The sequence below is a fragment of the Pan troglodytes genome, chromosome 15 (assembly GCF_028858775.2).
Source record: "Pan troglodytes isolate AG18354 chromosome 15, NHGRI_mPanTro3-v2.0_pri, whole genome shotgun sequence".
Lineage (NCBI taxonomy): Eukaryota > Metazoa > Chordata > Mammalia > Primates > Hominidae > Pan > Pan troglodytes.
Window position 1 is genome coordinate 4,639,000 of NC_072413.2, and position 72,089 is coordinate 4,711,088.

Sequence of the window (72,089 nt, forward strand, 5' to 3'; positions counted from 1 at the left end):
TATTTACAGTATATAATATACATGCGGTGTAATTTTTGATATTTTATGTACAGTATAATAAATATAATTACTGTAGTTTTTGGTAGTTTATTTACAGTATGTATAACACATATTTGGTGTACTTTTGATATTTTATGTACAGTATGTAATATATATTTACTGTATTTTTGATATTTAATTTACAGTAGATAAAATGTATTTGGTGTACTTTTAGTTAATATTATATGTACAATATATGAAATATATTTACTGTACTTTTTGATATTTTATGTACAGTATATAAGATATATTTGGTGTCCTTTTGATATTTTATGTAAATTATATAATATATATTTGGTGTAGTTTTGATATTTTACATGGGGTGTGTCATATATATTTACTGTCCTTTTTGATGTTTTATGTACAGTATATAATATACATGTGGAGTAATTTTTGATATTTTATGTACAGTATATTAAATATAATTACTGTAGTTTTTGATAGTTTATTTACAGTATATATAACACATATTTGGTGTACTTTTTGATATTTTATGTACAGTATGTAATATATATTTACTGTATTTTTGATATTTTATTTACAGTATATAAAATGTATTTGGTGTAATTTTAGTTAATATTATATGTACAATATATGAAATATATTTACTGTACTTTTTGATATTTTATGTACAGTATATAAGATATATTTGGTGTCCTTTTGATATTTTATGTAAATTATATAATATATATTTGGTGTAGTTTTTGATATTTTACATGGGGTGTGTCATATATATTTACCGTCCTTTTTGATATTATATTTACAGTATATAATATACATTGGGTGTAATTTTTGATATACTATTTACAGTATATTAAATATAATTACTGTTGTTTTTGATAGTTTATTTACAGTATATATAACACATATTTGGTGTACTTTGATATTTTATGTACTGTATGTAATATATATTTACTGTATTTTTGATATTTTATTTACAGTATATAAAATGTATTTGGTCTACTTTTTGTTAATATTATATGTACAATATATGAAATATATTTACTGTACTTTTTGATATTTTATGTACAGTATATAAGATATATTTGGTGTCCTTTTGATATTTTATGTAAATTATATAATATATATTTGTTGTAGTTTTTGATATTTTACATGGGGTGTGTCATATATATTTACTGTCTTTTTTGATGTTTTATTTACAGTATATAATATACAATTGCTGTAATTTTTGATATTTTATTTACAGTATATTAAATATATTTACTGTAGTTTTTGATAGTTTATTTACAGTATATATAACACATATTTGGTGTACTTTTTGATATTTTATGTACAGTATGTAATATATATTTACTGTATTTTTGATATTTTATTTACAGTATATAAAATGTATTTGGTGTACTTTTAGTTAATATTATATGTACAATATATGAAATATATTTACTCTACTTTTTGATATTTTATGTACAGTATATAAGATATATTTGGTGTCCTTTTGATATTTTATGTAAATTATATAATCTTTATTTGGTGTAGTTTTTGATATTTTACATGGGGTGTGTCATATATATTTACTGTCCTTTTTGATATTTCATTTACAGTATATAATATACATTTGGTGTAATTTTTGATATTTTATGTACAGTGTATTAAATACAATTACTGTAATTTTCATAGTTTACAGTATATATAACACATATTTGGTGTACTTTTTGATATTTTATGTACAGTATGTAATATATATTTACTGTACTTTTTGATATTTTATTTACTGTATATAAAATGTATTTGGTGTACTTTAGTTAATATTATTTGTACAATATATGAAATATATTTACTGTACTTTTTGATATTTTATGTACAGTATATAAGATATATTTGGTGTCCTTTTGATATTTTATGTAAATTATATAATATATATTTGGTGTAGTTTTTGATATATTACATGTGGTGTGTCATATATATTTACCGTCCTATTTGATATTATATTTACAGTATATAATATACATTGGGTGTAATTTTTGATATTCTATTTACAGTATATTAAATATAATTACTGTTGTTTTTGATAGTTTATTTACAGTATATATAACACATATTTGGTGTACTTTTGATATTTTATGTACAGTATGTAATATATATTTACTGTGTTTTTGATATTTAATTTACAGTAGATAAAATGTATTTGGTGTACTTTTAGTTAATATTATATGTACAATATATGAAGTATATTTACTGTACTTTTTGATATTTTATGTACAGTATATAAGATATATTTTGTGTCCTTTTGATATTTTATGTAAATTATATAATATATATTTGGTGTAGTTTTTGATATTTTACATGGGGTGTGTCATATATTTTTACCGTCCTTTTTGATACTTTATTTACAATATATAATATACATTTGGTGTAATTTTTGCTATTCTCTTTACAGTATGTTAAATATAATTACTGTAGTTTTTGGTAGTTTATTTACAGTATATATAACACATATTTGGTGTACTTTTGATATTTTATGTACAGTATGTAATATATATTTACTGTATTTTTGATATTTTATTTACAGTATATAAAATGTATTTGGTGTACTTTTAGTTAATATTATATGTACAATATATGAAATATATTTACTGTACTTTTTGATATTTTATGTACAGTATATAAGATATATTTGGTGTCCTTTTGATATTTTATGTAAATTATACAATATATATTTGGTGTAGTTTTTGATATTTAACATGGGGTGTGTCATATATATTTACCGTCCTTTTTGATATTTCATTTACAGTATATAATATACATTTGGTGTAATTTTTGATATTTTATGTACAGTGTATTAAATACAATTACTGTAATTTTGATAGTTTACAGTATATATAACACATATTTGGTGTACTTTTTGATATTTTATGTACAGTATGTAATATATATTTACTGTACTTTTTGATATTTTATTTACTGTATATAAAATGTATTTGGTGTAATTTAGTTAATATTATTTGTACAATATATGAAATATATTTACTGTACATTTTGATATTTTATGTACAGTATATAAGATATATTTCGTGTCGTTTTGATATTTTATGTATATTATATAATATATATTTGGTGTAGTTTTTGATATTTTACATGGGGTGTGTCATATATATTTACCGTCCTTTTTGATATTATATTTACAGTATATAATATACATTGGGTGTAATTTTTGGTATTCTATTTACAGTATATTAAATATAATTACTGATTTTTTTGATAGTTTATTTACAGTATATATAACACATATTTGGTGTACATTTGATATTTTATGTACAGTATGTAATATATATTTACTGAATTTTTGATATTTTATTTACTGTATATAAAATGTATTTGGTGTACTTTTAGTTAATATTATATGTACAATATATGAAATATATTTACTGTACTTTTTGATATTTTATGTACAGTATATAAGATATATTTGGTGTCCTTTTGATATTTTATGTAAATTATATAATATATATTTTGTGTAGTTTTTGATATTTTACATGGTGTGTGTCATATATATTTACTGTCCTTTTTGATATTTTATTTACGGTATATAATATACATTTGGTGTAATTTTTGATATTCTATTTACAGTAAATTAAATATAATTACTGTAGTTTTTGATAGTTTATTTACAGTATATAAAACACATATTTGGTGTACTTTTGATATTTTATGTACAGTATGTATTATATATTTACTGTATTTTTGATATTTAATTTACAGTAGATAAAATGTATTTGGTGTACTTTTAGTTAATATTATATGTACAATATATGAAATACATTTATTGTACTTTTTGATATTTTATGTACAGTATATAAGATATATTTGGTGTCCTTTTGATATTTTATGTAAATTATATAATATATATTTGGTGTAGTTTTTGATATTTTACATGGGGTGTGTCATATATATTTACTGTCGTTTTTGATGTTTTATTTAAAGTATATAATATACATGTGGTGTAATTTTTGATATTTTATGTACAGTATATTAAATATAATTACTGTAGTTTTTGATAGTTTGTTTACAGTATATATAACACATATTTGGTGTACTTTTTGATATTTTATGTACTGTATGTAATATATATTTACTGTATTTTTGATATTTTATTTACAGTATATAAAATGTACTTGGTGTACTTTTAGTTAATATTATATGTACAATATATGAAATATATTTACTGTACTTTTTGATATTTTATGTACAGTATATAAGATATATTTGGTGTCCTTTTGATATTTTATGTAAATTATATAATATATATTTGGTGTAGTTTTTGATATTTTACTTGGTGTGTGTCATATATATTTACTGTCCTTTTTGATATTTTATTTACAGTATATAATATACATTTGGTGTAATTTTTGATATTTTATGTACAGTATATTAAATATAATTACTGTAGTTTTGATAGTTTACAGTATATATAACACATACCTGGTGTACTTTTTGATATTTAATGTACAGTATGTAATATATATTTACTGTACTTTTTGATATTTTATTTACTGTATATAAAATGTATTTGGTGTACTTTAGTTAATATTATTTGTACAATATATGAAATATATTTACTGTACTTTTTGATATTTTATGTACAGTATATAAGATATATTTGGTGTCCTTTTGATATTTTATGTAAATTATATAATATATATTTGTTGTAGTTTTTGATATTTTACATGGGTTGTGTCATATATATTTACTGTCCTTTTTGATATTTTATTTACAGTATATTAAATATAATTACTGTAGTTTTTGATGGTTTATTTACACTATATATATCACACATATTTGGTGGACATTTTGATATTTTATGTACAGTATGTAATATATATTTACTGTAATGTTGATATTTTATTTACAGTATATAAAATATATTTGCTGTAGTTTTAGTTAATTTTATATGGAAAATATATGAAACATATTTACTATACTTTTTGATATTTTATGTACAGTATATAAGATATATTTGGTGTCCTTTTGATATTTTATGTAAATTATATAATATATATTTGGTGTACTTTTTGATATTTTAAATGGGGTGTGTCATATATATTTACTGTCTTTTTGATATTTTATTTACATTATATAATATACATTGGGTGTAATTTTTGATATTCCACTGACAGTATATTAATATAATTACTGTAGTTTTTGATAGTTTATTTACAGTATATATAACACATATTTGGTGTAATTTGATATTTTATGTACAGTATGTAATATATATTTACTGTATTTTTGATATTTTATTTACAGTATATAAAATGTTTTTGGTGTACTTCTAGTTAATATTATATGTACAATATATGAAATATATTTACTTTACTTTTTGATATTTTATGTAGAGTATATAAGATATATTTGGTGTCCTTTTGATATTTTATGTAAATTATATAATATATATTTGGTGTAGTTTTTGATATTTTACATGGGGTGTGTCATATATATTTACCGTCCTTTTTGATATTATATTTACAGTATATAATATACATTGGGTGTAATTTTTGATATTCTATTTACAGTATATTAAATAAAATTACTGTAGTTTTTGATAGTTTATTTACAGTATATATAACACATATTTGGTGTACTTTTGATATTTTATGTACAGTATGGAATATATATTTACTGTATTTTTGATATTTTATTTACAGTATATAAAATGTATTTGGTGTACTTTTAGTTAATATTTTATGTACAATATATGAAATATATTTACTGTAGTTTTTGATATTTTAGGTACAGTATATAAGATATATTTGGTGTCCTTTTGATATTTTATGTAAATTATATAATATATATTTGGTGTAGTTTTTGATATTTTACATGGGGTGTGTCATATATATTTACTGTCCTTTTTGATATTTTATTTACAGCATATAATATACATGTGGTGTAATTTTTGATATTTTATGTACAGTGAAATATAATTACTGTAGTTTTTGATAGTTTATTTACACTATATATATCACATATTTGGTGTACTTTTTGATATTTTATGTACAGTATGTAATATATATTTACTGTATTTTGATATTTTATTTACAGTATATAAAATGTATTTGGTGTACTTTTAGTTAATATTATATGTACAATATATGAAATATATTTACTGTAATTTTTAATATTTTATGTACAGTATATAAGATATATTTGGAGTCCTTTTGATATGTTATGTAAATTATATAATATATATTTGTTGTAGTTTTTGATATTTTACATGGGGTGTGTCATATATATTTACTGTCCTTTTTGATATTTTATTTACAGTATATAATATACATTTGGTGTAATTTTTGATATTTTATGTACAGTATATTAAATATAAGTACTGTAGTTTTTGATAGTATATTTGCAGTATATATAACACATATTTGGTGTACTTTTTGATATTTTATGTACAGTATGTAACATATATTTACTGTACTTTTTGATATTTTATTTACAGTATATAAAATGTATTCGGTGTACTTTTAGTTAATATTATATGTACAATATATGAAATATATTTACTGTACTTTTTGATATTTTTTGTACAGTATATAAGATATATTTGGTGTCCTTTTGATATTTTATGTAAATTATATAATATATATTTGGTGTAGTTTTTGATATTTTACATGGTGTGTGTCATATATATTTACCGTCCTTTTTGATATTATATTTACAGTTTATAATATACATTGGGTGTAATTTTTGATATTCAATTTACATTATATTAAATATAATTACAGTAGTTTTTGTTAGTTTATTTACAGTATATATAACACATATTTGGTGTACTTTTGATATTTATTGTACAGTATGTAATATATATTTACTGTATTTTTGATATTTTATTTACAGTATATAAAATGTATTTGGTGTACTTAGTTAATATTATTTGTACAGTATATGAAATATATTTACTGTACTTTGTGATATTTTATGTACAGTATATAAGATATATTTGGTGTCCTTTTGATATTTTATGTAAATTATATAATATATATTTTGTGTAGTTTTTGATATTTTACATGGGGTGTGTCATATATATTTACCGTCCTTTTTGATATTTTATTTACAGTATATAATATACATTTGGTGTAATTTTTGATATTTTATGTACAGTATATTAAATATAATTACTGTAGTTTTTGATAGTTTATTTACAGTATATATAACACATATTTGGTGTACTTTTTGATATTTTATGTACAGTATGTAATATATATTTACTGTATTTTTGATATTTTATTTACAGTATATAAAATGTATTTGGTGTACTTTTAGTTAATATTGTATGTACAATGTATGAAATATATTTACTGTAATATTTCATAATTTATGTACAGTATATAAGATATATTTGGTGTCCTTTTGATATTTTATGTAAATTATATAATATATATTTCTTGTAGTTTTTGATATTTTACATGGGGTGTGTCATATATATTTACTGTCCTTTTGGATATTTTATGTACAGTATATAAGATATATTTGCTGTCCTTTTGATATTTTATGTAAATTATATAGTATATATTTGGTGGAGTTTTTGATATTTTACATAGGGTGTGTCATATATATGTACTGTCCTTTTTGATATTTTATTTACACTATATAATATGCATTTGGTGTAATTTTTGATATTTTATGTACAGTATATTAAATATAATTAATGTAGTTTTTGATAGTTTATTTCCAGTATATATAACACATATTTGGTGTACTTTTTGATATTTTATGTACAGTATGTAATATATATTTACTGTATTTTTGATATTTTATTTACAGTATATAAAATGTATTTGGTGTACTTTTAGTTAATATTATATGTACAATATGTGAAATATATTTACTGTTCTTTTTGATATTTTATGTACATTATATAAGACATATTTGGTGTCCTTTTGATGTTTTATGTAAATTATATAATATATATTTGGTGGAGTTTTTGATATTTTACATGGGGTGTGTCATATATATTTACTGTCCTTTTTGATATTTCATTTACAGTATATAATATGCATTTGGTGTAATTTTTGACATTTTATGTACAGTATAATAAATATAATTACTGTAGTTTTTGATAGTTTATTTACAGTATATATAACACATATTTGGTGGACTTTTGATATTTTATGTACAGTATGTAAAATATATTTACTGTACTTTTTGATATTTTATTTACTGTATATAAAATGTATTTGTTGTACTTTTAGTTAATAATATATGTACAATATATGAAACATATTTACTGTACTTTTTCATATATTCTGTACATTATATAAGATATATTTGCTGTCATTTTGATATTTTATGTAAATTATATAATATATATTTTGTGTAGTTTTTAATATTTTACATAGGGTGTGTAATATATATTTACTGTACTTTTTGATATTTTATTTACAGTATATAATATGCATTCGGTGTAATTTTTGATATTTTATGTACAGTATATTAAATATAATTACTGTAGTTTTTCATAGTATATTTACAGTACATATAACACTTATTTGGTGTACTTTTTGATATTTTATGTACAGTATGTAATATATATTTACTGTACTTTTTGATATTTTATGTACAGTATATAAGATATATTTGGTGTCCCTTTGATATTTTATGTAAATTATATAATATATATGTGGTGAAGTTTTTGATATTTTACATGGGGTGTCTCATATATACTTACTGTCCTTTTTGATATTTTATTAACAGTATATAATATGCATTTGGTGTAATTTTTGATATTTTATGTACAGTATATTAAATATAATTACTGTAGTTTTTGATAGTTTATTTACAGTATATATAACACATATTTGGTGTACTTCTTGATATTTTATATACAGTATATAATATATATTTACTGTAATTTTTGATATTTTATTTACAGTATATAAAATGAATTTTTTGTTCTTTTAGTCACTATTATATGTACAATATATGAAATATATTTACTGTACTTTTTGATATTTTATGTACAGTATATAAGATATATTTGGTGTCCTTTTGATATTTTATGTAAATTATATAATATATATTTGGTGTAGTTTTTGATATTTTACATGGGTTGTGTCATATATATTTACTGTCCTTTTTGATATTTCATTTACAGTATATAATATACATTTGGTGTCATTTTTGATATTTTATGTACAGTGTATTAAATACAATTACTGTAATTTTGATAGTTTACAGTATATATAACACATATTTGGTGTAATTTTTGATATTTTATGTACATTATGTAATATATATTTACTATACTTTTCGATATTTTATTTACTGTATATAAAATGTATTTGGTGTACTTTAGTTAATATTATTTGTACAATATATGTAATATATTTACTGTACTTTTTGATATTTTATGTACAGTATATAAGATATATTTGGTGTCCTTTTGATATTTTATGTAAATTATATAATATATATTTGGTGTTGTTTTTGATAATTTACATGGGGTGTGTCATATATATTTACCGTCCTTTTTGATATTATATTTACAGTATATAATATACATTGGGTGTAATTTTTGATATTCTATTTACAGTATATTAAATATAATTACTGTTGTTTTTGATAGTTTATTTACAGTATATATAACACATATTTGGTGTACTTTTGATATTTTATGTACAGTATGTAATATATATTTACTGTATTTTGGATATTTAATTTACAGTAGATAAAATATATTTGGTGTAATTTTAGTTAATATTATATGTACAATATATGAAATATATTTAATGTACTTTTTGATATTTTATGTTCAGTATATAAGATATATTTGGTGTCCTTTTGATATTTTATGTAAATTATATAATATATATTTGGTGTAGTTTTTGATATTTTACATGGGGTGTGTCATATATATTTACCGTCCTTTTTGATGTTTTATTTACAGTATATAATATACATGTGGTGTAATTTTTGATATTTTATATACAGTATATTAAATATAATTACTGTAGTTTTTGATAGTTTATTTACAGTATATATAACACATATTTGGTGTACTTTTTGATATTTTATGTACAGTATGTAATATATATTTACTGTACTTTTTGATATTTTATTTACTGTATATAAAATGTATTTGGTGTACTTTAGTTAATATTATTTGTACAATATATGAAATATATTTACTGTACTTTTTGATATTTTATGTACAGTATATAAGATATATTTGGTGTCCTTTTGATATTTTATGTAAATTATATAATATATATTTGGTGTAGTTTTTGATATTTTACATGGGGTGTGTCATATATTTTTACCGTCCTTTTTGATATTTTATTTACAGTATATAATATACATTTGGTGTAATTTTTTATATTCTGTTTACAGTATGTTAAATATAATTACTGTAGTTTTTGATAGTTTATTTACAGTATATATAACACATATTTGGTGTACTTTTGATATTTTATGTACAGTATGTAATATATATTTACTGTATTTTTGATATTTTATTTACAGTATATAAAATGTATTTGGTCTACTTTTAGTTAATATTATATGTACAATATATGAAATATATTTACTGTACTTTTTGATATTTTATGTACAGTATATAAGATATATTTGGTGTCCTTTTGATATTTTATGTAAATTATATAATATATATTTGGTGTAGTTTTTGATATTTTACATGGGGTGTGTCATATATATTTACCGTCCTTTTTGATATTTCATTTACAGTATATAATATACATTTGGTGTCATTTTTGATATTTTATGTACAGTGTATTAAATACAATTACTGTAATTTTGATAGTTTACAGTATATATAACACATATTTGGTGTACTTTTTGATATTTTATGTACAGTATGTAATATATATTTACTATACTTTTCGATATTTTATTTACTGTATATAAAATGTATTTGGTGTACTTTAGTTAATATTATTTGTACAATATATGAAATATATTTACTGTACTTTTTGATATTTTATGTACAGTATATAAGATATATTTGGTGTCCTTTTGATATTTTATGTAAATTATATAATATATATTTGGTGTAGTTTTTGATATTTTACATGGGGTGTGTCATATGTATTTACCGTCCTTTTTGATATTATATTTACAGTATATAATATACATTGGGTGTAATTTTTGATATTCTATTTACAGTATATTAAATATAATTACTGTTGTTTTTGATAGTTTATTTATAGTATATATAACACATATTTGGTGTACTTTTGATATTTTATGTACAGTATGTAATATATATTTACTGTATTTTTGATATTTAATTTACAGTAGATAAAATGTATTTGGTGTAATTTTAGTTAATATTATATGTACAATATATGAAATATATTTACTGTACTTTTTGATATTTTATGTACAGTATATAAGATATATTTGGTGTCCTTTTGATATTTTATGTAAATTATATAATATATATTTGGTGTAGTTTTTGATATTTTACATGGGGTGTGTCATATATTTTTACCGTCCTTTTTGATATTTTATATACAGTATATAATATACATTTGGTGTAATTTTTGATATTCTGTTTACAGTATGTTAAATATAATTACTGTAGTTTTTGATAGTTTATTTACAGTATATATACCACATATTTGGTGTACTTTTGATATTTTATGTACAGTATGTAATATATATTTACTGTATTTTTGATATTTAATTTACAGTAGATAAAATGTATTTGGTGTACTTTTAGTTAATATTATATGTACAATATATGAAATATATTTACTGTACTTTTTGATATTTTATGTACAGTATATAAGATATATTTGGTGTCCTTTTGATGTTTTATGTAAATTATATAATATATATTTGGTGTAGTTTTTGATATTTTACATGGGGTGTGTCATATATATTTACCGTCCTTTTTGATGTTTTATTTACAGTATATAATATACATGTGTTGTAATTTTTGATATTTTATGTACAGTGTATTAAATATAATTACTGTAGTTTTGATAGTTTACAGTATATATAACACATATTTGGTGTACTTTTGATATTTATGTACAGTATGTAATATATATTTACTGTATTTTTGATATTTAATTTACAGTAGATAAAATGTATTTGGTGTACTTTTAGTTAATATATGTACAATATATGAAATATATTTACTGTACTTTTTGATATTTTATGTACAGTATATAAGATATATTTGGTGTCCTTTCGATATTTTATGTAAATTATATAATATATATTTTGTGTAGTTTTTGATATTTTACATGGGGTGTGTCATATATATTTACTGTCCTTTTTGATATTTTATTTACAGTATATAATATACATTTGGTGTAATTTTTGATATTTTATGTACAGTATATTAAATATAAGTACTGTAGTTTTTGATAGTATATTTGCAGTATATATAACACATATTTGGTGTACTTTTTGATATTTTATGTACAGTATGTAACATATATTTACTGTACTTTTTGATATTTTATTTACAGTATGTAAAATGTATTCGGTGTACTTTTAGTTAATATTATATGTACAATATACGAAATATATTTACTGTACTTTTTGATATTTTATGTACAGTATATAAGATATATTTGGTGTCCTTTTGATATTTTATGTAAATTATATAATATATATTTGGTGTAGTTTTGATATTTTACATGGGGTGTGTCATATATATTTACTGTCGTTTTTGATGTTTTATGTACAGTATATAATATACATGTGGAGTAATTTTTGATATTTTATGTACAGTATATTAAATATAATTACTGTAGTTTTTGATAGTTTATTTACAGTATATATAACACATATTTGGTGTACTTTTTGATATTTTATGTACAGTATGTAATATATATTTACTGTATTTTTGATATTTTATTTACAGTATATAAAATGTATTTGGTGTAATTTTAGTTAATATTATATGTACAATATATGAAATATATTTACTGTACTTTTTGATATTTTATGTACAGTATATAAGATATATTTGGTGTCCTTTTGATATTTTATGTAAATTATATAATATATATTTGGTGTAGTTTTTGATATTTTACATGGGGTGTGTCATATATATTTACCGTCCTTTTTGATATTATATTTACAGTATATAATATACATTGGGTGTAATTTTTGATATACTATCTACAGTATATTAAATATAATTTCTGTAGTTTTTGATAGTTTAGTTAGAGTATATATAACACATATTTGGTGTACTTTTGATATTTTATGTACAGTATGTAATATATATTTACTGTATTTTTGATATTTTATTTACAGTATATAAAATGTATTTGGTCTACTTTTAGTTAATATTATATGTACAATATATGAAATATATTTACTGTACTTTTTGATATTTTATGTACAGTATATAAGATAAATTTGGTGTCCTTTTGATATTTTATGTAAATTATATAATATATATTTGGTGTAGTTTTTGATATTTTACATGGGGTGTGTCATATATATTTACTGTCTTTTTTGATGTTTTATTTACAGTATATAAAATACATTTGGTGTAATTTTTGATATTTTATGGACAGTATATTAAATATATTTACTGTAGTTTTTGATAGTTTATTTACAGTATATATAACACATATTTGGTGTACTTTTTGATATTTTATGTACAGTATGTAATATATATTTACTGTATTTTTGATATTTTATTTACAGTATATAAAATGTATTTGGTGTACTTTTAGTTAATATTATATGTACAATATATGAAATATATTTACTGTACTTTTTGATATTTTATTTACAGTATATAAGATATATTTGGTGTCCTTTTGATATTTTATGTAAATTATATAATATATATTTGGTGTAGTTTTTGATATTTTACATGGGGTGTGTTATATATATTTACTGTCCTTTTTGATATTTCATTTACAGTATATAATATACATTTGGTGTAATTTTTGATATTTTATGTACAGTGTATTAAATACAATTACTGTGATTTTCATAGTTTACAGTATATATAACACATATTTGGTGTACTTTTTGATATTTTATGTACAGTATGTAATATATATTTACTGTACTTTTTGATATTTTATTTACTGTATATAAAATGTATTTGGTGTACTTTAGTTAATATTATTTGTACAATATATGAAATATATTTACTGTACTTTTTGATATTTTATGTACAGTATATAAGATATATTTGGTGTCCTTTTGATATTTTATGTAAATTATATAATATATATTTGGTGTAGTTTTTGATATTTTACATGGGGTGTGTCATATATATTTACCGTCATTTTTGATATTATATTTACAGTATATAATATACATTGGGTGTAATTTTTGATATTCTATTTACAGTATATTAAATATAATTACTGTTGTTTTTGATAGTTTATTTACAGTATATATAACACATATTTGGTGTACTTTTTGATATTTTATGTACAGTATGTAATATATATTTACTGTATTTTTGATATTTAATTTACAGTAGATAAAATGTATTTGGTGTACTTTTAGTTAATATTATATGTACAATATATGAAATATATTTACTGTACTTTTTGATATCTTATGTACAGTATATAAGATATATTTGGTGTCCTTTTGATATTTTATGTAAATTATATAATATATATTTGGTGTAGTTTTTGATATTTTACATCGGGTGTGTCATATATTTTTACCGTCCTTTTTGATATTTTATGTACAGTATATAATATACATTTGGTGTAATTTTTGATATTCTGTTTACAGTATGTTAAATATAATTACTGTAGTTTTTCATAGTTTATTTACAGTATATATAAGACATATTTGGTGTACTTTTGATATTTTATGTACAGTATGTAATATATATTTACTGTATTTTTGATATTTAATTTACAGTAGATAAAATGTATTTGGTGTACTTTTAGTTAATATTATATGTACAATATATGAAATACATTTATTGTACTTTTTGATATTTTATGTACAGTATATAAGATATATTTGGTGTCCTTTTGATATTTTATGTAAATTATATAATATATATTTGGTGTAGTTTTTGATATTTTACATGGGGTGTGTCATATATATTTACTGTCGTTTTTCATGTTTTATTTAAAGTATATAATATACATGTGGTGTAATATTTGATATTTTATGTACAGTATATTAAATATAATTACTGTAGTTTTTGATAGTTTATTTACAGTATATATAACACATATTTGGTGTACTTTTTGATATTTTATGTACAGTATGTAATATATATTTACTGTACTTTTGATATTTTATTTACAGTATATAAAATGTACTTGGTGTACTTTTAGTTAATATTATATGTACAATATATGAAATATATTTACTGTACTTTTTGATATTTTATGTACAGTATATAAGATATATTTGGTGTCCTTTTGATATTTTATGTAAATTATATAATATATATTTGGTGCAGTTTTTGATATTTTACATGGGGTGTGTCATATATATTTACTGTCCTTTTTGATATTTTATTTACAGTATATAATATACATTTGGTGTAATTTTTGATATTTTATGTACAGTATATTAAATATAATTACTGTAGTTTTCATAGTTTACAGTATATATAACACATACCTGGTGTACTTTTTGATATTTAATGTACAGTATGTAATATATATTTACTGTACTTTTTGATATTTTATTTACTGTATATAAAATGTATTTGGTGTACTTTAGTTAATATTTGTACAATATATGAAATATATTTACTGTACTTTTTGATATTTTATGTACAGTATATAAGATATATTTGGTGTCCTTTTGATATTTTATGTAAATTATATAATATATATTTGTTGTAGTTTTTGATATTTTACATGGGTTGTGTCATATATATTTACTGTCCTTTTTGATATTTCATTTACAGTATATTATATACATTTGGTGTAATTTTTGATATTTTATGTACAGTATATTAAATATAATTACTGTAGTTTTTGATGGTTTATTTACACAATATATATCACACATATTTGGTGGACATTTTGATATTTTATGTACAGTATGTAATATATATTTACTGTAGTGTTGACATTTTATTTACACTATATAAAATGTATTTGGTGTACTTTTAGTTAATTTTATATGGAAAATATATGAAACATATTTACTATACTTTTTGATATTTTATGTACAGTATATAAGATATATTTGGTGTCCTTTTGATATTTTATGTAAATTATATAATATATATTTGGTGTAGTTTTTGATATTTTACATGGGGTGTGTCATATATATTTACCGTCATTTTTGATATTATATTTACAGTATATAATATACATTGGGTGTAATTTTTGATATTCTATTTACAGTATATTAAATATAATTACTGTTGTTTTTGATAGTTTATTTACAGTATATATAACACATATTTGGTGTACTTTTGATATTTTATGTACAGTATGTAATATATATTTACTGTATTTTTGATATTTAATTTACAGTAGATAAAATGTATTTGGTGTACTTTTAGTTAATATTATATGTACAATATATGAAATATATTTACTGTACTTTTTGATAATTTATGTACAGTATATAAGATATATTTGGTGTCCTTTTGATATTTTATGTAAATTATATAATATATATTTGGTGTAGTTTTTGATATTTTACATGGGGTGTGTCATATATTTTTACCGTCCTTTTTGATATTTTATTTACAGTATATAATATACATTTGGTGTAATTTTTGATATTCTGTTTACAGTATGTTAAATATAATTACTGTAGTTTTTGATAGTTTATTTACAGTATATATAAGACATATTTGGTGTACTTTTGATATTTTATGTACAGTATGTAATATATATTTACTGTATTTTTGATATTTAATTTACAGTAGATAAAATGTATTTGGTGTACTTTTAGTTAATATTATATGTACAATATATGAAATACATTTATTGTACTTTTTGATATTTTATGTACAGTATATAAGATATATTTGGTGTCCTTTTGATATTTTATGTAAATTATATAATATATATTTGGTGTAGTTTTTGATATTTTACATGGGGTGTGTCATATATATTTACTGTCGTTTTTCATGTTTTATTTAAAGTATATATTATACATGTGGAGTAATTTTTGATATTTTATGTACAGTATATTAAATATAATTACTGTAGTTTTTGATAGTTTATTTACAGTATATATAACACATATTTGGTGTACTTTTTGATATTTTATGTACAGTATGTAATATATATTTACTGTATTTTTGATATTTTATTTTCAGTATATAAAATGTATTTGGTGTACTTTTAGTTAATATTATATGTACAATATATGAAATATATTTACTGTACTTTTTGATATTTTATGTACAGTATATAAGATATATTTGGTGTCCTTTTGATATTTTATGTAAATTATATAATATATATTTGGTGTAGTTTTTGATATTTTACATGGGGTGTGTTATATATATTTACTGTCCTTTTTGATATTTCATTTACAGTATATAATATACATTTGGTGTAATTTTTGATATTTTATGTACAGTGTATTAAATACAATTACTGTAATTTTCATAGTTTACAGTATATATAACACATATTTGGTGTACTTTTTGATATTTTATGTACAGTATGTAATATATATTTACTGTACTTTTTGATATTTTATTTACTGTATATAAAATGAATTTGGTGTACTTTAGTTAATATTATTTGTACAATATATGAAATATATTTACTGTACTTTTTGATATTTTATGTACAGTATATAAGATATATTTGGTGTCCTTTTGATATTTTATGTAAATTATATAATATATATTTGGTGTAGTTTTTGATATTTTACATGGGGTGTGTCATATATATTTACCGTCATTTTTGATATTATATTTACAGTATATAATATACATTGGGTGTAATTTTTGATATTCTATTTACAGTATATTAAATATAATTACTGTTGTTTTTGATAGTTTATTTACAGTATATATAACACATATTTGGTGTACTTTTGATATTTTATGTACAGTATGTAACATATATTTACTGTATTTTTGATATTTAATTTACAGTAGATAAAATGTATTTGGTGTACTTTTAGTTAATATTATATGTACAATATATGAAATATATTTACTGTACTTTTTGATATTTTATGTACAGTATATAAGATATATTTGGTGTCCTTTTGATATTTTATGTAAATTATATAGTATATATTTGGTGTAGTTTTTGATATTTTAGATGGGGTGTGTCATATATTTTTACCGTCCTTTTTGATATTTTATATACAGTATATAATATACATTTGGTGTAATTTTTGATATTCTGTTTACAGTATGTTAAATATAATTACTGTAGTTTTTGATAGTTTATTTACAGTATATATACCACATATTTGGTGTACTTTTGATATTTTATGTACAGTATGTAATATATATTTACTGTATTTTTGATATTTAATTTACAGTAGATAAAATGTATTTGGTGTACTTTTAGTTAATATTATATGTACAATATATGAAATATATTTACTGTACATTTTGATATTTTATGTACAGTATATAAGATATATTTGGTGTCCTTTTGATATTTTATGTAAATTATATAATATATATTTGGTGTAGTTTTTGATATTTTACATGGGGTGTGTCATATATATTTACCGTCCTTTTTGATGTTTTAATTACCGTATATAATATACATGTGTTGTAATTTTTGATATTTTATGTACAGTGTATTAAATATAATTATTGTAGTTTTGATAGTTTACATTATATATAACACATATTTGGTGTACTTTTGATATTTATGTACAGTATGTAATATATATTTACTGTATTTTTGATATTTAATTTACAGTAGATAAAATGTATTTGGTGTACTTTTAGTTAATATATGTACTATATATGAAATATATTTACTGTACTTTTTGATATTTTATGTACAGTATATAAGATATATTTGGTGTCCTTTTGATATTCTATGTAAATTATATAATATATATTTGGTGTAGTTTTTGATATTTTACATGGGGTGTGTCATATATATTTACTGTCTTTTTTGATGTTTTATTTACAGTATATAATATACATGTGGTGTAATTTTTGATATTTTATATACAGTATATTAAATATAATTACTGTAGTTTTTGATAGTTTATTTACAGTATATATAACACATATTTGGTGTACTTTTTGATATTTTATGTACAGTATGTAATATATATTTACTGTATTTTGGATATTTTATTTACAGTATATAAAATGTATTTGGTGTACTTTTAGTTAATATTATATGTACAATATATGAAATATATTTACTGTACTTTTTGATATTTTATGTACAGTATATAAGATATATTTGGCGTCCTTTTGATATTTTATGTAAATTATATAATATATATTTGCTGTAGTTTTTGATATTTTACATGGGGGGTGTCATATATATTTACCGTCGTTTTTGATGTTTTATTTACAGTATATAATATACATGCGGTGTAATTTTTGATATTTTATGTACAGTATATTAAATATAATTACTGTAGTTTTTGATAGTTTATTTACAGTATATATAACACATATTTGGTGTACTTTTTGATATTTTATGTACAGTATGTAATATATATTTACTGTATTTTTGGTATTTTTTTTACAGTATATAAAATGTATTTGGTGTACATTTAGTTAATATTATATGTACAATATATGAAATATATTTACTGTACTTTTTGATATTTTATGTACAGTATATAAGATATATTTGGTGTCCTTTTGATATTTTATGTAAATTATATAATATATATTTTGTGTAGTTTTTGATATTGTACATGGGGTGTGTCATATATATTTACCGTCCTTTTTGATATTATATTTACAGTATATAATATACATTGGGTGTAATTTTTGATATACTATTTACAGTATATTAAATATAATTACTGTAGTTTTTGATAGTTTCTTTACAGTATATATAACACATATTTGGTGTAATTTTTGATATTTTACGTACAGTATGTAATATATATTTACTGTATTTTTGATATTTTTTTAGAGTATATAAAATGTATTTGGTGTACATTTAGTTAATATAATATATACAATATATGAAATATATTTACTGTAATTTTGATATTTTATGTACATTATATAAGATATATTTGGTGTCCTTTTGATATTTTATGTAAATTATATAATATATATTTTGTGTAGTTTTTGATATTTTACATGGGGTGTTTCATATATATTTACTGTCCTTTTTGATATTTTATTTACAGTGTATAATATACATTTGGTGTAATTTTTGATATTCAATTTACAGTATATTAAATATAATTACTGTAGTTTTTGATAGTTTATTTACAGTATGTATAACACATATTTGGTGTACTTTTGATATTTTATGTACACTATGTAATATATATTTACTGTATTTTTGATATTTAATTTACAGTAGATAAAATGTATTTGGTGTAATTTTAGTTAATATTATATGTACAATATATGAAATACATTTACTGTACTTTTTGATATTTTATGTACAGTATATAAGATATATTTGGTGTCCTTTTGATATTTTATGTAAATTATATAATATATATTTGGTGTAGTTTTGATATTTTACATGGAGTGTGTCATATATATTTACTGTCGTTTTTGATGTTTTATGTACAGTATATAATATACATGTGGAGTAATTTTTGATATTTTATGTACAGTATATTAAATATAATTACTGTAGTTTTTGATAGTTTATTTACAGTATATATAACACATATTTGGTGTACTTTTTGATATTTTATGTACAGTATGTAATATATATTTACTGTATTTTTGATATTTTATTTACAGTATATAAAATGTATTTGGTGTAATTTTAGTTAATATTATATGTACAATATATGAAATATATTTACTGTACTTTTTGATATTTTATGTACAGTATATAAGATATATTTGGTGTCCTTTTGATATTTTATGTAAATTATATAATATATATTTGGTGTAGTTTTTGATATTTTACATGGGGGGTGTCATATATATTTACCGTCCTTTTTGATATTATATTTACAGTATATAATATACATTGGGTGTAATTTTTGATATACTATCTACAGTATATTAAATATAATTTCTGTAGTTTTTATAGTTTATTTAGAGTATATATAACACATATTTGGTGTACTTTTGATATTTTATGTACAGTATGTAATATATATTTACTGTATTTTTGATATTTTATTTACACTATATAAAATGTATTTGGTCTACTTTTAGTTAATATTATATGTACAATATATGAAATATATTTACTGTACTTTTTGATATTTTATGTACAGTATATAAGATATATTTGGTGTCCTTTTGATATTTTATGTAAATTATATAATATATATTTGGTGTAGTTTTTGATATTTTACATGGGGTGTGTCATATATATTTACTGTCTTTTTTGATGTTTTATTTACAGTATATAAATTACATTTGGTGTAATTTTTGATATTTTATGTACAGTATATTAAATATATTTACTGTAGTTTTTGATAGTTTATTTACAGTATATATAACACATATTTGGTGTACTTTTTGATATTTTATGTACAGTATGTAATATATATTTACTGTATTTTTGATATTTTATTTACAGTATATAAAATGTATTTGGTGTACTTTTAGTTAATATTATATGTACAATATATGAAATATATTTACTGTACCTTTTGATATTTTATGTACAGTATATAAGATATATTTGGTGTCCTTTTGATATTTTATGTAAATTATATAATATATATTTGGTGTAGTTTTTGATATTTTACATGGGGTGTGTTATATATATTTACTGTCCTTTTTGATATTTCATTTACAGTATATTATATACATTTGGTGTAATTTTTGATATTTTATGTACAGTGTATTAAATACAATTACTGTAATTTTCATAGTTTACAGTATATATAACACATATTTGGTGTATTTTTTGATATTTTATGTACAGTATGTAATATATATTTACTGTACTTTTTGATATTTTATTTACTGTATATAAAATGTATTTGGTGTACTTTAGTTAATATTATTTGTACAATATATGAAATATATTTACTGTACTTTTTGATATTTTATGTACAGTATATAAGATATATTTGGTGTCCTTTTGATATTTTATGTAAATTATATAGTATATATTTGGTGTAGTTTTTGATATTTTACATGGGGTGTGTCATATATATTTACCGTAATTTTTGATATTATATTTACAGTATATAATATACATTGGGTGTAATTTTTGATATTCTATTTACAGTATATTAAATATAATTATTGTTGTTTTTGATAGTTTATTTACAGTATATATAACACATATTTGGTGTACTTTTGATATTTTATGTACAGTATGTAATATATATTTACTGTATTTTTGGTATTTAATTTACAGTAGATAAATTGTATTTGGTGTACTTTTAGTTAATATTATATGTACAATATATGAAATATATTTACTGTACTTTTTGATATCTTATGTACAGTATATAAGATATATTTGGTGTCCTTTTGATATTTTATGTAAATTATATAATATATATTTGGTGTAGTTTTTGATATTTTACATGGGGTGTGTCATATATTTTTACCGTCCTTTTTGATATTTTATGTACAGTATATAATATACATTTGGTGTAATTTTTGATATTCTGTTTACAGTATGTTAAATATAATTACTGTAGTTTTTGATAGTTTATTTACAGTATATATAAGACATATTTGGTGTACTTTTGATATTTTATGTACAGTATGTAATATATATTTACTGTATTTTTGATATTTAATTTACAGTAGATAAAATGTATTTGGTGTACTTTTAGTTAATATTATATGTACAATATATGAAATACATTTATTGTACTTTTTGATATTTTATGTACAGTATATAAGATATATTTGGTGTCCTTTTGATATTTTATGTAAATTATATAATATACATTTGGTGTAGTTTTTGATATTTTACATGGGGTGTGTCATATATATTTACTGTCGTTTTTCATGTTTTATTTAAAGTATATAATATACATGTGGTGTAATTTTTGATATTTTATGTACAGTATATTAAATATAATTACTGTAGTTTTTGATAGTTTATTTACAGTATATATAACACATATTTGGTGTACTTTTTGATATTTTATGTACAGTATGTAATATATATTTACTGTATTTTTGATATTTTATTTACAGTATATAAAATGTACATGGTGTACTTTTAGTTAATATTATATATACAATATATGAAATATATTTACTGTACTTTTTGATATTTTATGTACAGTATATAAGATATATTTGGTGTCCTTTTGATATTTTATGTAAATTATATAATATATATTTGGTGCAGTTTTTGATATTTTACATGGGGTGTGTCATATATATTTACTGTCCTTTTTGATATTTTATTTACAGTATATAATATACATTTGGTGTAATTTTTGATATTTTATGTACAGTATATTAAATATAATTACTGTAGTTTTCATAGTTTACAGTATATATAACACATACCTGGTGTACTTTTTGATATTTAATGTACAGTATGTAATATATATTTACTGTACTTTTTGATATTTTATTTACTGTATATAAAATGTATTTGGTGTACTTTAGTTAATATTTGTACAATATATGAAATATATTTACTGTACCTTTTGATATTTTATGTACAGTATATAAGATATATTTGGTGTCCTTTTGATATTTTATGTAAATTATATAATATATATTTGTTGTAGTTTTTGATATTTTACATGGGTTGTGTCATATATATTTACTGTCCTTTTTGATATTTTATTTACAGTATATAATATACATTTGGTGTAATTTTTGATATTTTATGTACAGTATATTAAATATAATTACTGTAGTTTTTGATGGTTTATTTACACTATATATATCACACATATTTGGTGGACATTTTGATATTTTATGTACAGTATGTAATATATATTTACTGTAGTGTTGATATTTTATTTACACTATATAAAATGTATTTGGTGTACTTTTAGTTAATTTTATATGGAAAATATATGAAACATATTTACTATACTTTTTGATATTTTATGTACAGTATATAAGATATATTTGGTGTCCTTTTGATATTTTATGTAAATTATATAATATATATTTGGTGTAGTTTTTGATATTTTACATGGGGTGTGTCATATATATTTACCGTCATTTTTGATATTATATTTACAGTATATAATATACATTGGCTGTAATTTTTGATATTCTATTTACAGTATATTAAATATAATTACTGTAGTTTTTGATAGTTTATTTACAGTATATATAAGACATATTTGGTGTACTTTTGATATTTTATGTACAGTATGTAATATATATTTACTGTATTTTTGATATTTAATTTACAGTAGATAAAATGTGTTTGGTGTACTTTTAGTTAATATTATATGTACAATATATGAAATACATTTATTGTACTTTTTGATATTTTATGTACAGTATATAAGATATATTTGGTGTCCTTTTGATATTTTATGTAAATTATATAATATATATTTGGTGTAGTTTTTGATATTTTACATGGGGTGTGTCATATATATTTACTGTCGTTTTTCATGTTTTATTTAAAGTATATAATATACATGTGGTGTAATTTTTGATATTTTATGTACGGTATATTAAATATAATTACTGTAGTTTTTGATAGTTTATTTACAGTATATATAACACATATTTGGTGTACTTTTTGATATTTTATGTACAGTATGTAATATATATTTACTGTATTTTTGATATTTTATTTACAGTATATAAAATGTACTTGGTGTACTTTTAGTTAATATTATATGTACAATATATGAAATATATTTACTGTACTTTTTGATATTTTATGTACAGTATATAAGATATATTTGGTGTCCTTTTGATATTTTATGTAAATTATATAATATATATTTGGTGCAGTTTTTGATATTTTACATGGGGTGTGTCATATATATTTACTGTCCTTTTTGATATTTTATTTACAGTATAAAATATACATTTGGTGTGATTTTTGATATTCTGTTTACAGTATGTTAAATATAATTACTGTAGTTTTTGATAGTTTATTTAAAGTATATATAACACATATTTGGTGTACTTTTTGATATTTTATGTACAGTATGGAATATATATTTACTGTATTTTGATATCTTATTTACAGTATATAAAATGTATTTGGTGTACTTTTAGTTAATATTATATGTACAATATATGAAATATATTTACTGTACTTTTTGATATTTTATGTACACTATATAAGATATATTTGGTGTCCTTTTGATATTTTATGTAAATTATATAATATATATTTGGTGTAGTTTTTGATATTTTACATGGGGTGTGTCATATATTTTTACCGTCCTTTTTGATATTTTATTTTCAGTATATAATATACATTTGGTGTAATTTTTGATATTCTGTTTACAGTATGTTAAATATAATTACTGTAGTTTTTGATAGTTTATTTACAGTATATATAACACATATTTGGTGTACTTTTGATATTTTATGTACAGTATGTAATATATATTTACTGTATTTTTGATATTTTATTTACAGTATATAAAATGTATTTGGTGTACTTTTAGTTAATATTATATGTACAATATATGAAATATATTTACTGTAATTTTTCATATTTTATGTACAGTATATAAGATATATTTGGTGTCCTTTTGATATTTTATGTAAATTATATAATATATATTTGTTGTAGTTTTTGATATTTTACATGGGGTGTGTCATATATATTTACTGTCCTTTTTGATATTTTATTTACAGTATATAATATACATTTGGTGTAATTTTTGATATTTTATGTGCAGTATATTAAATATAAGTACTGTAGTTTTTGATAGTTTATTTACAGTATATTTAACACATATTTGGTGTACTTTTGATATTTTATTTACAGTATGGAATATATATTTACTGTATTTTTGATATTTTATTTACAGTATATAAAATGTATTTGGTGTACTTTTAGTTAATATTTTATGTACAATATATGAAATATATTTACTGTAGTTTTTGATATTTTAGGTACAGTATATAAGATATATTTGGTGTCCTTTTGATATTTTATGTAAATTATATAATATATATTTGGTGTAGTTTTTGATATTTTACATGGGGTGTGTCATATATATTTACTGTATTTTTGATATTTTATTTACAGTATATAATATACATGTGGTGTAATTTTTGATATTTTATGTACAGTATATGAAATATAATTACTGTAGTTTTTGATAGTTTATTTACAGTATATATAACACCTATTTGGTGTACTTTTTGATATTTTATGTACAGTATGGAATATATATTTACTGTATTTTGATATTTTATTTCCAGTATATTAAATGTATTTGGTGTACTTTTAGTTAATATTATATGTACAATATATGAAATATATTTACTGTACTTTTTGATATTTTATGTACACTATATAAGATATATTTGGTGTCCTTTTGATATTTTATGTAAATTATATAATATATATTTGGTGTAGTTTTTGATATTTTACATGGGGTGTGTCATATATTTTTACCGTCCTTTTTGATATTTTATTTACAGTATATAATATACATTTGGTGTAATTTTTGATATTCTGTTTACAGTATGTTAAATATAATTACTGTAGTTTTTGATAGTTTATTTACAGTATATATAACACATATTTGGTGTACTTTTGATATTTTATGTACAGTATGTAATATATATTTCCTGTATTTTTGATATTTTATTTACAGTATATAAAATGTATTTGCTGTACTTTTAGTTAATATTATATGTACAATATATGAAATATATTTACTGTACTTTTTGATATTTTATGTTCAGTTTATAAGATATATTTGGGGTCCTTTTGATATTTTATGTAAATTATATAATATATATTTTGTGTAGTTTTTGATATTTTACATGGGGTGTGTCATATATATTTACTGTCCTTTTTGATATTTTATTTACAGTATATAATATACATTTGGTGTAATTTTTGATATTCTATTTACAGTATATTAAATATAATTACTGTAGTTTTTGATAGTTTATTTACAGTATATATAACACATATTTGGTGTACTTTTGATATTTTATGTACAGTATGTAATATATATTTACTGTACTTTTGATATTTAATTTACAGTAGATAAAATGTATTTGGTGTACTTTTAGTTAATATTATATGTACAATATATGAAATACATTTACTGTACTTTTTGATATTTTATGTACAGTATATAAGATATATTTGGTGTCCTTTTGATATTTTATGTAAATTATATAATATATATTTGGTGTAGTTTTTGATATTTTACATGGGTTGTGTCATATATATTTACTGTCCTTTTTGATATTTCATTTACAGTATATAATATACATTTGGTGTCATTTTTGATATTTTATGTACAGTGTATTAAATACAATTACTGTAATTTTGATAGTTTACAGTATATATAACACATATTTGGTGTACTTTTTGATATTTTATGTACAGTATGTAATATATATTTACTATACTTTTCGATATTTTATTTACTGTATATAAAATGTATTTGGTGTACTTTTAGTTAATATTATATGTACAATATATGAAATATATTTACTGTACTTTTTGATATTTTTTGTACAGTATATAAGATATATCTGGTGTCCTATTGATATTCTATGTAAATTATATAATATGTATTTGGTGTAGTTTTTGATATTTTACATGGGGTTTGTCATATATATTTACTGTCGTTTTTGATGTTTTATTTACAGTATATAATATACATGTGGTGTAATTTTTGATATTTTATGTACAGTATATTAAATATAATTACTGTAGTTTTTGATAGTTTATTTACAGTATATATAACACATATTTGGTGTACTTTTTGATATTTTATGTACAGTATGGAATATATATTTACTGTATTTTTGATATTTTATTTACAGTATATAAAATGTATTTGGTGTACTTTTAGTTAATATTATATGTACAATATATAAAATATATTTACTGTATTTTTGATATTTTATGTACAGTATATAAGATATATTTGGTGTCCTTTTGATATTTTATGTAAATTATATAATATATATTTGGTGTAGTTTTTGATATTTTACATGGGGTGTGTCATATATATTTACTGTCCTTTTTGATATTTTATTTAGAGTATATAATATACATTGGGTGTAATTTTTGATATTCTATTTACAGTATATTAAATATAATTACTGTAGTTTTTGATAGTTTATTTACAGTATATATAACACATATTTGGTGTACTTTTGATATTTTATGTACAGTATGTAATATATATTTACTGTATTTTTGATATTTAATTTACAGTAGATAAAATGTATTTGGTGTACTTTTAGTTAATATTATATGTACAATATATGAAATACCTTTACTGTACTTTTTGATATTTTATGTACAGTATATAAGATATATTTGGTGTCCTTTTGATATTTTATGTAAATTATATAATATATATTTGGTGTAGTTTTGATATTTTACATGGGGTGTGTCATATATTTTTACCGTCCTTTTTGATATTTTATTTACAGTGTATAATATACATTTGGTGTAATTTTTGATATTCTGTTTACAGTATGTTAAATATAATTACTGTAGTTTTTGATAGTTTATTTACAGTATATATAACACATATTTGGTGTACTTTTGATATTTTATGTACAGTATGTAATATATATTTACTGTATTTTTGATATTTTATTTACAGTATATAAAATGTATTTGGTGTACTTTTAGTTAATATTATATGTACAATATATGAAATATATTTACTGTTCTTTTTGATATTTTATGTACAGTATATAAGATATATTTGGTGTCCTTTTGATATGTTATGTAAATTATATAATATATGTTTGGTGTAGTTTTTGATATTTTACATGGGGTGTGTCACATATATTTACTGTCCTTTTTGATATTTTATTTACAGTATATAATATACATTTGGTGTAATTTTTGATATTTTATGTACAGTGTATTAAATATAATTACTGTAGTTTTGAGAGTTTACAGTATATATAACACATATTTGGTGTACTTTTTGATATTTTATGTACAGTATGTAATATATATTTACTGTACTTTTTGATATTTTATTTACTGTATATAAAATGTATTTGGTGTACTTTAGTTAATATTATTTGTACAATATATGAAATATATTTACTGTACTTTTTGATATTTTATGTACAGTATGTAAGATATATTTGGTGTCCTTTTGATATTTTATGTAAATTATATAATATATATTTGTTGTAGTTTTTGATATTTTACATGGGGTGTGTCATATATATTTACCGTCCTTTTTGATATTATATTTACAGTATATAATATACATTGGGTGTAATTTTTGATATTCTATTTACAGTATATTAAATATAATTACTGTTGTTTTTGATAGTTTATTTACAGTATATATAACACATATTTGGTGTAGTTTTGATATTTTATGTACAGTATGTAATATATATTTACTGTATTTTTGATATTTTACTTACAGTATATAAAATGTATTTGTCTACTTTTAGTTAACATTATATGTACAATATATGAAATATATTTACTGTACTTTTTCTATTTTATGTACAGTATATAAGATATATTTGGTGTCCTTTTGATATTTTATGTAAATTATATAATATATATTTGTTGTAGTTTTTGATATTTTACATGGGGTGTGTCATATATATTTACTGTCTTTTTTGATGTTTTATTTACAGTATATAATATACATGTGGTGTAATTTTTGATATTTTATGTACAGTATATTAAATATAATTACTGAAGTTTTTGATACTTTATTTACAGTATGTATAACACATATTTGGTGTACTTTTTGATATTTTACGTACTGTATGTAATATATATTTACTGTATTTTTGATATTTTATTTACAGTAGATAAAATGTAGTTGGTGTACTTTTAGTTAATATTATATGTACAATATATGAAATATATTTACTGTACTTTTTGATATTTTATGTACAGTATATAAGATATATTTGGTGTCCTTTTGATATTTTATGTAAATTATATAATATATATTTTGTGTAGTTTTTGATATTTTACATGGGGTGTGTCATATATATTTACTGTCCTTTTTGATATTTTATTTACAGTATATAATATACATTTGGTGTAATTTTTGATATTCTATTTACAGTATATTAAATATCATTACTGTAGTTTTTGATAGTTTATTTACAGTATATATAACACACATTGGGTGTACTTTTGATATTTTATGTACAGTATGTAATATATATTTACTGTATTTTTGATATTTAATTTACAGTAGATAAAATGTATTTGGTGTACTTTTAGTTAATATTATATGTAGAATATATGAAATATATTTACTGTACATTTTGATATTTTATGTACAGTATATAAGATATATTTGGTGTCCTTTTGATATTTTATGTAAATTATATAATATATATTTGGTGTAGTTTTTGATATTTTACATGGGGTGTGTCATATATTTTTACCGTCCTTTTTGATATTTTATTTGCAGTATATAATATACATTTGGTGTAATTTTTGATATTCTGTTTACAGTATGTTAAATATAATTACTGTAGTTTTTGATAGTTTATTTACAGTATATATAACACATATTTGGTGTACTTTTGATATTTTATGTACAGTATGTAATATATATTTAGTGTATTTTTGATATTTTATTTACAGTATATAAAATGCATTTGGTGTACTTTTAGTTAATATTATATGTACAATATATGAAACATATTTAATGTACTTTTTGATATTTTATGTTCAGTATATAAGATATATTTGGTGTCCTTTTGATATTTTATGTAAATTATATAATATATATTTGGTGTAGTTTTTGATATTTTACATGGGGTGTGTCATATATATTTACCGTCCTTTTTGATGTTTTATTTACAGTATATAATATACATGTGGTGTAATTTTTGATATTTTATGTACAGTATATTAAATATAATTACTGTAGTTTTGATAGTTTACATTATATATAACACATATTTGGCGTACTTTTGATATTTATGTACAGTATGTAATATATATTTACTGTATTTTTGATATTTAATTTACAGTATATAAAATGTATTTGGTGTACTTTTAGTTAATATTATATGTACAATATATGCAATATATTTACTGTACTTTTTGATATTTTATGTACAGTATATAAGATATATTTGGTGTCCTTTTGATATTTTATGTAAATTATATAATATATATTTCGTGTAGTTTTTGATATTTTACATGGGGTGTGTCATATATTTTTACCGTCCTTTTTGATATTTTATTTACAGTATATAATATACATTTGGTGTAATTTTTGATATTCTGTTTACAGTATGTTAAATATAATTACTGTAGTTTTTGATAGTTTATTTACAGTATATATAACACATATTTGGTGTACTTTTGATATTTTATGTACAGTATGTAATATATATTTACTGTATTTTTGATATTTTATTTACACTATATAAAATGTATTTGGTCTACTTTTAGTTAATATTATATGTACAATATATGAAATATATTTACTGTACTTTTTGATATTTTATGTACAGTATATAAGATATATTTGGTGTCCTTTTGATATTTTATGTAAATTATATAATATATATTTGGTGTAGTTTTTGATATTTTACATGGGGTGTGTCATATATATTTACTGTCTTTTTTGATGTTTTATTTACAGTATATAAAATACATTTGGTGTAATTTTTGATATTTTATGTACAGTATATTAAATATATTTACTGTAGTTTTTGATAGTTTATTTACAGTATATATAACACATATTTGGTGTACTTTTTGATATTTTATGTACAGTATGTAATATATATTTACTGTATTTTTGATATTTTATTTACAGTATATAAAATGTATTTGGTGTACTTTTAGTTAATATTATATGTACAATATATGAAATATATTTACTGTACTTTTTGATATTTTATGTACAGTATATAAGATATATTTGGTGTCCTTTTGATATTTTATGTAAATTATATAATATATATTTGGTGTAGTTTTTGATATTTTACATGGGGTGTGTTATATATATTTACTGTCCTTTTTGATATTTCATTTACAGTATATAATATACATTTGGTGTAATTTTTGATATTTTATGTACAGTGTATTAAATACAATTACTGTAATTTTCATAGTTTACAGTATATATAACACATATTTGGTGTACTTTTTGATATTTTATGTACAGTATGTAATATATATTTACTGTACTTTTTGATATTTTATTTACTGTATATAAAATGTATTTGGTGTACTTTAGTTAATATTATTTGTACAATATATGAAATATATTTACTGTACTTTTTGATATTTTATGTACAGTATATAAGATATATTTGGTGTCCTTTTGATATTTTATGTAAATTATATAATATATATTTGGTGTAGTTTTTGATATTTTACATGGGGTGTGTCATATATATTTACCGTCATTTTTGATATTATATTTACAGTATATAATATACATTGGGTGTAATTTTTGATATTCTATTTACAGTATATTAAATATAATTACTGTTGTTTTTGATAGTTTATTTACAGTATATATAACACATATTTGGTGTACTTTTGATATTTTATGTACAGTATGTAATATATATTTACTGTATTTTTGGTATTTAATTTACAGTAGATAAAATGTATTTGGTGTACTTTTAGTTAATATTATATGTACAATATATGAAATATATTTACTGTACTTTTTGATATCTTATGTACAGTATATAAGATATATTTGGTGTCCTTTTGATATTTTATGTAAATTATATAATATATATTTGGTGTAGTTTTTGATATTTTACATGGGGTGTGTCATATATTTTTACCGTCCTTTTTGATATTTTATGTACAGTATATAATATACATTTGGTGTAATTTTTGATATTCTGTTTACAGTATGTTAAATATAATTACTGTAGTTTTTGATAGTTTATTTACAGTATATATAAGACATATTTGGTGTACTTTTGATATTTTATGTACAGTATGTAATATATATTTACTGTATTTTTGATATTTAATTTACAGTAGATAAAATGTATTTGGTGTACTTTTAGTTAATATTATATGTACAATATATGAAATACATTTATTGTACTTTTGATATTTTATGTACAGTATATAAGATATATTTGGTGTCCTTTTGATATTTTATGTAAATTATATAATATACATTTGGTGTAGTTTTTGATATTTTACATGGGGTGTGTCATATATATTTACTGTCGTTTTTCATGTTTTATTTAAAGTATATAATATACATGTGGTGTAATTTTTGATATTTTATGTACAGTATATTAAATATAATTACTGTAGTTTTTGATAGTTTATTTAAAGTATATATAACACATATTTGGTGTACTTTTTGATATTTTATGTACAGTATGTAATATATATTTACTGTATTTTTGATATTTTATTTACAGTATATAAAATGTACTTGGTGTACTTTTAGTTAATATTATATATACAATATATGAAATATATTTACTGTACTTTTTGATATTTTATGTACAGTATATAAGATATATTTGGTGTCCTTTTGATATTTTATGTAAATTATATAATATATATTTGGTGCAGTTTTTGATATTTTACATGGGGTGTGTCATATATATTTACTGTCCTTTTTGATATTTTATTTACAGTATATAATATACATTTGGTGTAATTTTTGATATTTTATGTACAGTATATTAAATATAATTACTGTAGTTTTCATAGTTTACAGTATATATAACACATACCTGGTGTACTTTTTGATATTTAATGTACAGTATGTAATATATATTTACTGTACTTTTTGATATTTTATTTACTGTATATAAAATGTATTTGGTGTACTTTAGTTAATATTTGTACAATATATGAAATATATTTACTGTACCTTTTGATATTTTATGTACAGTATATAAGATATATTTGGTGTCCTTTTGATATTTTATGTAAATTATATAATATATATGTGTTGTAGTTTTTGATATTTTACATGGGTTGTGTCATATATATTTACTGTCCTTTTTGATATTTTATTTACAGTATATAATATACATTTGGTGTAATTTTTGATATTTTATGTACAGTATATTAAATATAATTACTGTAGTTTTTGATGGTTTATTTACACTATATATATCACACATATTTGGTGGACATTTTGATATTTTATGTACAGTATGTAATATATATTTACTGTAGTGTTGATATTTTATTTACACTATATAAAATGTATTTGGTGTACTTTTAGTTAATTTTATATGGAAAATATATGAAACATATTTACTATACTTTTTGATATTTTATGTACAGTATATAAGATATATTTGGTGTCCTTTTGATATTTTATGTAAATTATATAATATATATTTGGTGTAGTTTTTGATATTTTACATGGGGTGTGTCATATATATTTACCGTCATTTTTGATATTATATTTACAGTATATAATATACATTGGCTGTAATTTTTGATATTCTATTTACAGTATATTAAATATAATTACTGTAGTTTTTGATAGTTTATTTACAGTATATATAAGACATATTTGGTGTACTTTTGATATTTTATGTACAGTATGTAATATATATTTACTGTATTTTTGATATTTAATTTACAGTAGATAAAATGTATTTGGTGTACTTTTAGTTAATATTATATGTACAATATATGAAATACATTTATTGTACTTTTTGATATTTTATGTACAGTATATAAGATATATTTGGTGTCCTTTTGATATTTTATGTAAATTATATAATATATATTTGGTGTAGTTTTTGATATTTTACATGGGGTGTGTCATATATATTTACTGTCGTTTTTCATGTTTTATTTAAAGTATATAATATACATGTGGTGTAATTTTTGATATTTTATGTACGGTATATTAAATATAATTACTGTAGTTTTTGATAGTTTATTTACAGTATATATAACACATATTTGGTGTACTTTTTGATATTTTATGTACAGTATGTAATATATATTTACTGTATTTTTGATATTTTATTTACAGTATATAAAATGTACTTGGTGTACTTTTAGTTAATATTATATGTACAATATATGAAATATATTTACTGTACTTTTTGATATTTTATGTACAGTATATAAGATATATTTGGTGTCCTTTTGATATTTTATGTAAATTATATAATATATATTTGGTGCAGTTTTTGATATTTTACATGGGGTGTGTCATATATATTTACTGTCCTTTTTGATATTTTATTTACAGTATAAAATATACATTTGGTGTAATTTTTGATATTCTGTTTACAGTATGTTAAATATAATTACTGTAGTTTTTGATAGTTTATTTAAAGTATATATAACACATATTTGGTGTACTTTTTGATATTTTATGTACAGTATGGAATATATATTTACTGTATTTTGATATTTTATTTACAGTATATAAAATGTATTTGGTGTACTTTTAGTTAATATTATATGTACAATATATGAAATATATTTACTGTACTTTTTGATATTTTATGTACACTATATAAGATATATTTGGTGTCCTTTTGATATTTTATGTAAATTATATAATATATATTTGGTGTAGTTTTTGATATTTTACATGGGGTGTGTCATATATTTTTACCGTCCTTTTTGATATTTTATTTACAGTATATAATATACATTTGGTGTAATTTTTGATATTCTGTTTACAGTATGTTAAATATAATTACTGTAGTTTTTGATAGTTTATTTACAGTATATATAACACATATTTGGTGTACTTTTGATATTTTATGTACAGTATGTAATATATATTTACTGTATTTTTGATATTTTATTTACAGTATATAAAATGTATTTGGTGTACTTTTAGTTAATATTATATGTACAATATATGAAATATATTTACTGTAATTTTTCATATTTTATGTACAGTATATAAGATATATTTGGTGTCCTTTTGATATTTTATGTAAATTATATAATATATATTTGTTGTAGTTTTTGATATTTTACATGGGGTGTGTCATATATATTTACTGTCCTTTTTGATATTTTATTTACAGTATATAATATACATTTGGTGTAATTTTTGATATTTTATGTGCAGTATATTAAATATAAGTACTGTAGTTTTTGATAGTATATTTACAGTATATATAACACATATTTGGTGTACTTTTTGATATTTTATGTACAGTATGTAACATATATTTACTGTACTTTTTGATATTTTATTTACAGTATATAAAATGTATTCGGTGTACTTTTAGTTAATATTATATGTACAATATATGAAATATATTTACTGTACTTTTTGACATTTTATGTAGAGTATATAAGATATATTTGGTGTCCTTTTGATATTTTATGTAAATTATATAATATATATTTGGTGTAGTTTTTGATATTTCACATGGGGTGTGTCATATATATTTACCGTCCTTTTTGATATTATATTTACAGTATATAATATACAATGGGTGTAATTTTTGAAATTCTATTTACAGTATATTAAATATAATTACTGTAGTTTTTGATAGTTTATTTACAGTATATTTAACACATATTTGGTGTACTTTTGATATTTTATGTACAGTATGGAATATATATTTACTGTATTTTTGATATTTTATTTACAGTATATAAAATGTATTTGGTGTACTTTTAGTTAATATTTTATGTACAATATATGAAATATATTTACTGTAGTTTTTGATATTTTAGGTACAGTATATAAGATATATTTGGTGTCCTTTTGATATTTTATGTAAATTATATAATATATATATGGTGTAGTTTTTGATATTTTACATGGGGTGTGTCATATATATTTACTGTATTTTTGATATTTTATTTACAGTATATAATATACATGTGGTGTAATTTTTGATATTTTATGTACAGTATATGAAATATAATTACTGTAGTTTTTGATAGTTTATTTACAGTATATATAACACATATTTGGTGTACTTTTTGATATTTTATGTACAGTATGGAATATATATTTACTGTATTTTGATATTTTATTTACAGTATATAAAATGTATTTGGTGTACTTTTAGTTAATATTATATGTACAATATATGAAATATATTTACTGTACTTTTGATATTTTATGTACACTATATAAGATATATTTGGTGTCCTTTTGATATTTTATGTAAATTATATAATATATATTTGGTGTAGTTTTTGATATTTTACATGGGGTGTGTCATATATTTTTACCGTCCTTTTTGATATTTTATTTACAGTATATAATATACATTTGGTGTAATTTTTGATATTCTGTTTACAGTATGTTAAATATAATTACTGTAGTTTTTGATAGTTTATTTACAGTATATATAACACATATTTGGTGTACTTTTGATATTTTATGTACAGTATGTAATATATATTTACTGTATTTTTGATATTTTATTTACAGTATATAAAATGTATTTGCTGTACTTTTAGTTAATATTATATGTACAATATATGAAATATAATTACTGTACTTTTTGATATTTTATGTCCAGTACATAAGATATATTTGGGGTCCTTTTGATATTTTATGTAAATTATATAATATATATTTTGTGTAGTTTTTGATATTTTACATGGGGTGTGTCATATATATTTACTGTCCTTTTTGATATTTTATTTACAGTATATAATATACATTTGGTGTAATTTTTGATATTCTATTTACAGTATATTAAATATAATTACTGTAGTTTTTGATAGTTTATTTACAGTATATATAACACATATTTGGTGTACTTTTGATATTTTATGTACAGTATGTAATATATATTTACTGTACTTTTGATATTTAATTTACAGTAGATAAAATGTATTTGGTGTACTTTTAGTTAATATTATATGTACAATATATGAAATACATTTACTGTACTTTTTGATATTTTATGTACAGTATATAAGATATATTTGGTGTCCTTTTGATATTTTATGTAAATTATATAATATATATTTGGTGTAGTTTTTGATATTTTACATGGGTTGTGTCATATATATTTACTGTCCTTTTTGATATTTCATTTACAGTATATAATATACATTTGGTGTCATTTTTGATATTTTATGTACAGTGTATTAAATACAATTACTGTAATTTTGATAGTTTACAGTATATATAACACATATTTGGTGTACTTTTTGATATTTTATGTACAGTATGTAATATATATTTACTATACTTTTCGATATTTTATTTACTGTATATAAAATGTATTTGGTGTACTTTTAGTTAATATTATATGTACAATATATGAAATATATTTACTGTACTTTTTGATATTTTTTGTACAGTATATAAGATATATCTGGTGTCCTATTGATATTCTATGTAAATTATATAATATGTATTTGGTGTAGTTTTTGATATTTTACATGGGGTTTGTCATATATATTTACTGTCGTTTTTGATGTTTTATTTACAGTATATAATATACATGTGGTGTAATTTTTGATATTTTATGTACAGTATATTAAATATAATTACTGTAGTTTTTGATAGTTTATTTACAGTATATATAACACATATTTGGTGTACTTTTTGATATTTTATGTACAGTATGGAATATATATTTACTTTATTTTTGATATTTTATTTACAGTATATAAAATGTATTTGGTGTACTTTTAGTTAATATTATATGTACAATATATAAAATATATTTACTGTATTTTTGATATTTTATGTACAGTATATAAGATATATTTGGTGTCCTTTTGATATTTTATGTAAATTATATAATATATATTTGGTGTAGTTTTTGATATTTTACATGGGGTGTGTCATATATATTTACTGTCCTTTTTGATATTTTATTTACAGTATATAATATACATTTGGTGTAATTTTTGATATTCTATTTACAGTATATTAAATATAATTACTGTAGTTTTTGATAGTTTATTTACAGTATATATAACACATATTTGGTGTACTTTTTGATATTTTACGTACAGTATGTAATATATATTTACTGTATTTTTGATATTTTATTTACAGTATATAAAATGTATTTGGTGTACTTTTAGTTAATATTATATGTACAATATATGAAATATATTTACTGTACTTTTTGATATTTTATGTACAGTACATAAGATATATTTGGTGTCCTTTTGATATTTTATGTAAATTATATAATATATATTTGGTGTAGTTTTTGATATTTTACATGGGGTGTGTCATATATATTTACTGTCCTTTTTGATATTTTATTTAGAGTATATAATATACATTGGGTGTAATTTTTGATATTCTATTTACAGTATATTAAATATAATTACTGTAGTTTTTGATAGTTTATTTACAGTATATATAACACATATTTGGTGTACTTTTGATATTTTATGTACAGTATGTAATATATATTTACTGTATTTTTGATATTTAATTTACAGTAGATAAAATGTATTTGGTGTACTTTTAGTTAATATTATATGTACAATATATGAAATACCTTTACTGTACTTTTTGATATTTTATGTACAGTATATAAGATATATTTGGTGTCCTTTTGATATTTTATGTAAATTATATAATATATATTTGGTGTAGTTTTGATATTTTACATGGGGTGTGTCATATATTTTTACCGTCCTTTTTGATATTTTATTTACAGTATATAATATACATTTGGTGTAATTTTTGATATTCTGTTTACAGTATGTTAAATATAATTACTGTAGTTTTTGATAGTTTATTTACAGTATATATAACACATATTTGGTGTACTTTTGATATTTTATGTACAGTATGTAATATATATTTACTGTATTTTTGACATTTTATTTACAGTATATAAAATGTATTTGGTGTACTTTTACTTAATATTATATGTACAATATATGAAATATATTTACTGTACTTTTTGATATTTTATGTACAGTATATAAGATATATTTGGTGTCCTTTTGATATGTTATGTAAATTATATAATATATGTTTGGTGTAGTTTTTGATATTTTACATGGGGTGTGTCACATATATTTACTGTCCTTTTTGATATTTTATTTACAGTATATAATATACATTTGGTGTAATTTTTGATAATTTATGTACAGTGTATTAAATATAATTACTGTAGTTTTGAGAGTTTACAGTATATATAACACATATTTGGTGTACTTTTTGATATTTTATGTACAGTATGTAATATATATTTACTGTACTTTTTGATATTTTATTTACTGTATATAAAATGTATTTGGTGTACTTTAGTTAATATTATTTGTACAATATATGAAATATATTTACTGTACTTTTTGATATTTTATGTACAGTATGTAAGATATATTTGGTGTCCTTTTGATATTTTATGTAAATTATATAATATATATTTGTTGTAGTTTTTGATATTTTACATGGGGTGTGTCATATATATTTACCGTCCTTTTTGATATTATATTTACAGTATATAATATACATTGGGTGTAATTTTTGATATTCTATTTACAGTATATTAAATATAATTACTGTTGTTTTTGATAGTTTATTTACAGTATATATAACACATATTTGGTGTAGTTTTGATATTTTATGTACAGTATGTAATATATATTTACTGTATTTTTGATATTTTACTTACAGTATATAAAATGTATTTGTCTACTTTTAGTTAACATTATATGTACAATATATGAAATATATTTACTGTACTTTTTCTATTTTATGTACAGTATATAAGATATATTTGGTGTCCTTTTGATATTTTATGTAAATTATATAATATATATTTGTTGTAGTTTTTGATATTTTACATGGGGTGTGTCATATATATTTACTGTCTTTTTTGATGTTTTATTTACAGTATATAATATACATGTGGTGTAATTTTTGATATTTTATGTACAGTATATTAAATATAATTACTGAAGTTTTTGATACTTTATTTACAGTATGTATAACACATATTTGGTGTACTTTTTGATATTTTACGTACTGTATGTAATATATATTTACTGTATTTTTGATATTTTATTTACAGTAGATAAAATGTAGTTGGTGTACTTTTAGTTAATATTATATGTACAATATATGAAATATATTTACTGTACTTTTTGATATTTTATGTACAGTATATAAGATATATTTGGTGTCCTTTTGATATTTTATGTAAATTATATAATATATATTTTGTGTAGTTTTTGATATTTTACATGGGGTGTGTCATATATATTTACTGTCCTTTTTGATATTTTATTTACAGTATATAATATACATTTGGTGTAATTTTTGATATTCTATTTACAGTATATTAAATATCATTACTGTAGTTTTTGATAGTTTATTTACAGTATATATAACACACATTGGGTGTACATTTGATATTTTATGTACAGTATGTAATATATATTTACTGTATTTTTGATATTTAATTTACAGTAGATAAAATGTATTTGGTGTACTTTTAGTTAATATTATATGTAGAATATATGAAATATATTTACTGTACTTTTTGATATTTTATGTACAGTATATAAGATATATTTGGTGTCCTTTTGATATTTTATGTAAATTATATAATATATATTTGGTGTAGTTTTTGATATTTTACATGGGGTGTGTCATATATTTTTACCGTCCTTTTTGATATTTTATTAGCAGTATATAATATACATTTGGTGTAATTTTTGATATTCTGTTTACAGTATGTTAAATATAATTACTGTAGTTTTTGATAGTTTATTTACAGTATATATAACACATATTTGGTGTACTTTTGATATTTTATGTACAGTATGTAATATATATTTAGTGTATTTTTGATATTTTATTTACAGTATATAAAATGCATTTGGTGTACTTTTAGTTAATATTATATGTACAATATATGAAACATATTTAATGTACTTTTTGATATTTTATGTTCAGTATATAAGATATATTTGGTGTCCTTTTGATATTTTATGTAAATTATATAATATATATTTGGTGTAGTTTTTGATATTTTACATGGGGTGTGTCATATATATTTACCGTCCTTTTTGATGTTTTATTTACAGTATATAATATACATGTGGTGTAATTTTTGATATTTTATGTACAGTATATTAAATATAATTACTGTTGTTTTTGATAGTTTACATTATATATAACACATATTTGGCGTACTTTTGATATTTATGTACAGTATGTAATATATATTTACTGTATTTTTGATATTTAATTTACAGTATATAAAATGTATTTGGTGTACTTTTAGTTAATATTATATGTACAATATATGCAATATATTTACTGTACTTTTTGATATTTTATGTACAGTATATAAGATATATTTGGTGTCCTTTTAATATTTTATGTAAATTATATAATATATATTTCGTGTAGTTTTTGATATTTTACATGGGGTGTGTCATATATTTTTACCGTCCTTTTTGATATTTTATTTACAGTATATAATATACATTTGGTGTAATTTTTGATATTCTGTTTACAGTATGTTAAATATAATTACTGTAGTTTTTGATAGTTTATTTACAGTATATATAACACATATTTGGTGTACTTTTGATATTTTATGTACAGTATGTAATATATATTTAGTGTATTTTTGATATTTTATTTACAGTATATAAAATGCATTTGGTGTACTTTTAGTTAATATTATATGTACAATATATGAAACATATTTAATGTACTTTTTGATATTTTATGTTCAGTATATAAGATATATTTGGTGTCCTTTTGATATTTTATGTAAATTATATAATATATATTTGGTGTAGTTTTTGATATTTTACATGGGGTGTGTCATATATATTTACCGTCCTTTTTGATGTTTTATTTACAGTATATAATATACATGTGGTGTAATTTTTGATATTTTATGTACAGTATATTAAATATAATTACTGTTGTTTTTGATAGTTTACATTATATATAACACATATTTGGCGTACTTTTGATATTTATGTACAGTATGTAATATATATTTACTGTATTTTTGATATTTAATTTACAGTATATAAAATGTATTTGGTGTACTTTTAGTTAATATTATATGTACAATATATGCAATATATTTACTGTACTTTTTGATATTTTATGTACAGTATATAAGATATATTTGGTGTCCTTTTAATATTTTATGTAAATTATATAATATATATTTCGTGTAGTTTTTGATATTTTACATGGGGTGTGTCATATATTTTTACCGTCCTTTTTGATATTTTATTTACAGTATATAATATACATTTGGTGTAATTTTTGATATTCTGTTTACAGTATGTTAAATATAATTACTGTAGTTTTTGATAGTTTATTTACAGTATATATAACACATATTTGGTGTACTTTTGATATTTTATGTACAGTATGTAATATATATTTACTGTATTTTTGATATTTTATTTACACTATATAAAATGTATTTGGTCTACTTTTAGTTAATATTATATGTACAATATATGAAATATATTTACTGTACTTTTTGATATTTTATGTACAGTATATAAGATATATTTGGTGTCCTTTTGATATTTTATGTAAATTATATAATATATATTTGGTGTAGTTTTTGATATTTTACATGGGGTGTGTCATATATATTTACTGTCTTTTTTGATGTTTTATTTACAGTATATAAAATACATTTGGTGTAATTTTTGATATTTTATGTACAGTATATTAAATATAATTACTGTAGTTTTTGACAGTTTATTTACAGTATATATAACACATATTTGGTGTACTTTTTCATATTTTAAGTACAGTGTGTAATATATATTTAGTGTACTTTTTGATTTTTTTTTACACTATATAAAATGTATTTGGTGCACTTTTAGTTAATCTTATATGTACAATACATGAAATATATTTGCTGTACTTTTTGTTATTTTATGTACACTATATAATATATATTTGGTGTACTTTTGATAGATTATGTAAATTATATAATATATAATTGGTGTAGTTTGTCATATTTTACATAGTGTGTGTAATACATATTTACTATCCTTTTTGATATTTTATTTACAGTATATAATATACATTTGGTGTAATTTTTGATATTTTATGTACAGTATATTAAATATAATTACTGTAGTTTTTGACAGTTTATTTACAGTATATATAACACATATTTGGTGTACTTTTTGATATTTAAATACAGTGTGTAATATATATTTAGTGTACATTTTGATATTTTTTTACACTATATAAAATGTATTTGGTTCACTTTTAGTTAATCTTATATGTACAATACATGAAATATATTTGCTGTACTTTTTGTTATTTTATGTACAGTATATAATATATATTTGGTGTACTTTTGCTATATTATGTAAATTATGTAATATATAATTTGTGTAGTTTTTCATATTTTACATAGTGTGTGTAATATATATCTACTATCCTTTTTGATATTTTGTTTACAGTATATAATTTACATTTGGTGTAATTTTTGATATTTTATGTACAGTATATTAAATATAATTACTGTAGTTTTTGATAGTTTATTTACAGTATATATAACACATATTTGGTGTACTTTTTGATACTTTAAGTACAGTGTGTAATATATATTTAGTGTACTTTTTGATTTTTTTTTACACTATATAAAATGTATTTGGTGCACTTTTAGTTAATCTTATATGTACAATACATGAAATATATTTGCTGTACATTTTGTTATTTTATGTACACTATATAATATATATTTGGTGTACTTTTGATATATTATGTAAATTATATAATATATAATTGGTGTAGTTTTCCATATTTTACATAGTGTGTGTAATATACATCTACTATCCTTTTTGATATTTTATTTACAGTATATAATATACATTTGGTGTAATTTTTGATATTTTATGTACAGTATATTAAATATAATTACTGTAGTTTTTGATAGTTTATTTACAGTATATATAACACATATTTGGTGTACTTTTTGATATTTTAAGTACAGTGTGTAATATATATTTAGTGTACTTTTTGATTTTTTTTTACACTATATAAAATGTATTTGGTGCACTTTTAGTTAATATTATATGTACAATACATGAAATATATTTGCTGTAATTTTTGTTATTTTATGTACACTATATAATATATATTTGGTGTACTTTTGATGTATTATGTAAATTATATAATATATAATTGGTGTAGTTTGTCATATTTTACATAGTGTGTGTAATATATATCTACTATCCTTTTTGATATTTTATTTACAGTATATAATATACATTTGGTGTAATTTTTGATATTTTATGTACAGTATATTAAATATAATTCCTGTAGTTTTTGACAGTTTATTTACAGTATATATAACACATATTTGGTGTACTTTTTGATATTTTAAGTACAGTGTGTAATATATATTTAGTGTACTTTTTGATTTTTTTTTACACTATATAAAATGTATTTGGTGCACTTTTAGTTAATCTTATATGTACAATACATGAAATATATTTGCTGTACTTTTTGTTATTTTATGTACACTATATAATATATATTTGGTGTACTTTTGATATATTATGTAAATTATATAATATATAATTGGTGTAGTTTGTCATATTTTACATACTGTGTGTAATATATATCTACTATCCTTTTTGATATTTTATTTACAGTATATAATATACATTTGGTGTAATTTTTGATATTTTATGTACAGTATATTAAATATAATTACTGTAGTTTTTGACAGTTTATTTACAGTATATATAACACATATTTGGTGTACTTTTTGATATTTTAAGTACAGTGTGTAATATATATTTACTGTACTTTTTGATTTTATTTACAGTATATAAAATGTATTTGGTGTACTTTTAGTAAATATTATATGTACAATATATGAAATATATTTGCTGTACTTTTTGATATCTTATGTATAGTATATAATATATATTTGGTGTACTTTTGATATATTATGTAAATTATATAATATATAATTGGTGTAGTTTTTGATATTTTACATAGAGTGTGTAATATACATGTACTATCTTTTTGATATTTTATTTACAGTATATAATATACATTTGGTGTAATTTTTGATATTTTATGTACAGTATATTAAATATAATTACTGTAGTTTTTGATAGTTTATTTACAGTATATATAACACATATTTGGTGTACTTTTTGATATTTTAAGTACAGTGTGTAATATATATTTAGTGTACTTTTTGATTTTTTTTTACAGTATATAAAATGTATTTGGTGCACTTTTAGTTAATATTATATGTACAATACATGAAATATATTTGCTGTACTTTTTGTTATTTTATGTACACTATATAATATATATTTGGTGTACTTTTGACATATTATGTAAATTATATAATATATAATTGGTGTAGTTTTTCATATTTTACATAGTGTGTATAATATATATCTACTATCCTTTTTGATATTTTATTTACAGTATATAATATACATTTGGTGTAATTTTTGATATTTAATGTACAGTATATTAAATATAATTACTGTAGTTTTTGATAGTTTATTTACAGTATATATAACACATATTTGGTGTACTTTTTGATATTTTAAGTACAGTGTGTAATATATATTTAGTGTACTTTTTGATTTTTTTTTACAGTATATAAAATGTATTTGGTGCACTTTTAGTTAATATTATATGTACAATACATGAAATATATTTGCTGTACTTTTTGTTATTTTATGTACAGTATATAATATATATTTGGTGTACTTTTGCTATATTATGTAAATTATATAATATATAATTTGTGTAGTTTTTCATATTTTACATAGTGTGTGTAATATATATCTACTATCCTTTTTGATATTTTATTTACAGTATTTAATATACATTTGGTGTAATTTTTGATATTTTATGTACAGTATATTAAATATAATTACTGTAGTTTTTGATAGTTTATTTACAGTATATATAACACATATTTGGTGTACTTTTTGATATTTTAAGTACAGTGTGTAATATATATTTAGTGTACTTTTTGATTTTTTTTTACACTATATAAAATGTATTTGGTGCACTTTTAGTTAATCTTATATGTACAATACATGAAATATATTTGCTGTACTTTTTGTTATTTTATGTACACTATATAATATATATGGTATACTTTTGATATATTATGTAAATTATATAATATATAATTGGTGTAGTTTGTCATATTTTACATAGTGTGTGTAATATATATCTACTATCCTTTTTGATATTTTATTTACAATATATAATATACATTTGGTGTAATTTTTGATATTTTATGTACAGTATATTAAATATAATTACTGTAGTTTTTGACAGTTTATTTACAGTATATATAACACATATTTGGTGTACTTTTTGATATTTTAAGTACAGTGTGTAATATATATTTATTGTACTTTTTGATTTTATTTACAGTATATAAACTGTATTTGGTGTACTTTTAGTTAATATTATATGTACAATATATGAAATGTATTTGCTGTACTTTTTGACATTTTTTGTACAGTATATAATATATATTTGGTGTACTTTTGATATATTATGTAAATTATATAATATATAATTGGTGTAGTTTTTGATATTTTACATAGAGTGTGTAATATGTATGTATTATCTTTTTGATATTTTATTTACAGTATATAATATACATTTGGTGTAATTTTTGATATTTTATGTACAGTATATTAAATATAATTACTGTAGTTTTTGATAGTTTATTTACAGTATATATAACACATATTTGGTGTACTTTTTGATATTTTAAGTACAGTGTGTAATATATATTTACTGTACTTTTTGATTTTATTTACAGTATATAAAATGTATTTGGTGTACTTTTAGTTAATATTATATGTACAATATATGAAATGTATTTGCTGTACTTTTTGACATTTTTTGTACAGTATATAATATATATTTGGGGTGCTTTCGATATATTATGTAAATTATATAATATATAATTGGTGTAGTTTTTGATATTTTACATAGAGTGTGTAATATACATGTACTATCTTTTTGATATTTTATTTACAGTATATAATATACATTTGGTGTAATTTTTGATATTTTATGTACAGTATATTAAATATAATTACTGTAGTTTTTGATAGTTTATTTACAGTATATATAACACATATTTGGTGTACTTTTTGATATTTTAAGTACAGTGTGTAATATATATTTAGTGTACTTTTTGATTTTTTTTTACAGTATATAAAATGTATTTGGTGCACTTTTAGTTAATATTATATGTACAATACATGAAATATATTTGCTGTACTTTTTGTTATTTTATGTACACTATATAATATATATTTGGTGTACTTTTGACATATTATGTAAATTATATAATATATAATTGGTGTAGTTTTTCATATTTTACATAGTGTGTATAATATATATCTACTATCCTTTTTGATATTTTATTTACAGTATATAATATACATTTGGTGTAATTTTTGATATTTAATGTACAGTATATTAAATATAATTACTGTAGTTTTTGATAGTTTATTTACAGTATATATAACACATATTTGGTGTACTTTTTGATATTTTAAGTACAGTGTGTAATATATATTTAGTGTACTTTTTGATTTTTTTTTACAGTATATAAAATGTATTTGGTGCACTTTTAGTTAATATTATATGTACAATACATGAAATATATTTGCTGTACTTTTTGTTATTTTATGTACAGTATATAATATATATTTGGTGTACTTTTGCTATATTATGTAAATTATATAATATATAATTGGTGTAGTTTTTCATATTTTACATAGTGTGTGTAATATATATCTACTATCCTTTTTGATATTTTATTTACAGTATATAATATACATTTGGTGTAATTTTTGATATTTAATGTACAGTATATTAAATATAATTACTGTAGTTTTTGACAGTTTATTTACAGTATATATAACACATATTTGGTGTACTTTTTGATATTTTAAGTACAGTGTGTAATATATATTTAGTGTACTTTTTGATTTTTTTTTACACTATATAAAATGTATTTGGTGCACTTTTATTTAATCTTATATGTACAATATATGAAATGTATTTGCTGTACTTTTTGACATTTTTTGTACAGTATATAATATATATTTGGTGTACTTTTGATATATTATGTAAATTATATAATATATAATTGGTGTAGTTTTTGATATTTTACATAGAGTGTGTAATATGTATGTATTATCTTTTTGATATTTTATTTACAGTATATAATATACATTTGGTGTAATTTTTGATATTTTATGTACAGTATATTAAATATAATTACTGTAGTTTTTGACAGTTTATTTACAGTATATATAACACATATTTGGTGTACTTTTTCATATTTTAAGTACAGTGTGTAATATATATTTAGTGTACTTTTTGATTTTTTTTTACACTATATAAAATGTATTTGGTGCACTTTTAGTTAATCTTATATGTACAATACATGAAATATATTTGCTGTACTTTTTGTTATTTTATGTACACTATATAATATATATTTGGTGTACTTTTGATAGATTATGTAAATTATATAATATATAATTGGTGTAGTTTGTCATATTTTACATAGTGTGTGTAATACATATCTACTATCCTTTTTGATATTTTATTTACAGTATATAATATACATTTGGTGTAATTTTTGATATTTTATGTACAGTATATTAAATATAATTACTGTAGTTTTTGACAGTTTATTTACAGTATATATAACACATATTTGGTGTACTTTTTGATATTTAAGTACAGTGTGTAATATATATTTAGTGTACATTTTGATATTTTTTTACACTATATAAAATGTATTTGGTGCACTTTTAGTTAATCTTATATGTACAATACATGAAATATATTTGCTGTACTTTTTGTTATTTTATGTACAGTATACAATATATATTTGGTGTACTTTTGCTATATTATGTAAATTATGTAATATATAATTGGTGTAGTTTTTCATATTTTACATAGTGTGTGTAATATATATCTACTATCCTTTTTGATATTTTGTTTACAGTATATAATTTACATTTGGTGTAATTTTTGATATTTTATGTACAGTATATTAAATATAATTACTGTAGTTTTTGATAGTTTATTTACAGTATATATAACACATATTTGGTGTACTTTTTGATACTTTAAGTACAGTGTGTAATATATATTTAGTGTATTTTTGATTTTTTTTTACACTATATAAAATGTATTTGGTGCACTTTTAGTTAATCTTATATGTACAATACATGAAATATATTTGCTGTACATTTTGTTATTTTATGTACACTATATAATATATATTTGGTGTACTTTTGATATATTATGTAAATTATATAATATATAATTGGTGTAGTTTTCCATATTTTACATAGTGTGTGTAATATACATCTACTATCCTTTTTGATATCTTATTTACAGTATATAATATACATTTGGTGTAATTTTTGATATTTTATGTACAGTATATTAAATATAATTACTGTAGTTTTTGATAGTTTATTTACAGTATATATAACACATATTTGGTGTACTTTTTGATATTTTAAGTACAGTGTGTAATATATATTTAGTGTACTTTTTGATTTTTTTTTACACTATATAAAATGTATTTGGTGCACTTTTAGTTAATATTATATGTACAATACATGAAATATATTTGCTGTAATTTTTGTTATTTTATGTACACTATATAATATATATTTGGTGTACTTTTGATGTATTATGTAAATTATATAATATATAATTGGTGTAGTTTGTCATATTTTACATAGTGTGTGTAATATATATCTACTATCCTTTTTGATATTTTATTTACAGTATATAATATACATTTGGTGTAATTTTTGATATTTTATCTACAGTATATTAAATATAATTACTGTAGTTTTTGACAGTTTATTTACAGTATATATAACACATATTTGGTGTACTTTTTGATATTTTAAGTACAGTGTGTAATATATATTTAGTGTACTTTTTGATTTTTTTTTACACTATATAAAATGTATTTGGTGCACTTTTAGTTAATCTTATATGTACAATACATGAAATATATTTGCTGTACTTTTTGTTATTTTATGTACACTATATAATATATATTTGGTGTACTTTTGATATATTATGTAAATTATATAATATATAATTGGTGTAGTTTGTCATATTTTACATACTGTGTGTAATATATATCTACTATCCTTTTTGATATTTTATTTACAGTATATAATATACATTTGGTGTAATTTTTGATATTTTATGTACAGTATATTAAATATAATTACTGTAGTTTTTGACAGTTTATTTACAGTATATATAACACATATTTGGTGTACTTTTTGATATTTTAAGTACAGTGTGTAATATATATTTACTGTACTTTTTGATTTTATTTACAGTATATAAAATGTATTTGGTGTACTTTTAGTAAATATTATATGTACAATATATGAAATATATTTGCTGTACTTTTTGATATCTTATGTATAGTATATAATATATATTTGGTGTACTTTTGATATATTATGTAAATTATATAATATATAATTGGTGTAGTTTTTGATATTTTACATAGAGTGTGTAATATACATGTACTATCTTTTTGATATTTTATTTACAGTATATAATATACATTTGGTGTAATTTTTGATATTTTATGTACAGTATATTAAATATAATTACTGTAGTTTTTGATAGTTTATTTACAGTATATATAACACATATTTGGTGTACTTTTTGATATTTTAAGTACAGTGTGTAATATATATTTAGTGTACTTTTTGATTTTTTTTTACAGTATATAAAATGTATTTGGTGCACTTTTAGTTAATATTATATGTACAATACATGAAATATATTTGCTGTACTTTTTGTTATTTTATGTACACTATATAATATATATTTGGTGTACTTTTGACATATTATGTAAATTATATAATATATAATTGGTGTAGTTTTTCATATTTTACATAGTGTGTATAATATATATCTACTATCCTTTTTGATATTTTATTTACAGTATATAATATACATTTGGTGTAATTTTTGATATTTAATGTACAGTATATTAAATATAATTACTGTAGTTTTTGATAGTTTATTTACAGTATATATAACACATATTTGGTGTACTTTTTGATATTTTAAGTACAGTGTGTAATATATATTTAGTGTACTTTTTGATTTTTTTTTACAGTATATAAAATATATTTGGTGCACTTTTAGTTAATATTATATGTACAATACATGAAATATATTTGCTGTACTTTTTGTTATTTTATGTACAGTATATAATATATATTTGGTGTACTTTTGCTATATTATGTAAATTATATAATATATAATTGGTGTAGTTTTTCATATTTTACATAGTGTGTGTAATATATATCTACTATCCTTTTTGATATTTTATTTACAGTATATAATATACATTTGGTGTAATTTTTGATATTTTATGTACAGTATATTAAATATAATTACTGTAGTTTTTGATAGTTTATTTACAGTATATATAACACATATTTGGTGTACTTTTTGATATTTTAAGTACAGTGTGTAATATATATTTAGTGTACTTTTTGATTTTTTTTTACACTATATAAAATGTATTTGGTGCACTTTTAGTTAATCTTATATGTACAATACATGAAATATATTTGCTGTACTTTTTGTTATTTTATGTACACTATATAATATATATGGTATACTTTTGATATATTATGTAAATTATATAATATATAATTGGTGTAGTTTGTCATATTTTACATAGTGTGTGTAATATATATCTACTATCCTTTTTGATATTTTATTTACAATATATAATATACATTTGGTGTAATTTTTGATATTTTATGTACAGTATATTAAATATAATTACTGTAGTTTTTGACAGTTTATTTACAGTATATATAACACATATTTGGTGTACTTTTTGATATTTTAAGTACAGTGTGTAATATATATTTATTGTACTTTTTGATTTTATTTACAGTATATAAACTGTATTTGGTGTACTTTTAGTTAATATTATATGTACAATATATGAAATGTATTTGCTGTACTTTTTGACATTTTTTGTACAGTATATAATATATATTTGGTGTACTTTTGATATATTATGTAAATTATATAATATATAATTGGTGTAGTTTTTGATATTTTACATAGAGTGTGTAATATGTATGTATTATCTTTTTGATATTTTATTTACAGTATATAATATACATTTGGTGTAATTTTTGATATTTTATGTACAGTATATTAAATATAATTACTGTAGGTTTTGATAGTTTATTTACAGTATATATAACACATATTTGGTGTACTTTTTGATATTTTAAGTACAGTGTGTAATATATATTTACTGTACTTTTTGATTTTATTTACAGTATATAAAATGTATTTGGTGTACTTTTAGTTAATATTATATGTACAATATATGAAATGTATTTGCTGTACTTTTTGACATTTTTTGTACAGTATATAATATATATTTGGTGTACTTTCGATATATTATGTAAATTATATAATATATAATTGGTGTAGTTTTTGATATTTTACATAGAGTGTGTAATATGTATGTACTATCCTTTTTGATATTTTATTTACAGTATATAATATACATTTGGTGTAATTTTTGATATTTTATGTACAGTATATTAAATATAATTACTGTAGTTTTTGACAGTTTATTTACAGTATATATAACACATATTTGGTGTACTTTTTGATATTTTAAGTACAGTGTGTAATATATATTTAGTGTACTTTTTGATTTTTTTTACACTATATAAAATGTATTTGGTGCACTTTTAGTTAATCTTATATGTACAATACATGAAATATATTTGCTGTACTTTTTGTTATTTTATGTACACTATATAATATATATTTGGTGTACTTTTGATATATTATGTAAATTATATAATATATAATTGGTGCAGTTTGTCATATTTTACATAGTGTGTGTAATATATATCTACTATCCTTTTTGATATTTTATTTACAGTATATAATATACATTTGGTGTAATTTTTGATATTTTATGTACAGTATATTAAATATAATTACTGTAGTTTTTGACAGTTTATTTACAGTATATATAACACATATTTGGTGTACTTTTTGATATTTTAAGTACAGTGTGTAATATATATTTACTGTACTTTTTGATTTTATTTACAGTATATAAAATGTATTTGGTGTACTTTTAGTAAATATTATATGTACAATATATGAAATATATTTGCTGTACTTTTTGATATCTTATGTATAGTATATAATATATATTTGGTGTACTTTTGATATATTATGTAAATTATATAATATATAATTGGTGTAGTTTTTGATATTTTACATAGAGTGTGTAATATACATGTACTATCTTTTTGATATTTTATTTACAGTATATAATATACATTTGGTGTAATTTTTGATATTTTATGTACAGTATATTAAATATAATTACTGTAGTTTTTGATAGTTTATTTACAGTATATATAACACATATTTGGTGTACTTTTTGATATTTTAAGTACAGTGTGTAATATATATTTACTGTACTTATGATTTTTTTTTACAGTATATAAAATGTATTTGGTGCACTTTTAGTTAATCTTATATGTACAATACATGAAATATATTTGCTGTACTTTTTGTTATTTTATGTACACTATATAATATATATTTGGTGTACTTTTGACATATTATGTAAATTATATAATATATAATTGGTGTAGTTTTTCATATTTTACATAGTGTGTATAATATATATCTACTATCCTTTTTGATATTTTATTTACAGTATATAATATACATTTGGTGTAATTTTTGATATTTAATGTACAGTATATTAAATATAATTACTGTAGTTTTTGATAGTTTATTTACAGTATATATAACACATATTTGGTGTACTTTTTGATATTTTAAGTACAGTGTGTAATATATATTTAGTGTACTTTTTGATTTTTTTTTACAGTATATAAAATGTATTTGGTGCACTTTTAGTTAATATTATATGTACAATACATGAAATATATTTGCTGTACTTTTTGTTATTTTATGTACAGTATATAATATATATTTGGTGTACTTTTGCTATATTATGTAAATTATATAATATATAATTGGTGTAGTTTTTCATATTTTACATAGTGTGTGTAATATATATCTACTATCCTTTTTGATATTTTATTTACAGTATATAATATACATTTGGTGTAATTTTTGATATTTTATGTACAGTATATTAAATATAATTACTGTAGTTTTTGATAGTTTATTTACAGTATATATAACACATATTTGGTGTACTTTTTGATATTTTAAGTACAGTGTGTAATATATATTTAGTGTACTTTTTGATTTTTTTTTACACTATATAAAATGTATTTGGTGCACTTTTAGTTAATCTTATATGTACAATACATGAAATATATTTGCTGTACTTTTTGTTATTTTATGTACACTATATAATATATATGGTATACTTTTGATATATTATGTAAATTATATAATATATAATTGGTGTAGTTTGTCATATTTTACATAGTGTGTGTAATATATATCTACTATCCTTTTTGATATTTTATTTACAATATATAATATACATTTGGTGTAATTTTTGATATTTTATGTACAGTATATTAAATATAATTACTGTAGTTTTTGACAGTTTATTTACAGTATATATAACACATATTTGGTGTACTTTTTGATATTTTAAGTACAGTGTGTAATATATATTTATTGTACTTTTTGATTTTATTTACAGTATATAAACTGTATTTGGTGTACTTTTAGTTAATATTATATGTACAATATATGAAATGTATTTGCTGTACTTTTTGACATTTTTTGTACAGTATATAATATATATTTGGTGTACTTTTGATATATTATGTAAATTATATAATATATAATTGGTGTAGTTTTTGATATTTTACATAGAGTGTGTAATATGTATGTATTATCTTTTTGATATTTTATTTACAGTATATAATATACATTTGGTGTAATTTTTGATATTTTATGTACAGTATATTAAATATAATTACTGTAGTTTTTGATAGTTTATTTACAGTATATATAACACATATTTGGTGTACTTTTTGATATTTTAAGTACAGTGTGTAATATATATTTACTGTACTTTTTGATTTTATTTACAGTATATAAAATGTATTTGGTGTACTTTTAGTTAATATTATATGTACAATATATGAAATGTATTTGCTGTACTTTTTGACATTTTTTGTACAGTATATAATATATATTTGGTGTACTTTCGATATATTATGTAAATTATATAATATATAATTGGTGTAGTTTTTGATATTTTACATAGAGTGTGTAATATGTATGTACTATCCTTTTTGATATTTTATTTACAGTATATAATATACATTTGGTGTAATTTTTGATATTTTATGTACAGTATATTAAATATAATTACTGTAGTTTTTGACAGTTTATTTACAGTATATATAACACATATTTGGTGTACTTTTTGATATTTTAAGTACAGTGTGTAATATATATTTAGTGTACTTTTTGATTTTTTTTACACTATATAAAATGTATTTGGTGCACTTTTAGTTAATCTTATATGTACAATACATGAAATATATTTGCTGTACTTTTTGTTATTTTATGTACACTATATAATATATATTTGGTGTACTTTTGATATATTATGTAAATTATATAATATATAATTGGTGTAGTTTGTCATATTTTACATAGTGTGTGTAATATATATCTACTATCCTTTTTGATATTTTATTTACAGTATATAATATACATTTGGTGTAATTTTTGATATTTTATGTACAGTATATTAAATATAATTACTGTAGTTTTTGACAGTTTATTTACAGTATATATAACACATATTTGGTGTACTTTTTGATATTTTAAGTACAGTGTGTAATATATATTTAGTGTACTTTTTGATTTTTTTTTACAGTATATAAAATGTATTTGGTGCACTTTTAGTTAATATTATATGTACAATACATGAAATATATTTGCTGTACTTTTTGTTATTTTATGTACAGTATATAATATATATTTGGTGTACTTTTGCTATATTATGTAAATTATATAATATATAATTGGTGTAGTTTTTCATATTTTACATAGTGTGTGTAATATATATCTACTATCCTTTTTGATATTTTATTTACAGTATATAATATACATTTGGTGTAATTTTTGATATTTTATGTACAGTATATTAAATATAATTACTGTAGTATTTGATAGTTTATTTACAGTATATATAACACATATTTGGTGTACTTTTTGATATTTTAAGTACAGTGTGTAATATATATTTAGTGTATTTTTGATTTTTTTTTACAGTATATAAAATGTATTTGGTGCACTTTTAGTTAATATTATATGTACAATACATGAAATATATTTGCTGTACTTTTTGTTATTTTATGTACAGTATATAATATATATTTGGTGTACTTCTGCTATATTATGTAAATTATATAATATATAATTGGTGTAGTTTTTCATATTTTACATAGTGTGTATAATATATATCTACTATCCTTTTTGATATTTTATTTACAGTATATAATATACATTTGGTGTAATTTTTGATATTTTATGTACAGTATATTAAATATAATTACTGTAGTATTTGATAGTTTATTTACAGTATATATAACACATATTTGGTGTACTTTTTGATATTTTAAGTACAGTGTGTAATATATATTTAGTGTATTTTTGATTTTTTTTTACAGTATATAAAATGTATTTGGTGCACTTTTAGTTAATATTATATGTACAATACATGAAATATATTTGCTGTACTTTTTGTTATTTTATGTACAGTATATAATATATATTTGGTGTACTTCTGCTATATTATGTAAATTATATAATATATAATTGGTGTAGTTTTTCATATTTTACATAGTGTGTATAATATATATCTACTATCCTTTTTGATATTTTATTTACAGTATATAATATACATTTGGTGTAATTTTTGATATTTTATGTACAGTATATTAAATATAATTACTGTAGTTTTTGATAGTTTATTTACAGTATATATAACACATATTTGGTGTACTTTTTGATATTTTAAGTACAGTGTGTAATATATATTTAGTGTACTTTTTGATTTTTTTTTACACTGTATAAAATGTATTTGGTGCACTTTTAGTTAATCTTATATGTACAATACATGAAATATATTTGCTGTACTTTTTGTTATTTTATGTACACTATATAATATATATTTGGTGTACTTTTGATATATTATGTAAATTATATAATATATAATTGGTGTAGTTTGTCATATTTTACATAGTTTGTGTTATATATATCTACTATCCTTTTTGATATTTTATTTACAGTATATAATATACATTTGGAGTAATTTTTGATATTTTATGTACAGTATATTAAATATAATTACTGTAGTTTTTGACAGTTTATTTACAGTATATATAACACATATTTGGTGTACTTTTTGATATTTTAAGTACAGTGTGTAATATATATTTAGTGTACTTTTTGATTTTTTTTTACACTATATAAAATGTATTTGGTGCACTTTTATTTAATCTTATATGTACAATATATGAAATGTATTTGCTGTACTTTTTGACATTTTTTGTACAGTATATAATATATATTTGGTGTACTTTTGATATATTATGTAAATTATATAATATATAATTGGTGTAGTTTTTGATATTTTACATAGAGTGTGTAATATGTATGTATTATCTTTTTGATATTTTATTTACAGTATATAATATACATTTGGTGTAATTTTTGATATTTTATGTACAGTATATTAAATATAATTACTGTAGTTTTTGACAGTTTATTTACAGTATATATAACACATATTTGGTGTACTTTTTCATATTTTAAGTACAGTGTGTAATATATATTTAGTGTACTTTTTGATTTTTTTTACACTATATAAAATGTATTTGGTGCACTTTTAGTTAATCTTATATGTACAATACATGAAATATATTTGCTGTACTTTTTGTTATTTTATGTACACTATATAATATATATTTGGTGTACTTTTGATAGATTATGTAAATTATATAATATATAATTGGTGTAGTTTGTCATATTTTACATAGTGTGTGTAATACATATCTACTATCCTTTTTGATATTTTATTTACAGTATATAATATACATTTGGTGTAATTTTTGATATTTTATGTACAGTATATTAAATATAATTACTGTAGTTTTTGACAGTTTATTTACAGTATATATAACACATATTTGGTGTACTTTTTGATATTTTAAGTACAGTGTGTAATATATATTTAGTGTACATTTTGATATTTTTTTACACTATATAAAATGTATTTGGTGCACTTTTAGTTAATCTTATATGTACAATACATGAAATATATTTGCTGTACTTTTTGTTATTTTATGTACAGTATATAATATATATTTGGTGTACTTTTGCTATATTATGTAAATTATGTAATATATAATTGGTGTAGTTTTTCATATTTTACATAGTGTGTGTAATATATATCTACTATCCTTTTTGATATTTTGTTTACAGTATATAATATACATTTGGTGTAATTTTTGATATTTTATGTACAGTATATGAAATATAATTACTGTAGTTTTTGATAGTTTATTTACAGTATATATAACACATATTTGGTGTACTTTTTGATACTTTAAGTACAGTGTGTAATATATATTTAGTGTACTTTTTGATTTTTTTTTACACTATATAAAATGTATTTGGTGCACTTTTAGTTAATCTTATATGTACAATACATGAAATATATTTGCTGTACATTTTGTTATTTTATGTACACTATATAATATATATTTGGTGTACTTTTGATATATTATGTAAATTATATAATATATAATTGGTGTAGTTTTCCATATTTTACATAGTGTGTGTAATATACATCTACTATCCTTTTTGATATTTTATTTACAGTATATAATATACATTTGGTGTAATTTTTGATATTTTATGTACAGTATATTAAATATAATTACTGTAGTTTTTGATAGTTTATTTACAGTATATATAACACATATTTGGTGTACTTTTTGATATTTTAAGTACAGTGTGTAATATATATTTAGTGTACTTTTTGATTTTTTTTTACACTATATAAAATGTATTTGGTGCACTTTTAGTTAATATTATATGTACAATACATGAAATATATTTGCTGTAATTTTTGTTATTTTATGTACACTATATAATATATATTTGGTGTACTTTTGATGTATTATGTAAATTATATAATATATAATTGGTGTAGTTTGTCATATTTTACATAGTGTGTGTAATATATATCTACTATCCTTTTTGATATTTTATTTACAGTATATAATATACATTTGGTGTAATTTTTGATATTTTATCTACAGTATATTAAATATAATTACTGTAGTTTTTGACAGTTTATTTACAGTATATATAACACATATTTGGTGTACTTTTTCATATTTTAAGTACAGTGTGTAATATATATTTAGTGTACTTTTTGATTTTTTTTTACACTATATAAAATATATTTGGTGCACTTTTAGTTAATCCTATATGTACAATACATGAAATATATTTGCTGTACTTTTTGTTATTTTATGTACACTATATAATATATATTTGGTGTACTTTTGATATATTATGTAAATTATATAATATATAATTGGTGTAGTTTGTCATATTTTACATACTGTGTGTAATATATATCTACTATCCTTTTTGATATTTTATTTACAGTATATAATATACATTTGGTGTAATTTTTGATATTTTATGTACAGTATATTAAATATAATTACTGTAGTTTTTGACAGTTTATTTACAGTATATATAACACATATTTGGTGTACTTTTTGATATTTTAAGTACAGTGTGTAATATATATTTACTGTACTTTTTGATTTTATTTACAGTATATAAAATGTATTTGGTGTACTTTTAGTAAATATTATATGTACAATATATGAAATATATTTGCTGTACTTTTTGATATCTTATGTATAGTATATAATATATATTTGGTGTACTTTTGATATATTATGTAAATTATATAATATATAATTGGTGTAGTTTTTGATATTTTACATAGAGTGTGTAATATACATGTACCATCTTTTTGATATTTTATTTACAGTAAATAATATACATTTGGTGTAATTTTTGATATTTTATGTACAGTATATTAAATATAATTACTGTAGTTTTTGATAGTTTATTTACAGTATATATAACACATATTTGGTGTACTTTTTGATATTTTAAGTACAGTGTGTAATATATATTTAGTGTACTTTTTGATTTTTTTTTACAGTATATAAAATGTATTTGGTGCACTTTTAGTTAATATTATATGTACAATACATGAAATATATTTGCTGTACTTTTTGTTATTTTATGTACACTATATAATATATATTTGGTGTACTTTTGACATATTATGTAAATTATATAATATATAATTGGTGTAGTTTTTCATATTTTACATAGTGTGTATAATATATATCTACTATCCTTTTTGATATTTTATTTACAGTATATAATATACATTTGGTGTAATTTTTGATATTTAATGTACAGTATATTAAATATAATTACTGTAGTTTTTGATAGTTTATTTACAGTATATATAACACATATTTGGTGTACTTTTTGATATTTTAAGTACAGTGTGTAATATATATTTAGTGTACTTTTTGATTTTTTTTTACAGTATATAAAATGTATTTGGTGCACTTTTAGTTAATATTATATGTACAATACATGAAATATATTTGCTGTACTTTTTGTTATTTTATGTACAGTATATAATATATATTTGGTGTACTTTTGCTATATTATGTAAATTATATAATATATAATTGGTGTAGTTTTTCATATTTTACATAGTGTGTGTAATATATATCTACTATCCTTTTTGATATTTTATTTACAGTATATAATATACATTTGGTGTAATTTTTGATATTTTATGTACAGTATATTAAATATAATTACTGTAGTTTTTGATAGTTTATTTACAGTATATATAACACATATTTGGTGTACTTTTTGATATTTTAAGTACAGTGTGTAATATATATTTAGTGTACTTTTTGATTTTTTTTTACACTATATAAAATGTATTTGGTGCACTTTTAGTTAATCTTATATGTACAATACATGAAATATATTTGCTGTACTTTTTGTTATTTTATGTACACTATATAATATATATTTGGTATACTTTTGATATATTATGTAAATTATATAATATATAATTGGTGTAGTTTGACATATTTTACATAGTGTGTGTAATATATATCTACTATCCTTTTTGATATTTTATTTACAATATATAATATACATTTGGTGTAATTTTTGATATTTTATGTACAGTATATTAAATATAATTACTGTAGTTTTTGACAGTTTATTTACAGTATATATAACACATATTTGGTGTACTTTTTGATATTTTAAGTACAGTGTGTAATATATATTTATTGTACTTTTTGATTTTATTTACAGTATATAAACTGTATTTGGTGTACTTTTAGTTAATATTATATGTACAATATATGAAATGTATTTGCTGTACTTTTTGACATTTTTTGTACAGTATATAATATATATTTGGTGTACTTTTGATATATTATGTAAATTATATAATATATAATTGGTGTAGTTTTTGATATTTTACATAGAGTGTGTAATATGTATGTATTATCTTTTTGATATTTTATTTACAGTATATAATATACATTTGGTGTAATTTTTGATATTTTATGTACAGTATATTAAATATAATTACTGTAGTTTTTGATAGTTTATTTACAGTATATATAACACATATTTGGTGTACTTTTTGATATTTTAAGTACAGTGTGTAATATATATTTACTGTACTTTTTGATTTTATTTACAGTATATAAAATGTATTTGGTGTACTTTTAGTTAATATTATATGTACAATATATGAAATGTATTTGCTGTACTTTTTGACATTTTTTGTACAGTATATAATATATATTTGGTGTACTTTCGATATATTATGTAAATTATATAATATATAATTGGTGTAGTTTTTGATATTTTACATAGAGTGTGTAATATGTATGTACTATCCTTTTTGATATTTTATTTACAGTATATAATATACATTTGGTGTAATTTTTGATATTTTATGTACAGTATATTAAATATAATTACTGTAGTTTTTGACAGTTTATTTACAGTATATATAACACATATTTGGTGTACTTTTTGATATTTTAAGTACAGTGTGTAATATATATTTAGTGTACTTTTTGATTTTTTTTACACTATATAAAATGTAATTGGTGCACTTTTAGTTAATCTTATATGTACAATACATGAAATATATTTGCTGTACTTTTTGTTATTTTATGTACACTATATAATATATATTTGGTGTACTTTTGATATATTATGTAAATTATATAATATATAATTGGTGTAGTTTGTCATATTTTACATAGTGTGTGTAATATATATCTACTATCCTTTTTGATATTTTATTTACAGTATATAATATACATTTGGTGTAATTTTTGATATTTTATGTACAGTATATTAAATATAATTACTGTAGTTTTTGACAGTTTATTTACAGTATATATAACACATATTTGGTGTACTTTTTGATATTTTAAGTACAGTGTGTAATATATATTTAGTGTACTTTTTGATTTTTTTTTACAGTATATAAAATGTATTTGGTGCACTTTTAGTTAATATTATATGTACAATACATGAAATATATTTGCTGTACTTTTTGTTATTTTATGTACAGTATATAATATATATTTTGTGTACTTTTGCTATATTATGTAAATTATATAATATATAATTAGTGTAGTTTTTCATATTTTACATAGTGTGTGTAATATATATCTACTATCCTTTTTGATATTTTATTTACAGTATATAATATACATTTGGTGTAATTTTTGATATTTTATGTACAGTATATTAAATATAATTACTGTAGTTTTTGATAGTTTATTTACAGTATATATAACACATATTTGGTGTACTTTTTGATATTTTAAGTACAGTGTGTAATATATATTTAGTGTACTTTTTGATTTTTTTTTACAGTATATAAAATGTATTTGGTGCACTTTTAGTTAATATTATATGTACAATACATGAAATATATTTGCTGTACTTTTTGTTATTTTATGTACAGTATATAATATATATTTGGTGTACTTCTGCTATATTATGTAAATTATATAATATATAATTGGTGTAGTTTTTCATATTTTACATAGTGTGTATAATATATATCTACTATCCTTTTTGATATTTTATTTACAGTATATAATATACATTTGGTGTAATTTTTGATATTTTATGTACAGTATATTAAATATAATTACTGTAGTTTTTGATAGTTTATTTACAGTATATATAACACATATTTGGTGTACTTTTTGATATTTTAAGTACAGTGTGTAATATATATTTAGTGTACTTTTTGATTTTTTTTTACACTGTATAAAATGTATTTGGTGCACTTTTAGTTAATCTTATATGTACAATACATGAAATATATTTGCTGTACTTTTTGTTATTTTATGTACACTATATAATATATATTTGGTGTACTTTTGATATATTATGTAAATTATATAATATATAATTGGTGTAGTTTGTCATATTTTACATAGTGTGTGTTATATATATCTACTATCCTTTTTGATATTTTATTTACAGTATATAATATACATTTGGAGTAATTTTTGATATTTTATGTACAGTATATTAAATATAATTACTGTAGTTTTTGACAGTTTATTTACAGTATATATAACACATATTTGGTGTACTTTTTGATATTTTAAGTACAGTGTGTAATATATATTTAGTGTACTTTTTGATTTTTTTTTACACTATATAAAATGTATTTGGTGCACTTTTATTTAATCTTATATGTACAATATATGAAATGTATTTGCTGTACTTTTTGACATTTTTTGTACAGTATATAATATATATTTGGTGTACTTTTGATATATTATGTAAATTATATAATATATAATTGGTGTAGTTTTTGATATTTTACATAGAGTGTGTAATATGTATGTATTATCTTTTTGATATTTTATTTACAGTATATAATATACATTTGGTGTAATTTTTGATATTTAATGTACAGTATATTAAATATAATTACTGTAGTTTTTGATAGTTTATTTACAGTATATATAACACATATTTGGTGTACTTTTTGATATTTTAAGTACAGTGTGTAATATATATTTAGTGTACTTTTTGATTTTTTTTTACAGTATATAAAATGTATTTGGTGCACTTTTAGTTAATATTATATGTACAATACATGAAATATATTTGCTGTACTTTTTGTTATTTTATGTACAGTATATAATATATATTTGGTGTACTTTTGCTATATTATGTAAATTATATAATATATAATTGGTGTAGTTTTTCATATTTTACATAGTGTGTGTAATATATATCTACTATCCTTTTTGATATTTTATTTACAGTATATAATATACATTTGGTGTAATTTTTGATATTTTATGTACAGTATATTAAATATAATTACTGTAGTTTTTGATAGTTTATTTACAGTATATATAACACATATTTGGTGTACTTTTTGATATTTTAAGTACAGTGTGTAATATATATTTAGTGTACTTTTTGATTTTTTTTTACACTATATAAAATGTATTTGGTGCACTTTTAGTTAATCTTATATGTACAATACATGAAATATATTTGCTGTACTTTTTGTTATTTTATGTACACTATATAATATATATGGTATACTTTTGATATATTATGTAAATTATATAATATATAATTGGTGTAGTTTGTCATATTTTACATAGTGTGTGTAATATATATCTACTATCCTTTTTGATATTTTATTTACAATATATAATATACATTTGGTGTAATTTTTGATATTTTATGTACAGTATATTAAATATAATTACTGTAGTTTTTGACAGTTTATTTACAGTATATATAACACATATTTGGTGTACTTTTTGATATTTTAAGTACAGTGTGTAATATATATTTATTGTACTTTTTGATTTTATTTACAGTATATAAACTGTATTTGGTGTACTTTTAGTTAATATTATATGTACAATATATGAAATGTATTTGCTGTACTTTTTGACATTTTTTGTACAGTATATAATATATATTTGGTGTACTTTTGATATATTATGTAAATTATATAATATATAATTGGTGTAGTTTTTGATATTTTACATAGAGTGTGTAATATGTATGTATTATCTTTTTGATATTTTATTTACAGTATATAATATATATTTGGTGTAATTTTTGATATTTTATGTACAGTATATTAAATATAATTACTGTAGTTTTTGATAGTTTATTTACAGTATATATAACACATATTTGGTGTACTTTTTGATATTTTAAGTACAGTGTGTAATATATATTTACTGTACTTTTTGATTTTATTTACAGTATATAAAATGTATTTGGTGTACTTTTAGTTAATATTATATGTACAATATATGAAATGTATTTGCTGTACTTTTTGACATTCTTTGTACAGTATATAATATATATTTGGTGTACTTTCGATATATTATGTAAATTATATAATATATAATTGGTGTAGTTTTTGATATTTTACATAGAGTGTGTAATATGTATGTACTATCCTTTTTGATATTTTATTTACAGTATATAATATACATTTGGTGTAATTTTTGATATTTTATGTACAGTATATTAAATATAATTACTGTAGTTTTTGACAGTTTATTTACAGTATATATAACACATATTTGGTGTACTTTTTGATATTTTAAGTACAGTGTGTAATATATATTTAGTGTACTTTTTGATTTTTTTTTACACTATATAAAATGTATTTGGTGCACTTTTAGTTAATCTTATATGTACAATACATGAAATATATTTGCTGTACTTTTTGTTATTTTATGTACACTATATAATATATATTTGGTGTACTTTTGATATATTATGTAAATTATATAATATATAATTGGTGTAGTTTGTCATATTTTACATAGTGTGTGTAATATATATCTACTATCCTTTTTGATATTTTATTTACAGTATATAATATACATTCGGTGTAATTTTTGATATTTTATGTACAGTATATTAAATATAATTACTGTAGTTTTTGACAGTTTATTTACAGTATATATAACACATATTTGGTGTACTTTTTGATATTTTAAGTACAGTGTGTAATATATATTTATTGTACTTTTTGATTTATTTACAGTATATAAACTGTATTTGGTGTACTTTTAGTTAATATTATATGTACAATATATGAAATGTATTTGCTGTACTTTTTGACATTTTTTGTACAGTATATAATATATATTTGGTGTACTTTCGATATATTATGTAAATTATATAATATATAATTGGTGTAGTTTTTGATATTTTACATAGAGTGTGTAATATGTATGTACTATCCTTTTTGATATTTTATTTACAGTATATAATATACATTTGGTGTAATTTTTGATATTTTATGTACAGTATATTAAATATAATTACTGTAGTTTTTGACAGTTTATTTACAGTATATATAACACATATTTGGTGTACTTTTTGATATTTTAAGTACAGTGTGTAATATATATTTAGTGTACTTTTTGATTTTTTTTACACTATATAAAATGTATTTGGTGCACTTTTAGTTAATCTTATATGTACAATACATGAAATATATTTGCTGTACTTTTTGTTATTTTATGTACACTATATAATATATATTTGGTGTACTTTTGCTATATTATGTAAATTATATAATATATAATTGGTGTAGTTTGTCATATTTTACATAGTGTGTGTAATATATATCTACTATCCTTTTTGATATTTTATTTACAGTATATAATATACATTTGGTGTAATTTTTGATATTTTATGTACAGTATATTAAATATAATTACTGTAGTTTTTGACAGTTTATTTACAGTATATATAACACATATTTGGTGTACTTTTTGATATTTTAAGTACAGTGTGTAATATATATTTAGTGTACTTTTTGATTTTTTTTTACAGTATATAAAATGTATTTGGTGCACTTTTAGTTAATATTATATGTACAATACATGAAATATATTTGCTGTACTTTTTGTTATTTTATGTACAGTATATAATATATATTTGGTGTACTTTTGCTATATTATGTAAATTATATAATATATAATTGGTGTAGTTTTTCATATTTTACATAGTGTGTGTAATATATATCTACTATCCTTTTTGATATTTTATTTACAGTATATAATATTCATTTGGTGTAATTTTTGATATTTTATGTACAGTATATTAAATATAATTACTGTAGTATTTGATAGTTTATTTACAGTATATATAACACATATTTGGTGTACTTTTTGATATTTTAAGTACAGTGTGTAATATATATTTAGTGTATTTTTGATTTTTTTTTACAGTATATAAAATGTATTTGGTGCACTTTTAGTTAATATTATATGTACAATACATGAAATATATTTGCTGTACTTTTTGTTATTTTATGTACAGTATATAATATATATTTGGTGTACTTCTGCTATATTATGTAAATTATATAATATATAATTGGTGTAGTTTTTCATATTTTACATAGTGTGTATAATATATATCTACTATCCTTTTTGATATTTTATTTACAGTATATAATATACATTTGGTGTAATTTTTGATATTTTATGTACAGTATATTAAATATAATTACTGTAGTTTTTGATAGTTTATTTACAGTATATATAACACATATTTGGTGTACTTTTTGATATTTTAAGTACAGTGTGTAATATATATTTAGTGTACTTTTTGATTTTTTTTTACACTGTATAAAATGTATTTGGTGCACTTTTAGTTAATCTTATATGTACAATACATGAAATATATTTGCTGTACTTTTTGTTATTTTATGTACACTATATAATATATATTTGGTGTACTTTTGATATATTATGTAAATTATATAATATATAATTGGTGTAGTTTGTCATATTTTACATAGTTTGTGTTATATATATCTACTATCCTTTTTGATATTTTATTTACAGTATATAATATACATTTGGAGTAATTTTTGATATTTTATGTACAGTATATTAAATATAATTACTGTAGTTTTTGACAGTTTATTTACAGTATATATAACACATATTTGGTGTACTTTTTGATATTTTAAGTACAGTGTGTAATATATATTTAGTGTACTTTTTGATTTTTTTTTACACTATATAAAATGTATTTGGTGCACTTTTATTTAATCTTATATGTACAATATATGAAATGTATTTGCTGTACTTTTTGACATTTTTTGTACAGTATATAATATATATTTGGTGTACTTTTGATATATTATGTAAATTATATAATATATAATTGGTGTAGTTTTTGATATTTTACATAGAGTGTGTAATATGTATGTATTATCTTTTTGATATTTTATTTACAGTATATAATATACATTTGGTGTAATTTTTGATATTTTATGTACAGTATATTAAATATAATTACTGTAGTTTTTGACAGTTTATTTACAGTATATATAACACATATTTGGTGTACTTTTTCATATTTTAAGTACAGTGTGTAATATATATTTAGTGTACTTTTTGATTTTTTTTTACACTATATAAAATGTATTTGGTGCACTTTTAGTTAATCTTATATGTACAATACATGAAATATATTTGCTGTACTTTTTGTTATTTTATGTACACTATATAATATATATTTGGTGTACTTTTGATAGATTATGTAAATTATATAATATATAATTGGTGTAGTTTGTCATATTTTACATAGTGTGTGTAATACATATCTACTATCCTTTTTGATATTTTATTTACAGTATATAATATACATTTGGTGTAATTTTTGATATTTTATGTACAGTATATTAAATATAATTACTGTAGTTTTTGACAGTTTATTTACAGTATATATAACACATATTTGGTGTACTTTTTGATATTTTAAGTACAGTGTGTAATATATATTTAGTGTACATTTTGATATTTTTTTACACTATATAAAATGTATTTGGTGCACTTTTAGTTAATCTTATATGTACAATACATGAAATATATTTGCTGTACTTTTTGTTATTTTATGTACAGTATATAATATATATTTGGTGTACTTTTGCTATATTATGTAAATTATGTAATATATAATTGGTGTAGTTTTTCATATTTTACATAGTGTGTGTAATATATATCTACTATCCTTTTTGATATTTTATTTACAGTATATAATTTACATTTGGTGTAATTTTTGATATTTTATGTACAGTATATGAAATATAATTACTGTAGTTTTTGATAGTTTATTTACAGTATATATAACACATATTTGGTGTACTTTTTGATACTTTAAGTACAGTGTGTAATATATATTTAGTGTACTTTTTGATTTTTTTTTACACTATATAAAATGTATTTGGTGCACTTTTAGTTAATCTTATATGTACAATACATGAAATATATTTGCTGTACATTTTGTTATTTTATGTACACTATATAATATATATTTGGTGTACTTTTGATATATTATGTAAATTATATAATATATAATTGGTGTAGTTTTCCATATTTTACATAGTGTGTGTTATATACATCTACTATCCTTTTTGATATTTTATTTACAGTATATAATATACATTTGGTGTAATTTTTGATATTTTATGTACAGTATATGAAATATAATTACTGTAGTTTTTGATAGTTTATTTACAGTATATATAACACATATTTGGTGTACTTTTTGATATTTTAAGTACAGTGTGTAATATATATTTACTGTACTTTTTGATTTTATTTACAGTATATAAAATGTATTTGGTGTACTTTTAGTAAATATTATATGTACAATATATGAAATATATTTGCTGTACTTTTTGATATCTTATGTATAGTATATAATATATATTTGGTGTACTTTTGATATATTATGTAAATTATATAATATATAATTGGTGTAGTTTTTGATATTTTACATAGAGTGTGTAATATACATGTACTATCTTTTTGATATTTTATTTACAGTATATAATATACATTTGGTGTAATTTTTGATATTTTATGTACAGTATATTAAATATAATTACTGTAGTTTTTGATAGTTTATTTACAGTATATATAACACATATTTGGTGTACTTTTTGATATTTTAAGTACAGTGTGTAATATATATTTAGTGTACTTTTTGATTTTTTTTTACAGTATATAAAATGTATTTGGTGCACTTTTAGTTAATATTATATGTACAATACATGAAATATATTTGCTGTACTTTTTGTTATTTTATGTACACTATATAATATATATTTGGTGTACTTTTGACATATTATGTAAATTATATAATATATAATTGGTGTAGTTTTTCATATTTTACATAGTGTGTATAATATATATCTACTATCCTTTTTGATATTTTATTTACAGTATATAATATACATTTGGTGTAATTTTTGATATTTAATGTACAGTATATTAAATATAATTACTGTAGTTTTTGATAGTTTATTTACAGTATATATAACACATATTTGGTGTACTTTTTGATATTTTAAGTACAGTGTGTAATATATATTTAGTGTACTTTTTGATTTTTTTTTACAGTATATAAAATGTATTTGGTGCACTTTTAGTTAATATTATATGTACAATACATGAAATATATTTGCTGTACTTTTTGTTATTTTATGTACAGTATATAATATATATTTGGTGTACTTTTGCTATATTATGTAAATTATATAATATATAATTGGTGTAGTTTTTCATATTTTACATAGTGTGTGTAATATATATCTACTATCCTTTTTGATATTTTATTTACAGTATATAATATACATTTGGTGTAATTTTTGATATTTTATGTACAGTATATTAAATATAATTACTGTAGTTTTTGATAGTTTATTTACAGTATATATAACACATATTTGGTGT